The sequence below is a fragment of the Hevea brasiliensis genome, chromosome 6 (assembly GCF_030052815.1).
Source record: "Hevea brasiliensis isolate MT/VB/25A 57/8 chromosome 6, ASM3005281v1, whole genome shotgun sequence".
In the NCBI taxonomy this organism is placed as follows: Eukaryota; Viridiplantae; Streptophyta; class Magnoliopsida; order Malpighiales; family Euphorbiaceae; genus Hevea; species Hevea brasiliensis.
Window position 1 is genome coordinate 104318466 of NC_079498.1, and position 54236 is coordinate 104372701.

Sequence of the window (54236 nt, forward strand, 5' to 3'; positions counted from 1 at the left end):
ATGATCATGCATTATCTGTTAAAGGAATTGGTAACATCAGATTGAAGATGTTTGATCGCGTTGTCAGAACTATAGAGTGTTGGCATGTTCCAGGACTAAAGAGGAACCTGATTTCTCTTGGGACACTTGACTCTCATGGATTCAGATACCATGCAGAGAATGGAGTTCTCAAAGTGTGCAAGGGCTCTATGGTACTCATGAAGAGCAGTTTGGTTTCAGGATTGTATTTTCTTCAGGGCAGTACAGTTTCAGGGGAAGCTGCAGTAGCATCCGGAAGCAATAATCAGAATCAGACTCAATTGTGGCATATGCGTCTTGGTCATATGAGTGAAAGAGGATTATCTGTGTTAAGCAAGCGGGATTTGTTGGACAGGAAAAAAACAGAATCTGTGGACTTTTGTGAACACTGTGTGTTTGGCAAACAGACCAGGGTAAAGTTCGATAAAAAGGCAGTGTGCAAGACCAGAGGAACAGTGGATTATATCCACTCAGATCTATGGGGTCCTAACAGAATCCCTTCCAAGAGCGGTGCCAGGTACTTCATGACTTTGATTGATGATTACTCTCGGATGGTGTGGGTGTATTTTCTGAAAACAAAAGATGAGGCATTTTTAACCTTTGTAAAGTGGAAGACGATGATTGAGAAGCAGACAGAAAAGAAGGTCAAGCATCTTAGAACTGATAACGGGTTAGAATTTTACAATCGTGAGTTCGATGCATTCTGCAGCAATGAAGGTATAGTGAGACATCGCACTTGTACAAGGACACCACAATAGAATGGTATTGCAGAACGCATGAACAGAACACTTTGTGATAAAGCACGAAGCATGCTCTCACATTCAGGATTGGGAAAGGATTTCTGGGCTGAAGCAATTAATACAGCCTGTTTCTTGGTTAATAGATCTCCATCTACAGCTATTGAGTGCAAAACTCCTTTTGAGATCTAGTCCGGTTCACCTGCTGATTACTCTCAGCTGAGAGTATTTGGTTGCCCTGCTTATGCTCATGTGAGAGATAGTAAGCTTGAGCCGAGAGCAAGAAAATGTATATTTCTAGAGTATGCATCTGGAGTGAAAGGCTACAGGTTGTGGTGCAATGATCCAAAGTCTCCAGAATTAATTATCAGCAGGAATGTGACATTTAATGAGTCTGCTTCATTGGATAGTCAGAGAGAAAAGTCAATAGCAAAATCAGATCATGGTGTTAGAGAACAGGTGGAGCTTAATATTGATACTTCAGCAGTTCAGTCCAGTGATTTAGAGGATAAGGTGCAAGATCTTGATCGACAAGAGGATGCACCTGAGCAATAGTAATAGGAACCATATAGCATTGCAACTGGTAGAGAGAGAAGACAGATTAGACCATCGCAGAGATATGCATATGCAGATCTAGTTGCGTTTGCCTTGTCAGTTGCTAAAACAGTTGATGTGCATGAACCCAGCAATTATAGAGAAGCTATTTCTTGTTTAGATGCAGATCAGTGGGTCGATGCTATGAGTGAAAAAATTGAATCTATTCACAAGAATTAGACTTAGGAGCTTGTAACATTGCCTAAGGGACAAAAAGTAATAGGTTACAAATGGGTGTTCAAGAAAAAGGAAGGCACTTTAGGGGTTGAAACACCTCGATATAAGGCACGGTTGGTAGCAAAAGGCTTTACTCAGAGGGAGGGGATTGACTTTAATGAAGTGTTTTCTCCAGTTGTGAAGCACAATTCTATCAGAGTCTTACTTGCTATGATTGCTCTTCATGATCTAGAGCTTGAGCAACTAGATGTGAAAACAACATTTTTGCATAGTGAGTTGGAGGAGCAAATTTGTACGAGTCAGCCTGAGGAATTTGTCATTCTAGGTATGAAAAATCGTGTTTGCTTGCTTAAGAAATCTTTATATGGTCTGAAACAGTCTCCTAGGCAGTGGTACAAAAGATTTGATTCATTCATGGTTCGTAATGGCTTTAATCGTAGTTCATATGATAGTTGTGTGTATCATAAGAAGTTTTCAGATGATTCTTTTATTTATTTACTGTTATATGTGGATGACATGCTTATTGCTGCTAAAAGCATGTCACAAATTAACATTCTCAAAAAGCAGTTGAGTGATGAGTTTGAGATAAAGGATTTGGGTGCTGCAAAAAAGATATTGGGAATGGAAATTACTAGGGATAGAAGTGTTGGGAAGCTTTTCTTGTCTCAACAGGCCTATGTTGAGAAAGTGCTTAAACGTTTCAACAAGAATAATGCTAAGCCGGTGACTGTTCTGTTTGCTGCCCATTTCAAGTTATCTGCAGACATCTCACCAAAAACAGATGAGGAGATGGAGCACATGTCTAGTGTTCCCTATTCGAGTGCTGTTGGTAGCATCATGTATGCTATGGTATGCGCCCGACCTGACATTTCACATGCAGTTAATGTTGTGAGTAGATACATGGCGTGTCCTAGGAAAGAACATTGGCAAATAGTAAAATGGATTTTGAGGTATTTGAAGGGTAATACAGATGTTGATTTGACATTTGACGGGGCCAAGATGAGTGATTCAGTTGTTGGCTATGTGGATTTAGATTTTGCAGGGGACCTAGACAAGAGGAGATCTTTGACAAGTTATTTATTTACTCTGTCTGGAAGTGCTATCAGTTGGAAGGCAACATTGCAAATTATAGTTGCTTTGTCTACTACAGAGGCTGAATATATGGCCTTAGCAGAGGCAGTAAAAGAAGTTTTATGGTTACAAGGTTTGGTGGGTGATCTTGGGTTGATACAGAATAAGGCAACAATATTTTGTGATAGCCAGAGTGTAATACTTCTCACAAAGAATCAGATATACCATGAGCAAACTAAGCACATTGATGTCAGATATCACTTCATTTGGGATATTGTATCTCAGGGGACTGTAGTTATGCAGAAAGTCTCTACACATGATAATCCAGCAGATATGATGACCAAGAGAGTCCCAGTCAGCAAGTTTAGATATTACCTAGACTTGGTTGGTGTTTGTAGTGCTCAGTAATGCCCTTGCGAGGGCATATGGCAAAACAGATTGTTTTGTGGTTATTTTGTTAATGATAGAGAGTTATGAGAAATTTAGAAAACACACTGGGGTTAAGGTTTGAGAGTTCTGATTGATTGTATCTTACTCTTTTTATCATAGTGGAATTTTTTTTTCTTATCTTGCCCGTAGACATAGATCTTATGGTTGAACCACGTTAAATCCTGTGTTATTCTTCTTTTCTTTTCAATACTGTGTGATTGTATGATTTGTGTATGTGTCTTAGATTTACGTGCTTATTATAAAAGTATATATGGGCATTTCTTCATTTCTTAATTTTATGAGAGATTCAGTTTTCTGTAATTCTATAATGAGCTTCTGATAAGTGTTAGGCATTAGGTGAATAACCATGTTCCAGCATTTTCTCAAAAAGTTTCATGGCAGCTTCAAATTCCATGGTCTTCCAGCAAGATCCATGCACGAAGGAGACATTGGAACCAAATCAAGTCTTCTAGAATTGTTGTTTTCCTTTTTTAGCTTTTTATTTGATAGCCATTTTTCGGCATCAACTTAAAAACACTATATGCGCCATTTACATGTTTATTCCTGCAATGCCTTGCTTCTCCATTGATGTCTTGGGTGGTTCGGGATGGCTTAGGTCTGTTTCTTCATGCATGTAGTCGCTTTACTGAAGGACCTTCAGATCCCAAGCTAGGTAAAGTTATGGCATTTAGGGAAGCACTTAGTTGGTTAAAGGGCCGTTTTTCATGTAATATTGAGTGGGAAATGAATTCCTTGCGTTCAGTACAAGCTTTAAGCAATTTGTCTTACTATGAATCCTATGTAGTTTTTGTAAAAAGATCAGCAAACAACGTTGCTCACCATTTGGCAGTTTAGTTTTTAGCCTGGTCTTCTAGAATTGAATATTGTCCCACCTGGACTCATTGAAATCCTCTGTCTCCTAATTTAAGTAAGTAATGAAATTTTTTCTTTTTTTAAAAAAAATATTATAATATTAAATTTGTTCTTTTTTTTTTTTAATTCATTTCTTTTACGCGTGAGTCGTAAATTCCAGGAGTTGGACTTATTTTGTCTTTAGTGGATAGTTCTGGAGCTTTTCGGAGGTTGACGTGGACTTGTTTCCAAAATAATTTTGATTATAAATACTAAAAAAATTTGATAATGTGAAATGGTTTAATATTTGAAGCTGAAGCAAGGACGATAAGGATGGTTTTCTGCCAAGGGTAATGGAGTCTTATTTCTTAGTGGGAATGGATGTGTTTTCTTCAACGACTGTAACCACTTTCAATTCGTCCACACTAGCCGAATGGACTTTCTTGGCCTTTATAAAAAATTTCAAACATTAATTAGTTGCATGGATTACCTTAATAATAACAATAATAAACAAAGTAATGCCTACTCTATCATTATTGAGGCTACCTCTGCAGCGTCTCCATTGTATTTACAAAAAAATAAAAAACAAAAGTGACCTAGTGATGATATTTCTCTTCGTTAACCAGTCCAGTTGCTTCCAAAGGTAGAGAGCAAGAACATTGAAATGACGTCACTGTCCTTGAAATGGAAACACCCCGCGTAAGCCAAGTAAACCGACGACGTTAGGCCTTTAGCTGTCATGCAACTGGGTTCCACGCGATCATTCTTCTTCCATCAGCTCCTCTGCTACTACCAACCCAAGTGAAAATGAAAAAAATTTGATTCATACGTTCTACGTTCTCCCTTTGAATAATTAGCAGGGTAAAAATATCTCGCCAGAAGCTTTTCCGGCGATGTCGTCACCAGCTCCGGGAACCTCTCCCGCTGTTCCCAACTCGCCTCCCGTTGTTTCTGCCTCACCTCCAGCCACGAACTCCACCTCGTCTCCGCCGCCACCATCTCAGACCAACTCGACTGCTTCGCCTCCGCCACCCGAGACAAACTCCAACTCTTCGACTACTTCTTTTCAGCCTCCACCATCCTCGGATTCTACGAATGGCTCGACGCCTTCAGGTTCACTGCCACCGAAGCCTAAGGGGCTGCCTCCGGGGGCTCTGGCGGGGCTAATAGTGGGAATAGCGTTGGGAGCAATCATTGTGCTGATTGGTTTGGGCATTTTCTTCATTTGTTACCGGAGAAAGAACAGAAAGGAGGCACTGAGTTCTAAAGGTATAACTTATTAGCTTCCAAGCATACACTACATGAACTCTCCTATTAATTTTTTTTTGTGTGTAAATTTCATTTATTCCATGTTACTTATTAATCTATTCTCTTTCAACTTTGGTTTATAGCGTTTTGTATAGTAGCTTTTTTCGGGTATATGTCTGAACATTTGAATTTGTCCGTTTCTGCAACTTTTCCTATTACAATTTATTTTGTTGTATTGGGGTTTAGCGCCAGAGATTTGTGAACTGGCTACGCCTACTGATCTTCTGCGGATGCTTTTTGGGTCTGAAATTGGGTACGAGCTTTAATAGTGACTTATGCTGCGTACTTCATGTGGGTACATGGTGATCTTTTGTGAGTTTGAGCTAAAGAGGTCGGTGATTATGAGCCTCTCTTAGAGAGAAGTGAAATGTAGAATAATAAATGCCTCCATGACACACTCGAAGCTCCTTTGTAATCATGCTTTATAATTCCATGATTGGATTGCTATTGAAAGATTTATGTCAAGTTGTCTTTCCCCTTTTGAAATTCAGTTGTTCAGATGATTGATCCTACTTGATTGCTTATCTTATCACTTAAATTTTATGAAGCTGCTGCTTTTTTTATTTCTTTGTGTTAGCATAATTACAGCAATTAGCATGATTATAGGAGATTTGTGTAGTATAATTATACTAATTGCTGTAATTATGCTACACAAATCTCCTATAATCATGCTAATTGCTGTAATTATGCTAACAGTTTGACTGATCTTTACCTGTTATTGATTTTTCATCCGTTCCTTTTTTTTTTTGGCCATTTTTCTTCTAGGTGACCATAATACCGGCCCACTTCAGCATTGGCAACAGAACTACACTCCACCTACAGACAATAATGCAGCGTTATTGCCAAACCCTGCCCCTGTCCCAGTAATCTCATCAAAGCCCTACCAGTCACCAGTGCTTGGTCCTGTTTACCATGAACCTCCTTCGACAAGTAGTAGTTTGGGCTCTGAAAAACCATTTGCATCACCATCACCATCCCCTGGCATTCTTGGTTTTCCACTGTGTACGTTTTCTTATGAAGAACTTGCAGTGGCAACTAATGGTTTCTCCAATACTAACCTTGTTGGTCAGGGTGGTTTTGGTTATGTCCATAAGGGAGTCCTCCATGATGGTAAAGTGGTTGCAATTAAGCGGCTTAAACCCGGAAGTGGACAGGGGGAGCGTGAATTTCAGGCGGAGATTGAAATCATTAGTCGTGTCCATCACAGGCATCTTGTTTCATTGATTGGATATTGCATTACTGGAACCCAGAGGATTCTTGTATATGAATTTGTTCCAAACAACACCTTGGAATTCCATCTACATGGTGAGTGCTTTTTGTTTTCACATCTCCTTCTCATTATTTCATGGTGAGTCCAGAGGTATCAATAGGGGGACAGGTTTATCATCAAATGAATGATTGCTTGAGTAAACATCTGATTATAAAATGTGCTCCATTTTTAGTAACTTAGTATGTAGACATATGTTAGGGAAGCATTAATTTGGCCTGCCATACTTTAGACAGAGAGGAGGATGAAGGGAGGGAGGGAAGGAGAGGAGAGGAGAGAGCGAGTAGCAAAGGCTGGAGTCACCTCTTGGGTTAAATGGCTTTAGTAGGAGAAGCTAGGGGTCTGCTTACGTAGGTCATCATTGCAAGAAGGTTAAAGCATATGGTATAAGAGAATGAAAGGTTCCACAACTTGTATTGCAAATATATAGCTATCTGTGCAGTGTGCGGTTGTAGATATGATATTATTGTCTTACCAAATATGGATGACCTCACAGGAAAGGAGAGACCAACTATGCACTGGTCAACTAGAATGAAAATTGCTGTAGGCTCAGCCAAAGGATTGGCTTACCTGCATGAAGACTGTGAGTATTCTTAGGATGCTTTTTCTGGTGACTAAGCCTGACTCAGTTATTGGGTTTAAGTTATTAATCTCTAAGCATCACTCACCTTTCATGGTATATATATCTTCAGGTCAGCCCAAGATCATACACCGAGATATCAAGGCAGCCAATATTCTTCTTGATGATAGCTTTGAAGCAAAGGTATAAAGCAAACAGAAAATTTTCTTTGTATGATTTTTTATAATCTGTCAGTCTTTCAGTATATTTTGGTTTCTCTTCAATATCCACAAATGCTTTGAAGTTGGATCTCATATATTATTGAAGACGATCTAATTTGTCTCCATCTCGTCTCTTCTTGACAAGAAGTCATGTGTTGTCCCATATATCCTTTATATGAAAATGTATGAGGATGTGTTTTTTCATCCTTAATGATGGAGTCATTGAGTTGAAAAAAGAAGTCATGATTCTGAAACCACAATTTGAGTTCTTAACATTTATCCTTGGAAATATTGTGAAAAATGTAGACTCATTTCAGGTTGCTATCTCAAACTATATTGTTTAACTTTATTCAGTTTGGTTCTCCTTGATATTAAATTATACAATGCAATAAATCAATATGTATCTTTTTTGTTAAGGTTGCTGATTTTGGACTGGCCAAGTATTCTTTGGATACTGATACTCATGTCTCCACTCGAGTGATGGGAACTTTCGGGTATTTTACATCTTGCTGATAACTAATTTTCTGTTATCATGGAAAAATTTTGAACCATTTCTTCTCTTTCAACTTCTCCAACTGCAGTTATATGGCTCCAGAGTATGCCTCTTCTGGTAAGCTCACTGAGAAGTCAGATGTCTTTTCCTTTGGTGTTGTGCTTCTTGAGTTGATCACAGGGCGCCGGCCAGTTGATAAGACTCAATCCTTCCTTGGTGATAGTATAGTTGATTGGGTATGTAGTATGTAGTCATTCCATAACACTGGTCTCTAACAGTACAGTATAATTCAGTATGCTCTAACATTGCCATTGCATCCTTAAGTAAGCATGTGGTTGTGGATAATTTTACAATGTTAAGGCGACAAATCAACTTTTTTAACTAATAAAATTTTCGATAGCTGTGTCGAATTCATGTGTTTTGATGATTCTACCTGCAAATGTGCTGATACTAATATGCTAGGCAAATATGGCATCTCTTGGTAATGATGGTCTATAATAGTAAGGGGTGGTAGCTAATTGCAAACAATAAGGATATTTGCAGGATAGATTATGTATTTTCGGGCTCTCCTTGCTTTTGGTATTTATATAATCATTTTTGTTTAGTTGCATAAAGAAGCATTCTAAAGCTAAACTATCAGGTCCAGAATGTGAATAATAATGATGATGGTCGTAAAAATCAAAGCTTGATTACCATGGAAAAATAATAATTATTTTTATGCATATTCAGGCAAGGCCTTTGCTCAAACAAGCTTTGGAAGAAGGCGTCTACGATGCTCTTGCTGATCCAAAATTACAGGGGGACTATGATTCCAATGAAATGACTCGAATGATTTCATTTGCTGCAGCCTGTATACGTCATTCAGCACGTCTTCGACCACGAATGAGCCAGGTGATCCCATAGGTGTTAAATATCCTGTTTTAGGTCTTGATTAGGTCCCTTTGCTTTATTACTAGAGTTCAGATTGAATGGTTCTGGTCTTTTCCTCAAGTATGATTCCCATCTGAAAACTAGTTATGTCCTGGATGAGAACTATTAGTTGCTTTTCCTTCAAAGGCTTTGTTTGTCAAAGCATTTCAGGACCATTTCTATACGTGATCCCAATCACCATTCTTATAATCAAATTGACTCATTGCAACTCCACTTTCACTAGTATAAGAGTTGATTATTAAAACTGTATGCTGGCACATAACCATTTCTAGGGGTGAGCATTCGGTTCGAACCGAACCGAACCGAATTAAATTATAAAAATCGAATTATGTATTTTAGAAACCGAACCAAACCGAAATAGGTGAAAAATCGAATCGAACCGAACTGCTCTATTTTGGGTCGGTTCGGTTTAAACCGATCGGTTTTGATTTTTAATTGATTTTTAATTTAGACTTGATTTTCAAATTATTTGATCTAATTTTGACTTTGGTTTGAACCTAATAACCATTAATCAATGAAATTAAACAATTAATATATATAAAATTAAATATAATTCATAAATTTCTCATAAAAATAAATCAATTCAAAAATTGATTCGGTTCGATTTGGTTCGATTTGAATATATAAATTACTATTCGGTTCGGTTCGGTTTAACCGATTTTTTTTTCTCTTCAAAACCGAACCGATTGAACCGAATTGACTCGGTTCGGTTCGATTTATCGGTTTGAACCGAAATCTACTCACCCCTAACCATTTCTACCATTTCTGCATAATTCAGATAGTTCGAGCACTGGAAGGAAATGTGTCTCTAGATGATTTAAGTGATGGAATCACAACTGGGCACAGCATGGTGTATGGCTCTTATGGAGGTTCAGACTATAGTTCTACCCAATACAAGGAAGACTTGAAGAAATTCAGGAAGATGGCACTAGAAAGCCAAGAACATAGTAGCAGTGAGTACAGTGGAATCACCAGTGAGTATGGTCTACAACCATTTAGCAGTAGCACTGAAGGCCAAGGTACACAAGAGATGGAATCAATTAGGAAGGAGACAACCACCAAAAATTCCCATGAAAGTTCTTGACAGTTTATTACATTGTTCTCAGTTCATCAATTTCAGGTAGATATATCTGCACAGTAATCAATATTGGATTCACTATTTGGTGGCTGGTCGATTAAGTGTCCAGAAATTCAGCTTGGCAGAGACTTGGCTGTGCTGAATGTAGTAAAATGGAGCTGGGATGCATGAGATGGGGTCTATTTTGTATTTAATTAGGCCAATTTTTCTAGATGAGACAATCTTATCACATTTATCCTGTTTTGACCCTCTCATTGTTTATGTATTCCCAAGAATATATAGAGTTGGATTAGATACCATCGACATGATAAATTGAACCAGATTTCCAACTTCCACGCTTGTGTCCTTTCGTTAGTTTCGACTGGAAAAACAAGATCACCAACAGAAAGGGGTCACCACGGCAAATTTCGGCCACGGTCCAATATTATCGGGAAAAAGGAGCTTACAGGTAAGTACCTCTGAGGCCAAGTTCAATTGAAGTTGGTAAATTTTCATTCCTAAATTATATATATATATATATATATATATATATATATATATATATATATATATATATATCTCATTTTCCTCTAATTGATCAGTTGATGTTTGCTAGAGCAGAGAAATGAGCCACCCATTTCGATTGCTTGTGCTTTGAATTGAAAAAAAAAATGTTTATACTTCGGATAATGCCCATGATCTCTCTTTGCTGATCTGCTTTGATAGGCTAGCTGGCTAGGAGTATTAAAGTAGTAAAAAAATTATCAAGTGACGAGCAAATCGGACTCTATCTGCAGCACGCCAAACCCAAAATAGGATTTCGTAGTGTTTTCAATTTGGTTTCTGTTTGTGCAAGCAGACAACGCGTGCAAGCGGACGCAATTCCACTTTCTCTATTAGTCGAGGATTTCAATTTGGTTGATTTGGAAAGTTTAAGTCGGTTTCAATTCGAGTAACGTGAGAACCAATTTGTCATATTTTGGGTTGATACATAAAATCCCAGACTGACACTCTTACCCATATGCGAGGCCATAAATAAGTGTACTGAAAGCGAAAGACGTGAGATGAGGATTAGGGACAAGGACATACATTTCAGAATCCTTAATTGGGCTTTCTGAGTTTGCATATACTTTAATTTCTCCTGATCAACTTCGGCTCAGGGTTTGGATGCCCAGTATGCATTACTCCAACGATATAATTCTACAATAATTAGAAAAGAATGATACGCCACATGGAGAATTTACACAGATGGGAAGAGCTAATCATATTGGATTCTTATGCAATGCAACATTTTTGCATTCCAGTTATTAACAAAAATGATAGAAAACAAGTATGCAGAGAACTAGCATTTTCGGAATAGGTATATTCAACCGTTGAATAAGGAGCCAAGCTGCTTAAACTTCAGAGTCGCAGCTGGTGAGGATGCATGAACTCCCAATATGAAGGTAGAGGCTATTGGCCACTGCAGAATCACTAACCCAGCTGACCCAGCTGGTATCAACACGTATAATGTCAGTGTTCCTCTGATCTTTGGTTGCTGCAGAACACTTGCTGTTTACACTGCAGTTTCTTCCTACACTCGTAAATGATCTCGCTGAAGGTTATATTCATTTCAGAAATGTGCATATCAAGACATGAACAAGTATGAGAAGAAAGAATAAGAGGTGACGACGCACAATTCAAAAGCAGATAAGAAACTATCACGAGTCACAACATACTACCTACTAGCAAAACTTTTGCAACTCCATAGAAACCACAAAGCATCATCTGGTATATATGACAATTACAGAACAAAGATGATAGAGACTCTCTTATATGGCTGCTGAGACTGTGTAGCCTAAGCCTAACAAGTTATTGATCAGAAGAGTAGCCAACTTTTTAATCTAGGCAGGAAAGAAGAATACTGTTGTAACCTCCAAACTGTTGCCTAAACTCAAACATAAGAGACTAAACAAATGGCCAGGACAAATCATCTGATGTCCCCTTCAGGAATATTTATCATTGTCAAGAACAGATGTTTAAACATAGTCATCTTTTAATGTGAACCCACTCATAAATAAACTGTTTCTATCACAATGGGGAAAAAGAGTTGAGCTGATCTAATTAAAGCTTGAGCTAAGCCAGTCAAAGCTAAATAAGGTTGTTAAAACTTTGTTTTCAAAAATGCTTAAGCCTCCTATCTTAAGCTCAAATGTACTCAATCCAACTTCTAGCTCTTAGCGTCCGACTCTTGTACTGATGAGATCAGCTAATAACTGGTAGTTTGCACCCTTAATTAGTCAACCACACAGGAGAAATGCAAGCATGTTTACACCAAAGATAAGGCAGGGTTAAATACTCCACCAAGTAGCCTATAATTTTGGGCCTACACACCCAAATCTTCAAAGCGTATTTGCACAGTTTAACCATATACAAAATGGTCTGTCTTGATTGAGTTGGTGATACAACAACCAGTGACATTGAAACATTGTGCTTATTGTCTTGCCAAAGAATATATTAATCTCATGTTCTGCACAAGTTTTTCCTCCCGGGTTTGGACATGTGGATAGAGAATTATCCACATACAGAACTCATAACTAGACGATGAACATAGTAATAACATGGTCCAAATTGATTGTATATGCTACTTCATGTCTCCAAAACATATTAAAATTACCAGTCAAAGGCAGAGAGCAAAGAAGGTGATTGTAGTTTTGATTAGGGCCAGTAAGTTGATCCTTCACTATTTATGTAAAGGAGTTGCTTTACTAAAACCCTCTGGTAGCCTGTGCATGCTTACCTGAAAAGTACAAGAAAGCCATCGTGTTAGACATAACAACCAGGAAAAGTTGAGCTCCCAATCTTGCTAACTTCAGAATATGTATTGGTTTATTTATACGTACACACACACACACACACACACACACACACACACACACACACACACACACACACATATATATATATATATAGAGAGAGAGAGAGAGAGAGAGAGAGAGAGAGAGAGAGAGAGAGAGAGAGTTTACCCGGATGTGTTGCACACTTCTGCAATAGGCAACTCTTCAGAAGAAGATTAATATGCAAGGTAAGTGCATCCCAATATGGCTGTGGTTCTGTTAATTGCCCCACAATTCATATTTTCCACAAAGCAAGATAGTCATATTGAGAAGCCCCTTTCCCACACCATGCCCTCCAAAAGTCATGCTTCCAATAACTCAAAAACTGTCTCAAGTCAATTCCCTCAGGAGAGAATCCTCATGCCCAAATAAAATGTCTCACCTTGCAAGCTCTTGTTGCCGGTTCTTTCCAAAATTGCCAGAATCAGTATTACAAAGATCTTAAGCATTTCCTGAACTAGTTTAAATATAACCTATCCTAATGATTAAACAATAACCAAGAAATTTTTGTGAAATGAAGTTTGGCATATATTAGTTTGACTTTGCATTCCAAATACAATATATTTTCCCCACAAATGCTCAGGATTTCATCATTACTTAGTTTCATTTTTCACATAATTTATATGATTTAAATCTTAATTAGATAGACTAAGCAAGGAATCTGGCAATCTTGTATAAAGGACACATGCCATCAACATTTTAAATCCTCAGATTTGGCGCATTAATGGGGAAAGTATAACAATTTTGAAACACCCAAATCAATTAAAAAGTGTTCAATATCAATTTTGAACTTAAACATCCATCACAAGAAATGATAAAAGGGTGCCCATAACTAAATTCCACTAAAAGAAATGAAGAAACGCAAAGTCACCTCATAAAACAAGAAACGAAATTCAGACCCCAAAACCAGTAAAGAGACTATTACAATTCATTTTATACAATAAGAAAAAGCGTCGTCTGCACTAATAAAAGAATACACTGCATAAAATAAAAAAATAAAAAAAAAAAAAACCTCTAGAATTACCTCACTCATGAGAACTATAACCGTTAACACCCATTTCCACTATAGCTAACCTCTCCTTAGCCACATTCTCCCCTTCTCTAATCTCATCCTCATCAGAATCCAAAGTGAAGTGTCCGTTGTTCTCCATCTGCTGCATCTCTGTCCTAAGAGGCTTGTACTGCATAAAATTTCTATCATCCCCATTCTTTCTAGCCATAATGGAGTACACACTCGTCACCAAAACCACAAGCAAAGCAAGATGGCAATTGAACTGAAGTGTAGCGATCCCTCTGGCCCTATGATACTCGGAGTGCCCTTTACATTTTATAGTGTAATCCCCTCTGCTCTTTTCATGCAAAGAGCAACCATGAACGATCATATTACTGTAAAAAGAAATACCCATTTGCACAAACCACATGCCTTGCAAAATCAACCCAACCCCACGGACCATTCTTGCATAATTATTCGATTTCGAGGAAGACTTTAACTCCAGAATCGTAGAAACCACACAAATCGTGATTGGAACGAGCAATAGATCAAAATACCTGTTCTCAATCCCACTTGTGTCCTTCCTTTGCAGATAATACAACAAGAACTCTTCCACAAACGCGAACAGAAGGATCAAATCAAGAAGCGGCGAAGGGAAACGAACAGAAGTTGAAAAATTCGATACCAGACCTAAAATTGAGTACAGGGAAAAGAGTGCGGCAACAGCAAGAACTTGCAACTGAAGGGCGGAGCCAATTCCATCTTGTGAATTGGCGGCATTGAAAAGTGAGATTAGAGAATCAATAATGAATAGAAAAGAGAAGACAGTGATGGCTATGTAAATAAACGAAGAAGATTGATATTTCGGGTCTGTGTTCTTTTGGGTCGTAGATTTTGATATTCGATCAATCCCAGAAGACGAAATTGAATTTGGGTTTGAGTCTAGGCTCAAATCTGCAAAGGAGGTGAGAGATTCCCATGCACCAATCAGGAAGAAACCAGCACCCGCCATAATAAGAGATAAAAGCCCCATTCTTGAAGAATTTTTTTTGTGTCGTATGTCTTCCTGTGAGATTAATTTCAGAAAGAACTTCACTTTGAGAAATGAATTCAATGGTTAGTCATCGCTTTGAAAGGTCAGAATCGGTGTGTTCAGAGTTCTTTTGGCCAGGTTTGATTTGGTTGCATTTGCTTTTGACTTTTGTTTTGTCTGTAGGTAGGCGACGACTGCCCGTGGTTACTATCCGACCCGATTTTCGATTTGGGGATGGATTTGTCACTGGGAATGGCCCAACTCAGTATAGAAAGGAAAGCCCAAATTATAAAATTTTTTAAGTTTATGATTTCTCAATGTAATAAAATTTATCTTTATTCCCTAAAAAAAAAAATTCCACACACATGTAAAATATATAAAATAAAAAAAAATTATTATAATTTGGAGTCCTTGGGAAATCTATAAGTTACATTTTGTATTTTCTAAATTAAATAATTTAATTTTTAATTTTTATTTTATATATAAATCAATTCATTAATTTAATTTTTATTAAAATTATTATTAATTCTCATAAAAATAATTAAAATATCTCTTATTATTTTTTCGATCAGAAATAATTAAGTCTATAAAAATTTATTTTACCAATAAAATTCTTAGATATATAAATATTTTAAACTCCAATTGGCCTTAAAAATATAAGGATTAATTAATAAATAATGGCAAAGAGTATGGACCAGATGGTAATTCCATCCTTGTGTGCTGAGGTGGCCAAGAACCTTCTTCTATTAACAGAATCAAAGGAATACTATACTAACAAAAAATTTTCTTCTCTGGGAGGCACGCTTTCAGTCTCAATTCTCAAGCTCAATTTTTGTGAATTAAGGGAGGAAAAAGTAAACTGTTTCGTTAAACCCAGACCCAATTTTCTTGAATTTTGATCTAATGGCTTCCCGTAGGCGCATGCTCTTAAAGGTCATAATTCTCGGTGATAGCGGGTACTTATCGCTTCTCCCTCTCTCAATTTTGATTCCATTTTGAACCTCATTGTTTTGAATCGATTTGATTATGGTTGAGAACGAAGACGGCTGTAATTATGGCGTATAAAAGTGTTTGGTTTTCTATGTAATAAGGTTCATGTTTTACTTTTGTTACTTTTTGGCTAATATGATTTTCTGTTTAATTTTTTTATGATTAATCTGGATTCTGGCAGGGTTGGGAAGACCTCGTTGATGAATCAGTAATGTTCTTCAAAACCCAGATCTTGACTTTCAGTTTTTTTTTTTTTTGGTTATTTAATTTGTTCATTTGGTGTTTGATTTTAATTATTGAAATTTGGTACAGGTATGTGAATCGAAAGTTTAGTAATCAGTACAAGGCGACGATTGGAGCTGATTTTTTGACAAAAGAAGTTCAGTTTGACGAGAGGTTGTTCACATTGCAGGTCGTAGCAAGCACACATCTTTTTTTTTTTTAATTTTCATTTTGTTATTATTATTTTCTAAACTTCTTATCTATATTCACTGAAATTTGAAAAGAGAAACTTATAAACATCATAGCTAAAAGCTTTGATTTTTAATTTATTATGATATTTGTTCATGGAATTATTATTGAAATATGTTAGTGAAGTGAAATTACTCGAAATTTTCTGTCAGTTTAAATAGATGCAAAGGAGGATATATTTTATGTAGCCAAAGATTACCCCTTGTTAGCAGAGTTTCTATTCTTTCCGGAGGATAATTGGCTTAGATGGTACCAAAGAACAGAAATTTGCGGGGCATTTTGTATGGACAATTATGCCTTACGTGAATGATATAAACTTTGTGGTTAATTCATATTTCACCTAGAATTATATGTTGGGTATCAAGTAAAATATCTTGAAGCATAAAATAATTCAAGAACAATACAATTGTCAGTTGGCTATATTGGACTCTTGGTTATGCCTTGAAGAACGGACCAAATTGTCCAGTTTGATGCAATTGCTGAAATGAAATTATTTTGGAAGTTGGTCCAAGCTGTTAGTTGCATGGTTCTAAAAGTGACTATATAATGTAGCAAATTAAGATACCATTTTAAGATGAAGAGGACAACAGAGAAGTCAGAAGTACTGCAAACAGACTGATTATTATTATTGCTTTACTGTATTTAGGTTGAACCAACAAAGATAGCTGTAAAAATTGAAGTGCAAGGTTGAAGACTAGATAATTTCTTCATTATTCACAATGGAGTAATGTTAACAAGTTATCCGCATACCACAAAATTGCAACATTATAAAATTTTTGTTGAGCATATCTGTACTGCAACTCATTTTCATACTTGGGTGGAATGCCCAGTAATTGCAAACTAAGTGGTTTTGTTCTGAGCCTTGTTGTTTATGCATACAGATATGGGATACTGCTGGCCAAGAAAGGTTTCAAAGCCTTGGAGTGGCTTTCTATCGTGGTGCTGATTGCTGTGTTCTTGTGTATGATGTGAATGTCATGAAGTCATTTGATAATCTTAATAATTGGAGAGAAGAGTTTCTGATTCAGGTTCTTGTTGTCATATTACTTTGCGATTTATACAACGACAGAAAGTTAAATTCTGAGGTGTTACTCTGCAGGCTAGTCCTTCTGACCCTGAAAACTTCCCATTTGTTGTGTTGGGGAACAAGATAGATGTCGATGGTGGCAATAGTCGGATGGTAAGCTATTTTTCTTCCACAACATCCCAAAAAAGGAACTTGAGAAACTTCCTTTGAATATTAACTTCTCACAGGATTTAAATGATGTTAAAACCTTATATTGGTGTTGTGAAGATGTATACACATTTGATAGCTAAATTGTATATAGATAGATATTGTTCCTCCTGTTGATTTTAGATTTCAGAGAAGAAAGCGAAGGCATGGTGTGCTTCTAAGGGAAACATACCTTACTTCGAGACTTCTGCAAAAGAAGGATTCAATGTGGATGCTGCTTTCCAGTGCATAGCCAAAAATGCACTAAAGAATGAACCTGAAGAAGAAATGTAAGTCTAAAATAATTAACTGCAATTAAGATTTTTTTTTTTTTTTTCCCTCTTCTCCCCACTTAGTGAAAAGGCATGTTTTCCCATTTGTTGTTAAAGCAACAATCGATTGATTTTTGTTCTTTGCTCATGCATTTTTTTAAGTGCTATAAAAAGCCTTATAGCACTCCTACTATGGCTGATCTTGAGACATTTCTGAGGTCATTGAATTGGTTTATCTTTTGGAAAAAATATAAGGATTTGGATTGCAACTTTCATTAACTTAGCCAAGCTCTATATATATCATGGGGTACTGATTGTTTTGAGCTTCTATTTGTCGGTAATGAAAGATACATTCCTGACACGATCGATGTTGCGGGTGGAGGGCGACAGCAAAGATACACAGGATGTGAATGTTAGAAGGAATTTCCAAGACTCGGTCCGTTCTTTCAATCGGAAATGCAACTTTCATTCATATGTTTCCATTCAATATGCAGCGATTATAACTGAAGTCTAATGATTACGAAGAGGGCATACGAAATTTCATTATGTATCATATGTAACTGTGGGAGCACATTTCCATTTTTAATCATTTTGTTTCCTTCTGAAAAATTTAGATTTGTATTCAATTATAATTCATCTGGTTACATTAACATTGTTATACTGGTTACATTTACTCCCAAATTGTTAGTTTCATTTTTTTATTAATAAAAATTCAGAATCAACGTTGGCAATATCAGCGTAATTATTAACCGTTTATTAACTGGAACATTATAGCATACTTTCGAAGGCTAGTTTTGGGCTTCAATCGTTGATTCAGCCGATTCCAGTTTGAAATGATCTCAAGATGATATTGGTTCTGGTTTTTGGTTCGATTTTAAATATTATTATACTATAATAAATTTTTAGATATTATTTATTTAATTTTTAATAAAAAAATAAAAAGACTTAAATATAAACTTAATATAAATAAAAAAGAAAATAAGCTTTTGAATTGGAGTCCAAGGGGAGAAGGCCTGAACTAGGTCCTAATTCTGATTCAGGGTTAGGCCAGGTCAATCGCTGTCAAAAAGGCTTTGGCAGGATCTACCTAATAATATCTCCTTGCTAGCTCGTTAACTGCCCTTTGCCAGCAACTCAGCTGTTAGCAGAAGTAAAGAACCAAGTATTGTCCTTGGCTTAACACTACTGTTCTTGTTTCATTTCATTCATGGACATGGAGGCCCCAAAGGATCAAGAATCCACCGGATTACTCCTCAAGATCCTCCCGCCTCGCCTCGAAGATGCGGGCCTCGAGGATTGCACCCTTCCTCTTGAGTCCATTAAAGAAGCTTTCTTCAAAGCCGCCTCTGCCATTAAGTCAGGCACCACCTCTTCCTTCTCCGACGAAGAAGAAGACGATTGTGTTCAGGACCGCTGGCCAGAGGCCAAAGACTTGTCTGATGAGGTCGTCGGTGGGTCGCCGAGCGCTGCCATGCCGGACACTTTCGTGGGAGTAGACACAGGGATGGATGTGCCGGGACATTGCGTGGCAGAGAAGGGTGGTGGCGTGGTGTGGGAAGGCGGGGATAAGGTAGTGGCGGGTGGTGGTGATGTGGAGGACAAAGATAGAGAAAAGGGGTGCGTGGATGATGGGTTGAAGGGATTGAAGATTGGGGACAAGAAGGAAGAAAATGGCGGTGATGCTGATGGTGATGGTGATGAGGAACGGGAGGAGAAAGAAGGTGAGAGGCCAATATTGACTGAAGGTGTTATGTGAAAAAAAAATGGAACCCCTTCTAGTGTTGAGTTCTGCCTTTATTTCTAACAAGTGTCTAGTGTTCATTTTAGTATCTTGTTTATATATGAGCTATGTTCTAGTTTTCTTGAAGAAAATGTCTTCTTGTACCTTTTCTTTATAATCCAATGTTGAATGAAATTTTCAGCTTTTGAACTTGTTCTTGCTTTGAATATGATTATATTTGAATGTTCTATTATTGTTGTCCAATTTGTCACCTTTATGACTAACTAATGACTTAGCTAATATTCTTGAATTATTTGGGGTTTGGAATAAATGGCAGTAAGAATATGAGACATTTTTGTCGGTGTGTGACCGTGTTCCTATGGTATTACTATTTTTTCAGTGCTTAATGAGCACTTGTATGATATCAGGGTATTTATCCTGAATTATTATTATTATTATTATTATTATTATTAATTTTCAACTTGATCTTGGAAGTGAGAACATGAATTTAGCTTAGTATCTTCGTGGTCTCATGATAGTATTAGAGTTTGTAACCTGGTTTTGCATAATTTGCTGCTGGTGACAAATTCCTTTCTTTGGCTAACCTGCACTGTAAATATTTAAGTGTTTAACCTTTCTAAGCTTACTTTAGGTGTTTGCTAGGTATTTTAGAACCTCTGTTTTAGTATTTGGAAATTTGAAGGTTTCAAGTGGTAGGTAGACAAGTAGACATTTTTGTATATGTTGGGATTTGGAAGCAATAAGAAAAGTGGTTACATTGGGATTGGGTACATAAAAAATACGGATTATTCTCTTGGCTTTATTGTTGGGGTGAAACTAGAGCAATGAGTAAATTTAGATGGAAGCAACAGTTATTGTAGTTTTGCGTCTGTGATTAGTTTTTCACTTTTTCCATCTTGTCGCCCTTTTGAAGCTTTGGTAATCAGGATAAAGTGGGGAGTTTTAGCTGAATGGAATATGGACATGCTGGAGGAACTTTGGAGAGATTGTTGTTGGGTAGGAAGGTAATGAAGATTGAGGATAGAGAGATGAGTTTGATGTTTATGGTGTTGGCTTTTGCATGAGCACCTTTTGTGATAACGACTGTGCAAGTTTCCTTGTTTGTTCTTCACACTATCAGGAGGTTCTGGTTTAGTTTACTTAATTTGACCTACTCCAAAATAATTTAGTGGATATTGACAGTTTAATCTCTTGAGAAAAATTTGAATTTGTTGCTTGAATATGTGTATGAAAGGAAAAGTCTTCACATCTCAAGAGCAAAGCAATAAGGGTTGCTGGAGACATTTCCTAAAATTTTCTCATTGAGAAAACAAATTAATTTACTTAGTTTGCCTTTTATTCAAGATTCTGAGCGTACATAAGGCTCTTCTTGATGAGCAGGAATCAGTGTTTAGCATCAGGTACAAAATGAATTAGGTTTAGTGTAGACAGCTGTAGAAGTCTGGTTTCTTTATACTATTGAATTCTTTAAATTAATGGCATTGTTATTGACAGAGGAAATTCTGAAAAGCTAGATTGGAGATCATATACATGCTCTTGGACGTGATGTTTTGTTAAGATATACATTGCAGAGTGAGCTCACTATGTGGTGTGGACTTTAGCCGTGGAGTTCCTTCGATATCTGGGATGATTTCAAATAAGTGGACTGTGCCTGCTTTTAAGGGTTGAAGAAGGCTGTTAAATGTATATTATTTGGTCCCTTCATCATTGACATGCATGATTGATGCATATTGGTGGACAGACTTTTCTTTTATGTTTTTTATTGGTTACTGGCAAGAGCAGGGAAGATTATGTGTCTACCAGATAAGCCTCATCTTGGAGGCTTGAGGTAAAGTTTGTAGATAAGATGATGATATATTTCAAGTTTAATGGACAGTGTGTGGTTTAATATCAGTAATTAGTGGATGCTGTTGCTGAGGTGTACCATGTAACCGGTTCATCTAATGGGAATCAAACCTTCAAGAAGAATGCTTTGTAATGATTATGAAATGGGGACACGGTGTGAAAAGTTGAATAAGCACACAGATTTTGGTGTCTGTATCTCTAGTGGTACTTGATGTTGCAATCTGACGATATAACCTTGCTTAAGAAGCTTCTGCTTAAGGATGGCTAGAATTTTCCCACGAGATCTTGATTCTTATTTGTCATTTTGTGAATTATGAAAGCCTTCTAAATGTCCTCTTCTGTAGGGCTAGGCCGTATGGAATCTATAGGTTGTTTAGATGCATGATCTGTTTAATTTAGCAACCAAAATCAAATTTGAATTGTCAATTGACCTAAAGGTTTCTACGATATTGCATAAAATTACTTTTTAAGTGCTGGAGATGGGTCCAAAACAATTTTTACTAGCTATTAGTTTGCCACTTTTTTCTTGGTTCAACATGATACGTGAATTTCTAGAAAATAATTCTTTTCCCTAAAAAAATGATTTTCTTATATTTCATGCCTGGAATGCATCCCCTGTGTTTGTAGCATCATAAGAATTGGATGGATGTATTGGTTCCTGAGTTACCATAACTAGGATTAACTGTATACTCACTAGCATGAATTGATTTTATTTCATTTGAGTACTGGACTCCTTTTAGTATTTTAAAGAAATTCTACCTGGATTTTGACCATTTATCTTACCTGTATTGCATCCACAATACTGTGCAGAATGCACTGTACCCTTAAACTTCAAGCTCTATTTGAATTTTCTGTGAGTCTATTGAAAAGTATTCCCCACCGGTGTACAGTGCTTTTAATAGTTCTATCACCAGTGAAAATCATTAAGGTTTCTGTTTGGATGTACAGAAAACACTCACACATGTACACATTCACATACATACACAACGTATGGAATTGGACTTACGGATTTAGAATTGAAATACCAAATATAATCAGCCAATTATATGAGTCTGATCGAGTCTGAATGGATTTGTAAATGTAAATTTGAATTACTTTCAAAATTTGTTTCAGATACTATTCTGTTTAACCCAGTACTATCATGAGGAGTCTTAGGTGTAGAATATTCATGAGTGTGAAAACAAAGTGGGAAAAGGCCTTCGTACTTTGGAGAAATGAGCTAAGCAAAACTACTTAATTTGTTCAGATTCTTGATCTAAACATGTGATCAACAAAAATAAGGTATGTCTTTTTGGATATATGAAAACTGAAAACAATTTTTTTTTTCAAGTTTTGGATATGCGACGTGTCATGAGTATGGTCAATAGCTATTCTGAAATATACTTGGATAAGTTCTCAAAACTATGCGAAAAAGTGGCCAAAACTGCCACGTGTATTGTTATAGGAGGCATTTGCTAGTCCTAACTCTCACATCACATCTAGAATAATAGATTTCACTCCTGTGCATTTGGTGTGCGAAATGCATCTTTGATGGCAGCAATTGTTGTCTATGTCATTGAATTACCATCTCTTACTAGTTCCATTACATCAGGAACTGTGCATGAAATGATATTGCTGTTCTTCTTTTCTTGATGATCTTTGGAAGTTATTTTTTTACATGCTAAGGGAAAAAAACAGTGCATGAAGTGATGAAATGATGCTCTAAAGCTTCAAGGAAACTATTTCTATGAATGTCTCTTTTCATGTCACTTTCATTTTTTTCCATTTTATTGGATATCAGACACATGTTAGAAGAAAGACTAGTTAGAAAAGAAAGAAAACACACAAAAAGAGAGAGAGAGAGAACTGGTTGCATGTGCAACTGGAGTTTATCAACTTTAGCCAAGGATGTGATATTGTGATCACAAAAATAAGTGGTTGTTTCTGATTTTGATGGGAGTCAAATTATTCCTGGGTTGTCACTTATGTTTCAACTTATTGAGTTGGTGAGAGTAGCTTCTGCTTTCAGTCTACTTGAAAAATTTGCAAGATCTGTGTGTTAATACTTGGGTTTTAGTTTTGGGTTTGAATATTTATATCAAAGTTTGATACTATCAGAGAGAGAGAAGGGAGGAACTAACCAATCTGATGTCTGGGATGAGGTCAAAGAGGTGGCGTTTGATATTGCTGGGACCAATTTTGAGTAGTTTTCTTGTAGCTTCAATATATGTTTTAGCAGAGACAAGACTGAAACAAGAAAGTCCAAGTTATAAGACCCAAGAGGTTGAGCTTTGAATTTCTTTTACCAAAAGGGTCAAGCGGGTTATAAACATGTTTGGCCGGTAAATTCAGTATTTCGTTATCTTTTATTTTTGTGCAAGTTTGTCAAATCTTATGCGATTCTCTATTGAGTACTCTGCCATGTTTTGTTTACTGGGTAGAAGACAATAATATGGTTTTTAAGGTTTAGGACACGGCAGATTCTAAACCTACTATCAGCAGGGGCCATGGAAATAGTCTCTATTTGATTAGTTTCTTTGCTTATCTGCTTTTAACTCTCTCTTTAAATTCTGAATTTTGGCAATTGTATTTGATTATTGGCTTTGCAGGAAATGAGATTTGGCTGGAAAATTGTGCTTGGTAGCATAATTGGATTCTTTGGCGCAGCATGTGGGAGTGTGGGAGGTGTTGGTGGGGGTGGCATTTTTGTTCCTATGCTTACCCTGATAATTGGGTTTGATGCCAAATCATCAACAGCTCTATCGAAGTGTACGAGAAATTTGGATCTTTTCATGCTAACTTTCATCACTCAATTCTACATTTACTAGCACTAAGAACTATAAGCTCAAAAGCAAAAAATAAGTGTTGTGTGCACCCTTTGGTTTGATTTGAAAATTCATCATGTTTTCAGGATATTTATTCATCTCTAAGTTGATTCAAAATCACAACTGGATTCCACTAGTACATTCCTGTTTCGTTAATATTTCCTCAAGCTGTTGTTGATCTGTATGCTTTGTCAGGTATGGTCACAGGTGCAGCAGCTGCAACAGTTTACTACAATTTGAAGTTAAGGCATCCTACGCTTGAGCTACCTATCATCGACTATGACCTAGCACTTCTATTTCAACCAATGTTGGTTCTGGGAATTAGCTTGGGAGTTGCTCTCAATGTGATTTTTGCTGACTGGACAATCACAATTTTGCTAATTATTCTCTTTTTAGGTATGATATTATTAGAATTTTCACCCTGTTAATCTTCTTGCCAACATTATTGATCATTCTGGGTAACCTGCAGTCACATCATCCATGGCATTCTTCAAGGGTGTTGAAACATGGAAAAAAGAAACCAAATTGAAAAAGGTCCCTTGAATTTTCTTCAACTCTTCAAGCTTAAATTATTTACATTCTAATGCAACTCACTTCCTCTTGTTACTCAATTCACTTGTTTTTCTGAATTTTTAGGAGGCTACTAGACACTTGGAATTTGTTGGTGAGTTTTTATGAAATTTTATTGTGTATGTATTGAACTACTTTTTCCCCCTTTTCTCTTGCAAGTTTAATTTGCTTATTAATCAGAAGACGCAACTGAAGGAGCGGAGGACAATCCTCCCCCTGGAGGCCCCATCACTGCTGTTCAAGAGGAACCCAATCAACCAAAAAAAGATAAAGTGAGAATATTTAGAGGCTGCCCTTCATTTTTAATGGTTTTTCATGACTAATTTCTGTAAATGTCTCAGGTCTCTATTGTTGAGAACTTTTACTGGAAGGAACTTGGACTTCTTATTGCTGTGTGGCTGATAATTCTTGGTTTGCAGATTGGCAAGGTTTCATTGACTTAGTGCTATTTTCATTCTATTCATAGTCTTGTGTATTCATGGGCTAGACTGATGGGGAACTTATAAATCTTGGACCCAGAATTACTCGACAACCTGTTCTGTAACATATTGGGTATTAAACATTCTGCTGGTATATTCAGTATGATAGTCAAAGAATAAATGACTTGCATTATTCCTAAGTTTCTTTGAAATCTTAGTGTCTTCTGTCAGAACAGTTCTATATGCTTTGGTGTTGTCTCTCAGATCCCTGTAGCTGTTGGGGTAACTGCATATGAGGCAGTTAGCCTGTACAAAGGGCAGAGAAAGATTGCATCCATGGGAGAAGCAAGCACAAACTGGCGAGTTCACCGACTTGTTCTCTATTGTGCCATTGGTGTGTTGGCTGGAATAGTTGGTGGGATGCTTGGACTTGGTGGAGGATTCATTTTGGGTCCTCTCTTTCTGGGGATGGGAATCCCCCCAGGTGCAATTGCCATCTGTTGTATCAACATGCCAGAGTGAAACTGAGTTCATGCCTGTACTGACATTAAGCACCTTGATGTGGGTGTCAAGTGCCACAGCCACATTTGCTATGACTTTCTCTGCCTCGATGTCTGTCATAGAATATTACCTTCTAAAGCGTTTCCCAGTTCCTTACGGTAACTTACATGGTGCAATCATGATTCAAATTATTAAGAAATATATTTTCCTTTCCAAAACTTGCTAATAATTTTCCAATTTTAAACAGCTCTCTACTTCTTTGCGGTGTCTATTGTTGCCGCCTTTATAGGGCAACATGTGGTAAGAAAGTTGATTAGTATATTAGGGAGAGCATCTATAATAATCTTCATTCTGGCGTCCACGATCTTTGTGAGTGCTCTATTACTAGGTATGCATCAATCCCTTCAAAAAGTTGCAGATTCTTATAAAAATCTGACGTTATAATTCTCATTATTGAAAACTTTCCTTTTGACCACAAACAGGTGGGGTTGGCATAGCACGCATGATCGAAAAGATTGAAAGGAAGGAGTACATGGGATTTGAAAACATTTGTTCATATGGAGCTTAGTATCTAGCTCTATTGTCTTTATCCAAAAATCCTCTACATTGCCTCTCCTTCCATTGCTTTAGTATCTTCTTTTTGGTGGTATCACTATCAGCTGTTGAATTCCCTGTAGGATTAGTTATTGGCTGTGCTCTAGATATCTTTAAATATAAGCTTTCCATGACTTGTCACCTTAAACCATAAGCTCAGTTGACATAATTAAGCTTGATTCCAATCTAGCTTCCTCTATCAACCTTTTCCAATGTAATTCTCTCCATTTGGTATTTTGTATCAAGAGACTGTAAAGCTGCAAACAACCATCAATCTGTTGGGTTTTTTGATGAGGTACTAGTACTAGTTGACTGGTTCATGTCCCTGTTCTTGACTGAAACAATATTGCGGATGGAAGGTGGAAGCTAAGATCTTAATGTCTAATTGTTTAAGAAATGCTCTTGTTATTTCCAAATAGATTGATTAGCTTTTATTATTGCTAAAAAATAACTCATGTTTGTGTTTCTTGCTGAAACTTTTGCAGCGAGAACCGTTGTATGTTTAATGCCACTCTTTCTATTAAGAAGTAGCAAGCCTGGATTGAGCAAAAGTGGAATGTCACGACCCAACCTATGGTCGGACCGGCACTAGAATCTGAGTCAGTCTAAAGCCCCCGAGGCTCATAGTAAGTCTAACTATTACTCAATCCAACTTTAAGACCCATTTGGACCCAATTTCAAGAATTCAACTGAATAAAGTCCGGTCATAAAATGGACCATTTAATGGGGAGTTTTTGACTCGCCTGATCTGTAAACACAATATATAATAAATTGGGGAGTTCAGCTCACCTTCCACATAATCAAAATGTTATAACTCAAATGGGAGCTCAACTCTCTCATCCAATCCCATCATACATACAGTTAATAATTTTACAGGTCCAACATAACTTTTATAATATAAGCTCAAAATAAAAATAAGTGCTTGTAACACATGCGGAGTCTAAAATTTAACTCAATTGTACAAAATATATTAAATATTATTAATGGACCTGCGAAGAAGAAGAACAGGTTAGCCACAATAAATAATCCTCCTGTAGTCTGGAAAAATAGATGATCAGGAGTAAGCATTCGATTCATAGAGTAAAATATCAATTTTAACCATAATCTCTATAGCTATCTAAAGATAATGCACCCTGTAGAGTGAAATGTAACATCGTTAAAATTTTCATATCATAACAGCAAAAAGGCAATTTGGAGCACTCACACCCCCAATATTGTCAAACAATATATATATGGGAGTTGATCCCCCTATACAGCACTCTTAATCCAACCTCTGCAAGCAAGTGTCTCTCAAGCCAGACTTTCACTTAATAAATCAAATGCGAGGTCGAAATTTTACCAGCAATTAGATAAGATATAGATCTAAAATTTTTATGAAGAACACCATCCAAATTTATGCCATTAACCTAGTCAAATTTTTGCAAATTTGTATAAAATTTGTATAATGTTGTAATATATATTGTGGTTTGAATTTCTCTTAATGTAAATTTTGTAATGATGTATATATATTTTTTTTTTTCTAATGAAATATAAATGAACTATTTTTTTTAATTTTGAAATATATATATATAGTTTTTTTTTTTTTTTTTTTTTTTGAAACTGAAGAAAATGGATTTTGAAGTGTCTCTCAAGCCGTGTCTACCCATCCTGTTCATATCCAATACCATAACACACGCACGCCACGCACACACACTCCAAATTACCACAAACAACATCCATGGCACTTCAACAATTATGAATGCAATATAAAATGTGCCTAGTATTTAACTACATAGATATATATTTATAAGTGATGCATGGGCATGCTTGAACATATAATAATATCGAAATTACAATTAAAATTAATATTTTACTCACAAACTTAACCGAAGTCACTGTGACGGCTGGGCGCAGGAGGAAGGCTGTCCCGGCTCACCTGACAATTTTATTATAATTATTTAATACATTTAACTCAATACAAATTAAGAAAATACCAAAGATGTCCTAAGTAGTGCCGAAAATCCAGCAGAGTCTCCCCTATATCTAGGACCTACCCAACCTGCAAAAGGGCTCAAAATGCACTTCTATATCCACAAACCACACACCCACAACTCAATCACATCACATGGTCCATCCTGAGTCCATCCAAACAATCAACAATCACAATATGAAAAATTATAGCTTAATCCTTATAATTAACCCTTTTGCAAAAACTACCCAAATGAACTCTAAAAATTCTAAAACTTTGCCCTGCGGTCCTTAGCAATATAATTAAGCTAATGCAAAAAGAATTATAATTTTCTAAGCTACCACGAATATTCTATGGATTTTTAATCCAATTCAAGCACTAGATAATTAAGAAAAAATAAGGTTCGGGTTTACCTATGCCGATTCCGACCCCGGAAATGCGCTCAGGATGTCTTACAATGGTGGGGTAGCTAAAATCTCAACCCAATTTCAAGACTTTTTCGGTAGCTTGTTTGCCTGACCTGAAATTTACAGACCTGGGCAACCGTTGAATTTCCACGAATTGAAGATACCTACATGAAGCCCACAACATGTGGGTTAGTATATAATTTTTAAGGAATTTTCTAAGTTCATTTAGTGCTCGAAAAAACACTATGAAGTTTCTCGGGATTCATCGAAAAACGGTGTCAAAAAATTTTGAAATTGGTATTTCCGCGAAGCTCTCGACGAGTGAAGCACTCTAGCACTCTCGGTTTTTTCGTGGGGTTCACGGTTTGCGAGAAATTTAGCCCAAAAGTCGAAATGGGCTAAAACTTCCCGGACACAAATTGGGCAAACCGCTCTATAGATTTTGGTGTTCTTGGTGTCTATGGAAAGTTCTCGAGGTGTAGAAGAGGTTTGGCACAAGACCAGGTCCAATTGGTGGCCGGATCGGCCGAAATCGGCTCGAGAAGCCTAATCAGCGTGCTGCGTGTTAGGGCGTCTTCGGGCATGTTTTCCCAACTCCTCAGGCGACGTCCGGCGAGGGGGACAGGCTGGGGTGGCGCGCCGGCGAGCTGAGAAGGCTAGAGCGATGGTGGGGCAGCGAGAGGAGGAGAGAGAAGAGAGAAAACGAGAGAGAGAGACAGAGAGAGAGAGAGACAGAGAGAGAGAGAGAGAGTGTGTGTCGGGCACGCACGAAGGGAAGAAGAAAAGGAAATAGGCTGATCAGATTCGACCTGTCCTATCCGATTCGGTTTGATTCGGCCAGTCCGATTCATGATATAAAATTTTAAATTTTTACTCTGGGTTGGGATCGAAAACGATGCTCAAAAATTTCGAAAAAAATTCTAGAAAACTCAAAAAAATTCGTAGAGTCCAAATATATTTTTAGTTGTCACGTGGTCTTTAAATTAATTTTTAAAAATCATCAAAGTTTTATATTTTCGGAAAATCGAACCCGATTTCTAAAATCCAAAAAATTTAAAATAATTTCCTAAAATTTAAACAAAATAAAATATTAATATCTATCCATAAAATAATTAATTTAAAAATTAAGGGTATTACATGGAAGATGTCTTACATTTTTTTAATTGTATCTTTATGCTGTCTCTGAGTTCTCCATGGATTTAATTTTAAATATAAAGTTTAGCCAAATGGTTTAGTGCTTGGAAGTTCGGAGACAAATTTTTTTTTTTTATATATATTATTAAACTTATCTGAGTACTTGAGTTGCATATAGAACATGGCATCTGAATTTTATAGGGGACAGCATATGGAATTAGATGCTTGACAATCACGTATGAAATAATTCTTGAGCTTTTGTTGAGTTTGTTGTTGAATTCTCCAACTGAATATAAGCAAGATGCAAGTCCCAATAGCTTATTAAATTGTTCTTGAAGAAATAAATAAATATAAAGATAATAGGCTAATCGATAAGATACTTCTCTAAAAATTTCTCCATAAATCTGGCTGCGGTCTGGTTCTGAATCGAAATTGTCGGTTCCCCAACTTCATTGTTTGGATTGATTTTAGTTTCAAAATGGTTTTAGTTTAAAACTGTTGTTGGAATCAACTGTTTTGGCCTGGTTTTGATTCAAATTCAAGGAAGAGAAAACTGTAACGAGCCTTCTGTACTAGGTTCTTGATCAGTTCATGAATTAAAACCATTGACTCGGACTGGTATCGATTTTGATTCAGATCGGTTTCAGTCCTGTTTACGATTAGAGCCGGCTGTGGACCGGTCTATTTTTGCATTGCATACGTACGTGTAATCTTTGCCTCGAAACAGCAGCTGGCAAGTGGGAGATAACTAAAATCATACGGCAGGCATCATTTGACTATTCGTTTGTATTTTCAAAGTGAAAAGGAGGGTCTGTCGATCAAGGCTAGCACATGTAGCTTTATATTTTGCTAGTTAAATATTATTAAGGAGAAGAAGCAAGACCAGATAAACCTCGTCAGGTCAGCTGAATTTTTTCTCTCTTTAATTTCTGACTCTACTTCCAACTGATTCTAAAGTAAGAAATAATTTTTTTTTAAAAATTATTATTTAATTTTTATATTTTAATAAAATTAATTATTTAATCTCTTTATTTTAAAAATTATACTATTTAATTCTTCTATTTTTAGTTCGTAAGCTTTTTACTCGTTAACTTTTTACTAGTTAAGTTAGTTAAAAAAAGGACAGATAGAATTAGTTATAAAAATTAGACAAAGACTGAATTGTTGATAGATTTAAAATTACAAGAACTAAACAATTGTATTATTTAAATTATAGAGACCGAATATGAGTTAGGGAAAAATTACTTTTAAAGTAACGGAAGGGACTAAACAGTTCACAAACTAAAAAAATATAGACATTAAATAGTATATTTTTCAAAATAATGAGATTAAATAGTTAATTTTATTTAAATATAGGGACTAAATAATAATTTTTCCTTTTTTTTTTTCACATTGCATAAAATTATGCAACTGTTGAGGACTGATTTCTTGGCCTTTGTCAGCTGCAATTAATGAAACAGTGATACAAGGTACGTTGCAATAAGTTGATATTATGGTTCAATTTCTACACATGATATTAATTTCACCTTCCTGTCTATTTTCACTCGACTTACATCCTCAAGTGGATAACTAACTATGCTAGATTGGGAATTCATATTCCAGGATGGATTACAGATACACCTGGCCAGTTTGTTTGTTTGTTAGATGCTGATAGTTCAGTACCATCTTTTTCATGAATGATAGTCAACTTATTCAGATTAAAAAAAAGAGTTTTCGATCTCTTTAAATTCATTGGTCTTGAACATAATATTTCAAGGCAAGTTTCTTGCATGGTTTGCTTCTTCGAGATTCTGTCTACTTATGTATACACACACACACAGTTGTAGCCTTCAAAAACAAAGCATCGGCTTTTCTTTGATTTCAAGAGATAACGCAAAAAATAAACTTGTTGGAATCAAAACTTAGTTGTCAAAACCATTTTGAAGATATATTTTTTTGCTCTCTATATGCATGTGTCTGTATGCATAAATGCGTGCAGGTTGATTCAAGATTATATTACATTATATTATATTATCACTTATTTTTAGCGATAATTTTTTTAAATGTAATGTATTGTTGATAGAGATGGCTCAGACTGATTCTGAGCTGCACCTTTTAAGAGTAATTTTTCTTTCTTTCAAGTTAGAGAGTTTTTAGTGTTTTTCCTCTTGGCTTTTTAGCATTGAGTTTAAGTTAAAATTTGAGAAAATTTTACAATTTTGTGCGGGAAAAGAACAAGGATATGATGGGTAGGAGTGGATCAAAATCAAAGCATTGTGGTTTGAGATTGAGAGGGAACATTTTGGTTGGTTTAGTTGTTATAGCTTCACTGGTGGTTGCAGCAGAATCAGGATTGAACCAAGAAGATTCAACTCACAATAAGACTCCAACTCACAATGCGACTCAAAATGCTGTCCAGCCTCATCATGGAAACAAAGGTCATTCAGATTATAAACAAGTTTGGCCTGTAAGTACAATTTCACATAGCCCATTGGTTTCTGATTCTGTATTGATTGCTTGAACATGTTCTGCTTGGTTGCTTGGAAAAAATAGGAAATCATAAAAATGGGATTATGTCTTTCTGCGAAGCCTTGAGCTTTAAATGTTTACTTCTTTAACCTGAAAGAAAATAAAACTATGCACAACTAAACCTATTGTAGTTATTTTGTCCTAACTGAGTGCAGTGTTCATTTTTATTAGAGAAATGGAATGCAAGTTGATCGTTCTCTGTGATAATGGGCATGAAACTGTATAAAATTTTCAGCTGCATAACTTCTGCAATTTGTTTCGTAGAAAATGAAATTTGGCTGGAAGATTGTCGTGGGAGCAATAATTGGATTCCTTGGAGCAGCATTTGGGACTGCAGGAGGTGTTGGTGGGGGTGGCATTTTTGTTCCAATGCTTACTCTGATTATTGGGTTTGATGCAAAATCATCAATAGCCATATCAAAATGTAAGAAGAAAATTTTGCCTTTTTCATTTTTTTTTTTTTATCATCACAGGTTTAAGAGGTACACTAAAACTCAAATTCTATATTTAGAGGTGCATCATCACTGGACTGACTTTGCTGTTTATACTTTTTATAGGCTGATGTGCCTGAAATGAAAGTTGGTAGCCTTGGGAATATTGCATAATTTTACTTTGGATTGCTTTACTAAGGCTGTTTTGATTTGTGGGGCTTTATTTGTTTGATCAGGTATGATCACAGGTGCAGCAGCTGCAACAGTATACTACAATTTGAACCAGAGGCATCCTACACTTGAAATGCCTGTGATCGACTATGATCTTGCTCTTTTATTCCAACCAATGTTGGTGTTGGGGGTTAGCATTGGAGTTACTTTCAATGTGATTTTTCCAAATTGGATGATTACAATTCTGCTGATCATTATATTCCTTTGTATGAACAATCATTTGCTTCTCTCTTTGAAAATTGCAATACGTTTATGAATGTTCCTTTTATTAACAACTTTAATGTGTTGTCTGCAGTTATTTCAACCAAGGCACTCTTAAAGGGCATTGAAACATGGAAGAAAGAAACCATAACAAAAAAGGTTGTCTAAAATAACTAATGTTTTGATTCTACTTGTTATTTCCGTCTGTTCATTTTCTCAACTATTGTTTCTGAGTTTTCAGGAGGCTACTAGATGCCTGGAATCGAACGGTGAGTCGGCTTGTGATTCTTTTTCATTCAAATCTGACAAGAGATATAAATATGCAAGCATTGAAAGTATCCTTACTCTGCGATCAGGTGACAATGGTGAAGTGGTGGTTCCCAAACCTCCTCCTGGAAGCTTAAGCAATGGTACTCGAACAGAAACCAAGGTTCCTAAAAAGACAAAGGTAAGAATAATTATAAAACTTTGTACTGTTATAGTTAGGGAGGAATTGACTTGAAATATGCAATATTCTCAGGTGTCTGTTGTGGAAAATGTGCACTGGAAAGCACTTGGACTTCTCTTTGCTGTATGGTCGATGATCCTTGCATTGCAGATTGCCAAGGTTTTCTCATTTTACAGAATGTTTTTCCTTTGCTTAAAGTAACTCCGGGGGCTCCAAAATAATTTAGTATCTAACCATGTCTTCTGCAGAATTACTCGAGAACTTGTTCAGTGTCATATTGGTTGTTGGACTTTTCTCAGGTACTTTTGCTATTAACCTTGAAGAATAGACCACTTTCCAATGATTCAATTGCAGGATCCTAAGAGGGATGATTATGTAATCTGGAAATGGGACTATGCTCTAAATTTTATCGACTTTCAGATCCCAGTTGCAGCTTCAGTAACTACATACCAGGCTTTTTGCCTTTACAAAGGACGTCAAAAGATTGCATCCAAAGGAGAAGCAGGAAACAACTGGAGTGTGGTCAAGTTGATTATTTATTGTTTCATTGGTTTAGTAGCTGGTGTGGTAGGTGGGTTGCTTGGTCTTGGAGGAGGATTCATTTTAGGTCCACTTTTTCTTGAGATGGGAATCCCCCCTCAGGTGCAGTTTTAACATTTCCTCTGAAAACTAAGCAACATATTATTTCTCTGCCTTGTATTAACAAGTTTTCGAATTTCCTACAGGTGTCAAGTGCAACAGCCACCTTTGCAATGACCTTTTCTGCTTCCATGTCTGTCGTAGAATATTACCTTCTGAAACGTTTCCCAGTTCCCTATGGTAATTAGCCTGTTCACCAATAATGATTGTAATGCTAAAATTAAGCATGACTAATCAATTGTATCTTGCAGCTCTCTACTTGTTTGCTGTGACCACCATAGCGGGCTTTGTTGGGCAGCATGTGGTAAAAAAGGTGATTGATATGTTAGGAAGAGCATCGATAATCATCTTCATTTTGTCCTTCACAGTCTTGGTCAGTGCAATTTCACTAGGTACGAATTGAATATAGATCAACAGCTTCCTTACAATTTAGCAACTCCAATAACAAGATTGCTAGAGCTGCTGCTAATTTAAAGGCTTTCATTTCTTTTCGAGCAGGAGGAGTTGGCTTAGCAGACATGATCAAAAAGATCGAGAGGAAAGAGTACATGGGATTTGATAACATTTGTTCATATACATAGACCCATCAACATTTGAGTGAGGGAGGAATTTTTCTTCCTTGAACTCGATTTATTGTATCCAAGATATACAATTGTATTGCCAGTAATAAATAGTTTAAATTTCAATATTCCTTAATAAATATTATAAATTTAATAATTATAATGCAAATATTCCTTAGTAAATATTTGTATAATAATTTCTTTAATAATAACTAAAATATTAATTTCAAATAGATCTTTCATAGGTTCTTGGGTGCAACTGCATAAGTCCTCTTATGCACGTACATGGAAGGGAACTGTCAAGATTCGAATTCATTATGGGACTATTAATTTTATGGGGACTGGATGGGACTGGCTGGTCTGCATGGGTCGGGGGCCATGCCCACGGCCCACCCATGTAAGGAGCTGGGGCATTTAGATGGTCATCCCAGTGATCATGGTGGTGGGGGTGCATGGCATGTGAAATGAATTAAGTATAAACGTGAGGAGTGGATCGAAAACATTGAATTTAGATTCAATTTATGGTTGGTGGATCACTTTCATGGTCCCTCAGCCAATACAAAGCCACGTTATTGAATTTAGATTCAATTTATGGTTGGTGGTTTACTAATTTATGGAGAAGATGTGCCTCTTATCTGCCACCTCATCCTCTCAACGTTTTGGATAAGAGTTTAGTTACATGGATGTCTTCTATAATTGTATGTGTAGGAATCAATAATAATGGAGAAATATTCAAAAATCTTATAATTATGTGAAAATTATATAATTGATTAACAAAATTAATACTTTAATTAATTAATTAATATATAATTTATTAATAAATATCATTTGTATTTTATATCTTTTCAATTATAATAATAATAATAATAATTATCATTATCATCATCATAAGAATTAAATATTTCTGTGATAATTGATGGAACGAAAATCTTTGATTTATACGATTCACACGTTAATGACATAAAAGAGCGTGTCTCACATTGATTAGTGTGTTATTAATCAATGTTATAACTTCAAACTTTAATAAATTTTAATTTATTTTTTTTAAATTATATTTAAACTCTATTTATTTTATAAAAAATATAAAAATATATTTTTTTTATAAATTAATTAATAAAAAATATTTTTTAATTAAAAAAAATAAGTCATTTTAAAAAAGATAATTTATATTTTTTAAAGTAAAAAATTATTTTTTATTTTATAAATTTTAATAATCTTATTAAAATATGAACACACTTATATATATGAAATAAATATATATAATTGATTTAATATTATAATTAAATAATAAAAAATATTTTTATAAAAATATATTTAAAAAAATATTTTTTTATAAAAAATAATTTTAAAATATAAATTATTTTTTATAAAATAAATAAAATCTTAAAAATAATTTTAATTCAGAATTATTAAAGCCATTTAAAAAAAAAAAAAATTTCATGGTCTAATTGAAGTAAGCTATACAACTTGAAATAAATGATTAATTAATTTTGCACGTGCTGGAATAGTGTGTGGAAGGGAAGGCCTTTTCAAGCAAGTCCAAATTGATGGACATGTGCAAAGTATTAGAGCTGTACATGTGTTTCGCCAAAATTACACACAAATAATACAGTAAAGTGAAACACAATAATTTATACCTAACACTCCTTAATTATTAAATATTCCTGGGCCCTACATTCTTAAGTTTAACTATTAAAAATAAATTTAATTCAGTCGAATTTTATTTATAAGGTTATCAGTTTGAATAAAGTCATTTTTTGCTGAAAGAGTTTTATCATTTAAAATATCATGTATTTAAATTGAAATATAAATTTTTGAATTTAACTTTAATGGCTGTAACTCAAAATCATAGAATAATAATCTTTTATAATTTAATTTTACTGCTCCCCTACGAGAGAATAATTTGATGGAACTCATCTGCAAATCACATGCATGTAAATTAGTGTCTGTTTAGCAATAAATTTGAGAAATAAAAATTATTTTTTTAATAAAAATATCATTTCAAATATTATTAAAAAAATAATTTTATTATTTTAATATTTTTTATAATTCAAATTTATTAAATTGATTTTAATTAATATAAATTAAATTGATATAATTATTGAATCATGTGACAAAATTTAATTAAATAAATAAAAATAAAAATGGATAGGTCCTTTGCATGCAGCTCAATCGGGCGTAAGTTGTTTCAAAACTGACCAAGTCCGAGATCCTTTACCAAGTGTTTAATTAAATAATAGATATTTATGCTCTCCACCTAACAGTAAAAACTACCAATAATATGTCATAACATATTCTCCATCTCACCTAAATCTCAATTGCTCCGTACCCATTTTTCAACAGGCCATCATAATTTCTATAATTGGTATTAAAATTTTATTAAATTAAAGTATTTCTTCATCATATATAGTCTTTTTTTTTTCTATTATCCTACAACACTACATTGAATAAATCAGCTTGCCCTTATATTTTAATGAAAATAATTTATACTATATATTGATTTTTTTTTATCTAAACTCGATTCATTATGAATTCAAAATATAAGATATGTAATGAAATCACTTATTAAATACATGAATCTTACGTATTTGTATATTTAAATATAAGCAAAAATTTTCCAACCTACTTTTAAAAAAATAAAAAAAAATTACTTTAAATAGTATTAAAAAATAATTTAAAAAATCTATTTATTTTACTTTGTTCATGATCCATTTGTTTTAAATAGAATTTTATATATGATCAATGAATTTTGTTGTATTATAACAGCTTGTTATTAGTTTAGTTTTTAAGAGAGGAATTTTATCCTTTCTGAATTATTTAATTATTTAAATTTGATGAATAAAATCCTTACATGTTTTATAAAAAGAAAGTTTGGAAAATCGGTTTAATTGTTTTGAAATTTTTATAATTAAAAAAATAGTAAATTTAATTTAAAATTAATTTTTAATAACATCTAATTAATATTTTTAAATTTTTAATAATAATTTAAACAGCAATTCCAAACAAATTCTTTTGAGGAGCATTTGAAAGAAACAAAAATATTTGGCCAGTGATCTTAATTTTGTGTGGATGATAATCACATTGAAGAGACAGTGGCATCACAACTAACATTCTTTACTATGCTTTTTCAAGAATATATGTAATTTATCTAATTAAAATAAGCAAGGGATCCAATTGAAATTATTTTATTTAGAGTGTACGAATGAATAACAACAAAATTAATTATTCTTTATTCCCATATCAATCCACATGGTGTCCATTCAACTTTCTTCTTAATTATATATCAACTTTAATTTTTCAAACATTTTTGTTCTCCAGGTCATGACTATCATCATAAAATATTATTAGCTGTTTCTTAAGAGTTAATTAAGCCCTAATTTTCCTTTGAATTATTTGTTCCAAATATCAAGAAATGATCTAAGCTGGAAAGCAATTGATTCATCTTTTTCAATTTTGGTTAGTAGTGTTTGTTGTAATCTAGGTCAGAAAAAAAAAAAATTAACCTATGAATTTGGGTAGGTAGAAAGTAGAAATTGACCCAGTTGTTAATTGTTGGTCAAGATAATTAGTAATTATTAATTAAAAAAAAACAAATTTAAATTACTAAATACTCATAAAATTTAGCTAATGGCAGATTATGAATCACATGAATTTCCTAAGAATCAGCCACCAATTTGCACCAACATGCTTTATATTTATGGAGTTTGCCAATGAGCGTATGAGATATTGAGTTTAATTCTCTTTATTTAATATTTTTAAAATTATTTATTTTTATAATAAGAAAGAAAAATATTACCTTTAGTTATATAATCTACTGCTATCTTATTAAAAAAAAGTACTTGAGTTATATATTTTAATATGAAAAAATAAAAAATTATTTATTAAATAATTATAATAAAATTTAAAAATAAATATTAAATTAAAAAAAATAAAATTCAGCAATCATTTATGGGATTATTGTATTGATTATGTTATAATAATATGAGCAAACACGAAAGAGAGACTGACGCAGGGGATGGATATAAAAGGCAGGCAAGTCAGATAACAGGTACGGATGGTGCAACAAATCTCACACCCAAAAAGCCAAGAACATGCAAGACAAATAAATAAAACCAAGCCAAGAGGGAAAAGAAAAATTCACTGAGAGAGAGGGAGAGAGAGGGGGGGAAGCGAATGAGGTGGCGCCCACCGCATGTCAGGCGCACTGGGCCAGAAGGAGAGAAGTATGACCCTGGAGTTGATATGTGGGTTCCTATAAAATGAGAACTTGTCCTCGTGGTGTGTCTGATAATTGATAAGTGGTTGAATGTCATTGAGTTCCAGTTATAGCCAACTCTGGTTTTCAGTTAAACAGCTAACAACTTGGCTCGTTTTCATTTTTGAGTTCTTTTTTTCTTTCACTTCTGTGTTTGACCTCAAATTCGAGATAATTTGATATTTAGTGAGAGATAAGGAGGGAAGGTGATAGGAGTTATGATGGCTGGGATTAGATCACAATGGAGTGGTTTGAGTTTGAGGTCGGTAGGAGCAATTTGTGTCTGTTATCTTGGTGTAGCTTCCATGATTTTTTTAGCAGAGGCAAGATTGAAACAGGAAGGTTCACTTGACAATGAGAGTGAAGAGGATGAATCTGGTTTCTTGATGAGAGTACTCAATTTCTTGTGGCAAAAAGGCCAATTGGGTTATACACATGTTTGGCCTGTAAGTCCACTGCTAAATCCTCGGTCCTTTTTTTTTTTTTTGGACTTTTTGTTTGATTTTTTGTTTATATCATGCTTATTTTCTGTTTAGCTGCTTAGAAAATATAGAAGAAGCGAGGAAAATAGGGTCTCAAATTCTTGAATTTCATAATTTGGGATTTCAGAGATACTAATCCTTTAGTTACACTTGCTGAGGTCCTCTTGTTTTTGTTTTTTTGTTAAAGATATTGTAACATTTAATGAGTATGGTTTGTGACACTGGATTCACAGGAAATGAAATTTGGTTGGCAAATTGTGGTGGGTAGCATAATTGGATTCTTTGGAGCAGCATTTGGAAGCGTGGGTGGTGTTGGTGGGGGTGGTATTTTTGTTCCCATGCTCACCTTGATTATTGGGTTTGACGCAAAATCATCGACTGCAATATCAAAATGTGAGAGAATTTTACCTGTCTGTTATGAATGTCTGTTTATATTAGTTTCTTCCAGATTCAAGATGCTTAGGATGTCAAACGAATAAAAAAAAGAGAAAATCAGATACCCTAGAGATCTTCAACTTAATTCAAAATTGTGATTTAAGAGTTGAAATTATTACATCCTTTTCTGTGTATTCATATCTTCAAAAGTTTCGACTTTTTAGGTCCTTTTAGCTAAGTAAACATCATGATGTCTTGCATCTGATTGGCCTTGTTTCCCAATTTTCTTTCTGCTGGTGCTTGATTGGTTTTGCAATTCGAGATATACTCTTGGAAGCTTGACAGTCTAAGTTAAATAGAAATTTTTGTGCTTATTGGATGGCTTTCTTTTTTGTCTACCCCTTAAACTTGATCTAAAAAACCTGCAATGTTGAGGAGCCTTGTATGCTGGTTGACCTTTGCTGTCCCATCAAAGCATCATAAGGCAATTGATTGGGCTTCTTTTTCTTTTTTGGCTCAGGTATGATTACTGGTGCAGCAGCTTCAACAGTTTACTATAATTTAAAGCTTAGGCATCCAACACTTGATTTGCCCATAATTGACTATGACTTGGCACTCTTGTTCCAACCAGTGCTGGTGCTGGGAATCAGCGTTGGTGTTGCTTTCAATGTGATTTTTGCTGACTGGATGATCACAGTTCTGCTAATTATTCTCTTCTTAGGTAACAGTCCTTTGAATTGGTAAATTTTGCTATGTACCTTCTGGACAGGGGCAGAGGTTTCTTAGCACAACCCCCAAAAAAACTTTAAAACAATTTTTTAATAAAATAGTATGAGATAAATATTAATACAGAACTTTATAATTTATTTTATGTGGTCCTCCACTCCCCCCAAAAAAACTATTTTTAGTGAAAATGGAAAACCAAATATTAATATATGCAATATAAATTAAAATAATGTTACTATTGTTATATTGTGGTAAATTCTTACGTAATTTCACTCAAAAAGTTCTATTAAAAGTCTTCTAATTCTAAAAGTTTATTGCATTTGGTAATTTGCAAATCTTTTGGTGATCTAATTTTTAAAATTTTTTGGATATAATATCTCATAAAAATTTCTTTTGGCATAAAAATAATATGAACAATGAAATATTAGCTTGTAGCTTATTTTTGTATTTAATTTGGCTCACCAGAAATATAATCCAAGTTCTGCCACTGCTTCTAGGACAACCTTCTTGCTGATATGCTATTGTTTGCAGGCACATCAACTAAGGCTTTCTTCAAAGGTGTAGAAACATGGAAAAAAGAAACTATTATAAAAAAGGTGGTGAAGTATTTCTTTTTATTTTAGACGAAATAAGAAAATCCCAGTTCAAGTTAATTTCTCCAATTCTGTCTCACTTATTTCTGTTTTTTTCAGGAGGCAGCTAGACGATTGGCTTCAAATGGTGAGTTGATAAATGATAAATCTTATTGTTTATGCTTTTGGCAACTTGGAATCTTAGGTATCTTTCTTTCAGACTAATTTGCTCTTTAATCAGGTGATGGTAGTGAAGAAGTGGAATACAAACCTCTTCCTGGAGGTCCCAGCAATGGTGCAAGACCAGAATCCAATGAGTCTAAAAGAGAAGAGGTGAGTATGCTGAAATGGTCTGCCTTCTTTCATTGAGTTCACGGTCTTTTTTTTTTTTTTTTGATAAAAATGAGTTTCAGTCTTTGGAGCTGACCTCCATAACCATTTCAGGTTTCTGTTCTTGAGAATGTTCAATGGAAGGAACTTGGAATTCTCTTCGCTGTGTGGTTGATTATCCTCACATTAGAGATTACCAAGGTCTTACTCTATGCCTTCGTTAATATTGTCTTAGCCTTAATTCATTAGCCAGACTAATGCTAAAACTTTTTCATGTTGGCTGCAGAATAATACAACAACTTGTTCAGTGGCATATTGGGTTTGCAATCTATTGCAGGTACCTTCATTATGATAATCATAGTACAGAAATAATATTTTTCTCCTAGAATCACAATTGAGCTATGGGACAAGGCAGTGTCAAGATAAGCTATGAGCTTGGTAAATTTTGTAGTGTCAAACTGATTCCTAGTTTTTCTTGCTTTTCAGATTCCAGTTGCTCTTGGGGTTTCTTCATATCAGGCGGTTAGCTTGTACAAAGGGCGGAGGAAGATAGCATCAAAGGGAGAGGCAGGCACAAATTGGAAAGTACACCAGCTGGTTCTTTATTGTTGCTGTGGCGTATTGGCTGGTGTGGTTGGTGGGCTGCTTGGTCTTGGTGGAGGATTCATTTTGGGACCACTTTTTCTGGAGTTGGGAGTCCCTCCACAGGTACATTCCACTTCTCTCAGATGTTTCATTGTTTCTGGATTAATTTGCTTTTAGATGGTCGACTTTTGTGGAATGGTCCTGTGAAAGTCCATTTGGATTAGCGGAACATATTGGCTTCTTTTCGAAGTAGAGAGAAGGCATTTGAAGGTGTTAAAAGGAGGATCTTGATCAAAAACTACTGATTCACATTAGTTACACAACTCAATGAAGGACAATTCAAGAGATAACCGGAATTTGTCATTTTAAGAACTTAGAATATTGGATATTGTTATCAAACGACTGAGCAATTCTAAAAATCCCTGAGTTCATGGCTGTTCTTAATTTCTTGAAATCTTTCATGTAGGTGTCAAGTGCCACAGCTACATTTGCCATGACATTTTCTGCATCTATGTCTGTCATAGAGTATTATCTCTTGAAACGTTTTCCAGTTCCTTATGGTGAGTTATTTAGCCACACAACATAAATTATGGCTCATATTAGCACAAGAAAACATTTACTCTGTTTTCAGGATTTCATTGTATATGTATTTATTGTTTTTTACTTTTATACAGCTCTATACTTTGTCGCTGTGGCAACTGTCGCGGCCTTCATAGGGCAGCACGTGGTAAGAAAGATTATCAGTATACTAGGGAGAGCATCTCTAATCATCTTCATTCTGTCATTCACAATATTTGTGAGTGCAATATCACTAGGTACGTGTCATTATAACATGCAGTATGTTTCTATAACTGAAGTTCTCTTGATGAGATTGGAATTGGAGCTTGTTTTCTTTGTTATTTTTTATTAATATTTTCTTTTTCCTTTCCAACCAGGTGGGGTTGGTATAGCAAACATGATAGTGAAGATTGAAAACCATGAATACATGGGATTTGAGAACATTTGTTCCTACGAAGCGTAGTCTCGAAGACCTTTTTCCTCGGTTGTATCAGTAGCTTTGCCATTGCTTATCACTTTTCTCAAGTTTCAATTTCTGAATCCTAGGATTTTGATCAATAAAAAAAATTTCCAGAATGAATAAACATTCCTTGTGATTCAACTTTGAAATCCAATCTTAATTTTTTTATGTTCCACGAATGCCACTCTCCAACAAGATAATGTTTTACAATTCAGCAGTCAAATGCTGGTAAAAGCGTGAGGCAACCTTGTTCAAATTGGCAACCTTTCTCCGAGATCTGGGAAGTTAATTCTCTGGCAAGCAATTGGAAAATGATTCCTTTTATAGAGAGAACTTCATATATCCATAGGTAAGAACTAACATAAAAAGAGATGGACAAATTCCAAGTTTCAGTTCTCTTATCGCTTATCAGTTCTCTTATCATTCCCATATAATTCTTAAACTTAGACATTGGGAACTTATAGTTCCAGTCAAGTGAACTTTTTCACATTAAACTCCAGAGAACATTGGGTGGTTAGGTTGCTGAACCAAAAATGAAAGTCAATGGGGGAGCACATAGAATCACCAAGAACTTACATTGGGTTTGGAGGTCTAAAATTACTTTACTGAATATCATTTTAGATGCTGTAGTTTAATATTTTTATAACTAAAATTTATTAAATTTAATTTTAAATTATTTTTTAATACTCTCTAATTAGTATATCTAAGTAAGTGATTTTTTTAATAGTATTTCTAACGGCAATGCCAAAGAGGCCCTTAACTCCTGGTTTCTTCTCCAGCTTATTACAAGTTACAACAGATGACAAGAAGATAAATTTTACGAAAGGCACAAAATAGCACCCAATCTCTTCTTTGTCTTCTGGATATTTGAATTAATCAAATGACAAAATCCATAAAGGCATAAAACAATAGCCATCTTTTCCTTGTTAACTGTGCCTAACACGATCAAAATACAGGGGTCCCTAACTAATCTACATTACTATAGATCTACTAGGTTTGCTTCAAATACACACTGCTGCTTGCTGCTGTTGTAACTTTGAAAAATGTCCAAACAAATGCAAGCAAATTTAATTACTTTCGAGGATTTTGCAACACTTATTTCAGGACTCTGTGGAGAATCTCATCCTGCTTCTTTTTCCTTTTTTCCTTTTCCTTTGTAGCTAAATTTTTGTATTCTTGATCACTATGTTTCTATAATTCATCTTTGGTGGCTGGCTCTTTGGCTCCTAAAATATATAATTAAACTCTTTTTAAGCTCAAATTCTAATACTTTATTAGAATCTCCCATCATTAATCTATTCATGGAGAAACAGAGGTGATATAGAGATCTTTGTTTGCTGCATTTTAATCTCAAGGTGTGTCTCATTATACATCTACCATAGCCACAAGAACCTCTCTTTACATCAAGCTAAGCAAGAGAAAGAAGTGCTAAAGAATAAGAGCAGAGTGATTAGCTGAATTAATTTAGCTTGATCACTGTAAATTATTTAAGTAGTTAATTCTCAATTATAGTTTCCTAATTTCCAGATTTAGCCAGCGACTTTCAGTTTATTAGATAGTTGACAACTAACTAGGCTTTTTTTTTTTTCCTCTTTCTTGCTTGTATATAAGCTTTTATACCGACTACAAAATCTTCACCATAAAAGCCAAGATATAGTATGTCTAATCATCGAGTTGAATAAACACCCCACAACAACATTAATCATACATACAGTATGCAAACAGCCAGTAATACAAAGGTTCAAACACTGATTTCTTAATTTTTCACATGATCTGAACCACAACCTAAAACCAAAGAGAGATGGAAATTTCAAGTAGCTGCATTTTCTCCAAGTGCTACTGATTTCTTCTGTGAAGCTCGGCAACTCAAAAGTCTCAAACTGCTGCGGACAAGCCGTAATGCCGACAAGGACATGAATCATAGGTTTAACTCTTCAGGAAGGAGATCAATCATATGTACATGTACCCTTCTTGAACTTGATGGGTTTGGAGCTAGTGGAATCAAGAACTACAGGGCAAGAGATTAGCTTTTTATGCTTCGTCCTCACCAGCTTCCCCACTACGTTCCCTCGAGACCGGATTTCGAATTTCAGTGTCAATGGAACTACAATACCAGGCTGTGAAACTGTTAAACTTGATCCAGCTCCATACAGTGGAATCTTATCCCCTTCTACAATCACTGATACAGTTCGTCGACTCTTTCTAGGTTGATAGTATTTCTTCAACTGCAATATGAGAATTGGCATTGCTTGCTATGACAACAATTACAGGCCAGGAAAAGCAGAAAATGGAGCATTTCATACTATAACAAAAAAATCTAAAGTTACTGACAATCCTATAACTTTTGTCAGGAACAAAGAGATACTACCATTACTAGATGTCTCTTTGCTCTGAACGGCCTAAACAGAATCCAAAAAATCCATCATCCTTAACTAAATTTGATTGGTTTTACATATTACAACCTGTGGAAAGATGCGGCCATAGACGATATGGCCATGCAAAGGATTTTTACCTGACCAGTTGCAACTGGGATTTCTGAGTATATGAGATTGATTGGTGTGGAGCTAACATGAATGCCAAATATTGTTGCAGGATTGTGTATGCTCATTCTCAATGAGCCATTCACTGTAAGCATCTTCGTTGGAACACCAGAGAAGTCTGAACCTTCCCCAACATAAAAATTACTTACTGAAAAGCTCTGCAAGTGTCACATTTCCCATTAGTGATGACTTTCAATAGAGAATATATTAGCTAGCTGAGTAAGGATGAATGATTAGTTTGTGATGGACACACATATGATAGAACTGTTCTATAATGAGGTGTTTGAGACAATCCAAGGTCCTCAGTAAACAATGACTACCTTTTAACCATAAAAATCTCTTATTGCTTTAAAAAACTGCCTCAAAATCTTCTCAAAAGCACAAACAAATTGAGCATATCAAACAGCTAAAGATTGAATCATCGGAGGAAGGGGTCATTTATCCTACATAGGTTTCCCTTTATATTTTACAGAAAGACTATTCTCACAACTCAAAATCATGACCTTCTGCTCACAAAAGAGCAAAGTTACTATTGTGTTAGAGCTCAACCTCTTATCCGCACTCATTATTCAATTGTCTTCAACATAATATGTAGTCTCATGAGCATTTTGAAGAAACATCATAGGAAACTGAAATTAAAAAAAAAAAAAAATTGGCTTATACCTTGACGGTAATCTCTGCTTTGAATGGCCGGCTAGCACCCCATATTATCAAGCAAAACACAGTAAACAAGACTATAAAACTACACAGAGCAATCAAGGCCTGAAATCGCCTAGTAAACGCCTTATCCTCATCATATTCCCCTTCTTCCATGATCACATTACATTCAGGCCATCCTTTATCATTCCTTTTCCTGCTACCTTTCCTCCCTGAAAAGGATCTGAATATCCCGGAAAACCTACTAGACGATGAATTCCTCGAGTGACGACCAAAGGAGGGGTGTGAAGGTGACTCCATTGGACTTGGTTGCATTGAAGAGGACTTGTCCCCATCATGTGAATCCCTTGAAGGGCTCTGTACATAATATAGAGGGCGTTTTGGAGACCTTGACGGTGATGATGGGGCTAAACTTGTGATATCAGATTCAGATTTACTGGAAAGCATTGTAAAGAAGCAATCGGAAGGCCTAAAGTATAACTATAAAATCTAGTTTGATATGCTTTCACTCAATTCTACAAAAACACAAATATCCGCAGATCATAAACAACTCGTTGACACCCAGAAATCATTTAAGAGGGAAAACACTATGGCTTACAGCTAAGTGTCAAAGAACTCATAACAATAAAATTCAGTACTATAAAACTGATAGAAATTGGCTTGTGTAAGCTAGAAGGATTACAATTGGCTAGAAGCGTTAGAAATCAAAACAGTTTCCTGAACTAAAAAGCTTCAAAAAATACAGAATTCTCACCTCAAGTATCCTCACAGAAAAGAAAACCAGTACCAGAAAACAAATTATGAAGTATCAAGAAAAAGGAAGACAGTTGTGACCATCCAAATATAAAAAAAAATTAAGCACCCAACCAAGACCAAGAATGACAGTAATCCGGACTCAACAGAAACTCCAAAGAAAGTACTTGAAAGAGAAAATTGTAGATGAACTGCCTATAAAATGACAAAAGACACCACCAAAAGCCGCAAATTCAGTTTTCTCTCTCTCTTTCTGCTTCAAGCAAGTGTTGCTGATGACACTTTTCCTTGTCAAGAACCAGTATCCAGTAAGCTTAGCCATGCATGTTACTTTTTGGAGAAAGAGAAGTAAAATGGTTACTAGGTTCGGACAGGGAGCTTAAAACCAAAGCCAAGGCTTGGGAAAGTGTCGGCAGGTGCAAAATTTGGTGGTTCTAAATTGTAATAGCAATATCTTCGATGACTTCCTTGACTCGCCACCTGATATTGATTTGTTTTCAATATCTGTTTTGTCGTAGACTGTTAACTCGTAATCTTTGGTGGATTTTGCATTTCTGGCATGTATCAATCAAACACACATTATATAAATATTTAATTTCTGTTGGGTGCAAATAAGAATATATTCATTCCCTTTTTATTTTTTTTTTATGTGGTTTGATGTTGTGTTTCGAACTTTATATAATAAAAAAATTAAATATTTACACAGCAACATTTATCTCATATCAAAAAAATATAAAAATATAAAAATATAAATAATTAAATTATAATATTAACTCGATTAATTATAAACTCAAATTATAATTTAATTGCATTTTCTCTGATCTTAAGAGCGCATGGGCGGTTTTAGTTGTTGTTAATCAATGAATCACTGTGGATAGGACTTGGTTCTGTATATGAAGCTTGGTTCCCATGAGCCATGATAAATGATAGGGAGATCAATAATGATTGTAGTGGAAATTTTTGTAAGGTTACACTTGCCATTGAATTTTAAAATAAGAAAAAATAATCATCTTTCCAAGTAAATGAAATTATAAAATAAATATTTTTATTTTAAACTATTTTTATTTTATAATAAAATTTAATATTTAAGAAGTTTTTTTTGGAAGGATAATATTTAAGAAGTTAATTTATCTTAATATTTGTTCATATATATTTTAAATACAATTTAATAAAAAAATATTGAGTAATGTCTAATCGTAATTTTAACCTTAAATTTAAATTGAATTAAATATTTAAATTAAATTCAAAATTTTATTATTTTAGAAATATTTTATGTATTTTTAACACAGGCCAAATTCTATTAAAAATTAATATTTTAGAATGAATATTATTTAATATTTTGAAAATAAATAACCAAAAAAAAAAAAACAATGAAGCAACGCACCGTCCGTCCCAAAACCTAAAACTACTTCTCAAGTTATCACCATTACAACCCCGGAGGCGGGAGCAGCTCGCCGTCTCCTTTCTCTATATCTCTCGGAGTAATTAGGCTCCGATTGCTTCATCCACCGCATACGTATATATGTTCTATCGATCAATTAAAAATGATCAGCGACAGCAATTTACCTCAAGACGATTTCCTTATGAAAAAGCCTCTCGAAGCAAACATGGCAGTGATGGCACTGTCCTTCTCTTCGATCACTAATAACTTGATTTGGTTGTGTTTGTCCATTGTCGAATTTTTGGGAGACTTGGAGTTATGTTTGTTGATCCTGATTTTGATAATTAGTGTTTAGCTTGGCTCTTATGCGCTCATTCTCTAGAATTAGAGCTTTTCTGGAACTGGGCAAAACAAGACAAGTTAATATTCCCCATAGGGCACTGAAATCAGTTGCCGGAATTCTGCGCAAATCGGATTTTCTCAAAACTCTCTGATGATGGTAGGCTGTCTAATCATACAAGGAATCATCTTGCTCCTTGTTGCTCAATGCTATTACTAACTATCCATTGAAGGGTTGTCTTTCATTTGAAAAAAAGCATCTATTATGGTGAATTTTTTCTATGAAAAATAATATTTTAAACGAAAAATTGAATTTTAATATTTGATAAATCACTCAATATACATCATGACATCAAATAATTATAGACACTCATTTAAAATTATTTGTACTAATTTACTTCAAATAGAAAAGGCATTTACTATAATTTTAAAGACTAAATAAAAATTAAAAAAAAAACTAAATATTAACCTAATATCTAAAAATAAGTAAAATTGATAGTGGGGATATTATATTAGTTAGTAATTTAATAAAATTCATAGAATTATTTTAAATTTTAAGTAATAAAATTAATTTTTGTAAAACTCATTATGAATATCAAAGATAAAAATACATAGATATATTAAATTAGAGATTAAAAAGAGAAATTAATATTTTAAATAAAATATTATAAATTCAACTCTCTCTATATATATATATATTAAAACTGTGTCTTAATAAAGGCTTTGTAATAGTGTACCATGTAACTTAAAAGAATATTAAAAAAAAAAAAAATACTATGTGACATAACTTCTTTTATCTTTATTTTTATACTTTTTATATAAAAGAAATTTATCATATTAAATATTAACTTTTATATAAATATTTTCAAATTTCTACAATTAAAATTTTATCCCACATAAAAATAATAATTTAAATTTATTTTACGAAAATTATTAAGTTTATAATTTTAGATATTATAAAACTCCACTCATCATATTATGTATTTTTAAAAATAATTATTTTTTAATTAAATTTTCAATTACATTAGAAAAATATGAATTATTTTAAAAAATTATTTTAAAAATTATTTTTTATATTTAAAGCCATTTAAGAATAATACTTCAAAAACCGTCACGTAGCATATGTGTTTTTTTGTTTTTTTACTTTGTTTATCATTTAATTGGTATATGTCCACGAATTTAAAGAATAATAAAAAATTCGGCTAATTAATATTTTTTAATAATATATTAATCAACTTATTTATTTATTAATATTTAAAAATAAAGTTATAATTAATTAAAATTTTTAAATATGATTATAAAAATATAAAAATATACATTAAATTATATTATTAAAATAAAAAATAAAAAAAAAAACAGTGCAATGCGTAAATAAAATGACTAATAATTAAGTAGTTTAATAAAATATAAAAAAATTAAATTTAAGGGATCAATTTAATTTTAAATAAATGATACCATATTAACCTTTTTTTTTTCAAAATTAAGGAGATCAATTTAATTTTAAATATAAGATACTATACTAAATTTTTTTTTCCCCAGCCCCCTTCCCTCCGTCATTGTTGACAGCAGTTTGTCTTCATCACTGGCTTGCATGTTATCTTAAATAAATCTCATAGATAAATGATAAAAACACATAAATTTTTTTTTTTTAAATGCTAGTGAATAAGAGTCTACTCATTGTTTGGGTATATGTACACTATTTAATTAAATAACTAATGATTATAACTTTTTTTATATATATTTTTGCTTAATTTATTTAAAATATTTTAAAAATAACTGATAAAAATTTATGAAAATATAAAGAAAATAAATATGAAAATAAATATAAATTAAAAATAAATATAAATAATAAATAGTAAGATACTATTAAAATATATATATATATATATAAACTCTTATTGATTGCATATTATTGTATTTTCTATTTGCATTATGAGGTAACTAATTTGATTTTTTATGTGTGATATTAATTTATATATGTTATAATCATGACTTTAGTATTTCTTTTAATATTAATTAAATTATAAATTTTGTTTAATTATAAAGAATTAAGTGTATATTTTATAATTATGATGAAAAATAAAAAAGTTGTTTTGATTGATATAATTTATAACATTGTAACTATTGTCATAATTTTTTTTTATTAAATAGCTTATAGATTTATTAGTATTTACATGTAACTACATGTTATCAATTAATATTGTAAAATTATTAAGGAAATAATAGTAAATGTATAAATAGTGATATTACCCGCCTAAGAAATTTATCGTAGTAGTCAAAGTATCAACACACAAAAGTTTATGTGTCAGTCAAAGCGTCAACGCTCAAATAACAAGTAAAAAGCTGCTCGACCTAAAACAAACAGAATCAAGCTGCACAAAACATGGTCGGTCTAGACTAGACAAGAAGCATTGCTTTAGCTCACCCAACAGGTCAAGCAAAACTGTAATTGAGCAGAGGTAACATCAAGCAAAGACATTGTCGAATTTTTAGAAGGCAATCTCAACATATCAATCCAAGTTCACTTTTTGTGATTAAAGTAACTTCAATTTTGGTCTAAAAGCCTATAAATATCATAAAAAGATAAAAATTTAGGTGCATATATGTAACAACCCAAATCTTAAAAACAAAAAAAAAATAAAAAAATAAAAAGTTAAAATAGCAGGCCCCCGCCTCCCCCAAAAACTCTCTCTCTCCCGTCACTCTCCCTCCTCCTCCTCCCTTTTTCTTTCGATCGGCGAGCCTCCAGCCACCATGGCCGGCCGGTGAGAAGTCCCCCCACCCTGGATTGCCGGTGCACCACCGGCTGATCGGAGAAACACCAGAAGCGGCAGCAAGTGATGGAGGAGAGAGAAAAACACGCGCACAGTGGGCGGCAACTTCCAGGCGCGATTCTGACTTTATCCGACGTCCAATCAAGGTGATTCAGGTGGCGTTGGAAAGCTTATTCCAAGAGCTTTCTTTTGATACCTATTTTGCAACATTTGGTGGTCGGATGAGTGAGATATGGAGGAGAGAAGTTTCGGATTTTTCAAGCTTTTTCGTCAGATCTAGGACGATCCGACCGTTGGATCGACGATCCGAGACTGGCTATGAACTGAGGAAGAGGAGAGGAACATTATGGTATGATCAGATCCGGCAGATGTCGCGGTGGCTCCGATAAGCTTTGGGGATGATTCAATTTTCAGAGGCTTTCTCATAAATTTTTGGAATTTTTGAGACACAGATAAGTTTTTGGTAAGATTATTTTCATTATTTCTCAGTCTGTGGTGCTTAAATGCAGTGTTTCTTAAATAGGAAAAATTGGAGAAAAATTCTAAGAAAAATATATGATGAAAGTAAAATTATTTGGAGATATTCTATGGTGTTTGTTGAATTTTTGAGTGATTGTAGAATATTTTTGAAAAATATAGATGGATTTTAGTTAGATTTTTAGCATATGGGCATATAAGATTATCTAGAATTATGATATTTAAATTTTATATGATTGGTTGAAGCTTGAGAATAGAGGTTTAAATATGTGAATATTGAATTGGGTTGAATTAAAAATATGTTAGCTGTTGGAAACTTATGGAATTGAGCAATATTTTTAAATAAAATATTCATGGGTGATTAGAAAATTATAATTCATTTGCGATAACTTTATAACTTTATTAAAGACCACGGGATAAAATTTTAGAATTTTTAAAGATTGTTTGAGTGGATTTTTATAAAATATCGATTATAGGGACTAAAACGTAATTTTTCAAGTTTATGACTATTGTCTGATTTAGGAGCCATATAATGTTGATGAGATGTGATTGTGGAAATTGAGAATTTAGAAGTGTTATTTGAATCTTTTTACAGATTGGGTAGGTCCTAGGTATAGGGGAAACTCTGTCGAATTTTCGGCATAAATTATGATTGCCTCTTTAAATTTATTTTTATTTGAATTAGCACTAATAAATTCACAATAAAATTATATAGGTAATCAGGGTCAAACATCTTCTTTCACTTAGCCTCTAAAGTCGTCTTTGGTGTACTATGAGTAAAATATTAATTTTAATTATAATTTAATATTATTATATGTTCAGGCATGCTCATGTATCACTTATAAATATGTATCTATGTAGTTAAATATTAAGCACGTTTTATACTGCATCTTAATTGATGAAGTGCCATGGATGCTGTTTATAGTAATTTAAAGCAGTGTGCATGCATTAGAGTGCGTGTGGTGTGTGGTATTGGATATGGATAGGATGGGTAGACGCGGCTTGAGAGACACTCGTTGGAACCCAGTCCTTTATGGATAAGTCGGGGTAGGCACGGCTCGAGATGATCTCGCTGGCCCCCGCATTTGGTTTATTAAGCGAAAGTCCGGCTTGAGAGACATTCGTTGGCAGAGATTGGATTAAGAGAGCTGTATAGGGGATCAGCTCCCGTATATGTACTGCTTGAATATTATTAGGTGTGTGAATGCTCGAAATTACCATTTTGCTGTTATGATGTGATTTGTATAAAAATTTTGATGATGTTGCATTCCACTCTTTAGGATGCATTAGCTTTAGATAGTTATAGAAATTGTAGTTAAAATCGGTATTTTACTCCCTGAGTCGAACGCTCACTCCTGTTTACCTATTTTTCTAGGCTACAGGAGGAGTTCTTTTATAGAGCAATCTGCTTTATTCCTTGCAGATTTAACGTCGGTTATTTAATTGTTTTATTATTTTTCTCAAATTGAAATCTAGAATTCCGCAAGTGTTAGCAGTAGTATGGACCTTGTTAAGAATAGTGTTAATTTAAATTCTTGAGATTAATAAATGAAGATTTGTATGATATTTAAACAATTTGTAAGTGATGGTATCAGGGTTGAGCGGGGCTCCCTTGACTTCAGTTTTTTATGGTTATCGGATTGGATTGACCCGAATAAAAATATTTCATTTTATTTAATTTTATTTACATGTTGGGCCTAAGTTTTTGGGCCTTATTTATGGATTTGAGAACAGTAAGACTTACTATGGGCCTTGGGAGCTTTACACCGGTCTAAGTCCTAGTACCGGTCAGACCCATAGATTAGATCGTGATAATATACATTCTATCCAAATTAATACAAAATTGTTCTATTATATTATTTTCTTCTATTATCAATATTGCTAATTTGAATGTTGGAGTGACTAGTCAAGAGTCACCGATATATTATTTATAAATCTACATAATAATTGGACCAAACCCTTGAGGCTTACGGCAATGTCAAATAAAAAAAAAATCTAATGAAGAATCACATTTTTCACATTTTGAAGAAATTCATTTTGAGAAGAGTTTTATTTTATATATTATTTGTGAGCCAACCGGGAGATATGGTGTGGGACAAGCTATGCATATTTAATTGGAATTATATAATTATAATTCCTCACAAGATAAGATTAAGGTCATTTCAATAATCTAAATTTTTTATATTAAATACAAAATAAATTATATAAAAATTAAAACTAACTTGCCTTTCCATAATTTCGTCCACCATATCAACACATTGAAATTTGATAATTGGGTAAGTTTTCAGTAACAGACCTCAAATAAAGTTGAAATTTATTAACCATGATTGTCATTAGGTGTCAGTAAATTCCTTTTGCCACGGTTATTCAGCCACCTATTTATGGATAATTGGAGATATGTACCTTCCAATAAATGGAAATTTGTTGTTAAA

At 34.3% G+C, this 54236-nt stretch overlaps 7 protein-coding genes across 18 annotated transcripts; 5 read left to right on the top strand and 2 right to left on the bottom strand.

The window, feature by feature from the left end:
* Positions 1–4417: 4417 nt before the first annotated feature.
* On the top strand, positions 4418–10067 carry LOC110644338 (proline-rich receptor-like protein kinase PERK15). Of its 2 annotated transcripts, XM_021797045.2 has the most exons (9): positions 4418–5147; positions 5952–6018; positions 6103–6491; positions 6950–7036; positions 7146–7216; positions 7651–7727; positions 7815–7962; positions 8456–8617; positions 9435–10067. In XM_021797045.2, the coding sequence occupies exons 1-9, from the start codon at positions 4772–4774 to the stop codon at positions 9738–9740; spliced, it is 1683 nt and encodes a 560-aa protein (XP_021652737.2). In that variant the 5' UTR covers positions 4418–4771; the 3' UTR covers positions 9741–10067. The 2 variants fall into 2 exon arrangements, with proteins under 2 accessions (XP_021652737.2, XP_021652736.2); XM_021797044.2 differs by having other exon boundaries at positions 5952–6491.
* Positions 10068–10960: 893 nt separating this feature from the next.
* Positions 10961–14773, bottom strand: LOC110644339 (uncharacterized). 7 transcript variants are annotated; one of them, XR_002492801.2, is made up of 3 exons: positions 13614–14773; positions 12370–12492; positions 10961–11307 (listed from the first exon to the last, which is right to left on the bottom strand). XR_002492801.2 is itself a non-coding variant. In XM_021797050.2 (2 exons), exon 1 carries the CDS (start codon positions 14611–14613, stop codon positions 13615–13617), a length of 999 nt encoding a protein of 332 aa, XP_021652742.2. In that variant the 5' UTR covers positions 14614–14773; the 3' UTR covers positions 10961–11286; position 13614. The 7 variants fall into 7 exon arrangements, 3 of the variants coding, with proteins under 3 accessions (XP_021652742.2, XP_021652740.2, XP_021652739.2); XR_009149554.1 differs by adding an exon at positions 12719–12994 and having other exon boundaries at positions 10961–12492; XR_009149555.1 differs by having other exon boundaries at positions 10961–11286; positions 12719–14773.
* Positions 14774–15267: 494 nt separating this feature from the next.
* LOC110653128 (ras-related protein Rab7) lies at positions 15268–19491 on the top strand. 2 transcript variants are annotated; one of them, XM_058148989.1, is made up of 7 exons: positions 15268–15569; positions 15785–15811; positions 15916–16015; positions 16956–17102; positions 17174–17254; positions 17432–17577; positions 17950–19491. In XM_058148989.1, exons 1-7 carry the CDS (start codon positions 15517–15519, stop codon positions 18071–18073), a joined length of 678 nt encoding a protein of 225 aa, XP_058004972.1. In that variant the 5' UTR covers positions 15268–15516; the 3' UTR covers positions 18074–19491. The 2 variants fall into 2 exon arrangements, with proteins under 2 accessions (XP_058004972.1, XP_058004973.1); XM_058148990.1 differs by having other exon boundaries at positions 15276–15569; positions 17907–19491.
* On the top strand, positions 18767–26484 carry LOC110644348 (sulfite exporter TauE/SafE family protein 3). Of its 3 annotated transcripts, XM_058148988.1 has the most exons (11): positions 18767–19280; positions 24145–24345; positions 24419–24483; positions 24586–24613; positions 24700–24791; positions 24861–24947; positions 25039–25089; positions 25203–25420; positions 25500–25597; positions 25687–25827; positions 25922–26484. In XM_058148988.1, exons 1-11 carry the CDS (start codon positions 18767–18769, stop codon positions 26005–26007), a joined length of 1581 nt encoding a protein of 526 aa, XP_058004971.1. In that variant the 3' UTR covers positions 26008–26484. The 3 variants fall into 3 exon arrangements, with proteins under 3 accessions (XP_058004971.1, XP_058004970.1, XP_058004969.1); XM_058148987.1 differs by lacking the exons at positions 25687–25827; positions 25922–26484 and having other exon boundaries at positions 25039–25071; positions 25203–25591; XM_058148986.1 differs by lacking the exons at positions 25687–25827; positions 25922–26484 and having other exon boundaries at positions 24703–24791; positions 25203–25591.
* Positions 26485–29530: 3046 nt separating this feature from the next.
* LOC110644334 (sulfite exporter TauE/SafE family protein 3) lies at positions 29531–34668 on the top strand. 2 transcript variants are annotated; one of them, XM_058148991.1, is made up of 14 exons: positions 29531–30422; positions 30965–30991; positions 31847–31968; positions 32295–32454; positions 32698–32898; positions 32988–33052; positions 33135–33162; positions 33250–33341; positions 33414–33500; positions 33590–33640; positions 33762–33983; positions 34067–34160; positions 34232–34372; positions 34479–34668. In XM_058148991.1, exons 4-14 carry the CDS (start codon positions 32298–32300, stop codon positions 34559–34561), a joined length of 1221 nt encoding a protein of 406 aa, XP_058004974.1. In that variant the 5' UTR covers positions 29531–30422; positions 30965–30991; positions 31847–31968; positions 32295–32297; the 3' UTR covers positions 34562–34668. The 2 variants fall into 2 exon arrangements, with proteins under 2 accessions (XP_058004974.1, XP_021652735.2); XM_021797043.2 differs by lacking the exons at positions 29531–30422; positions 30965–30991 and having other exon boundaries at positions 30998–31968.
* Positions 34669–38619: 3951 nt separating this feature from the next.
* On the top strand, positions 38620–43062 carry LOC110644350 (sulfite exporter TauE/SafE family protein 3). Its single transcript, XM_021797070.2, has 12 exons — positions 38620–39241; positions 39511–39670; positions 40173–40373; positions 40910–40974; positions 41071–41098; positions 41192–41283; positions 41395–41481; positions 41567–41617; positions 41767–41988; positions 42332–42425; positions 42540–42680; positions 42801–43062. The coding sequence occupies exons 1-12, from the start codon at positions 39014–39016 to the stop codon at positions 42884–42886; spliced, it is 1455 nt and encodes a 484-aa protein (XP_021652762.1). The 5' UTR covers positions 38620–39013; the 3' UTR covers positions 42887–43062.
* A 1475-nt stretch (positions 43063–44537) lies between these two features.
* On the bottom strand, positions 44538–47330 carry LOC110644341 (uncharacterized). Its single transcript, XM_021797052.2, has 3 exons — positions 46087–47330; positions 45396–45581; positions 44538–45108 (listed from the first exon to the last, which is right to left on the bottom strand). The coding sequence occupies exons 1-3, from the start codon at positions 46525–46527 to the stop codon at positions 44830–44832; spliced, it is 906 nt and encodes a 301-aa protein (XP_021652744.1). The 5' UTR covers positions 46528–47330; the 3' UTR covers positions 44538–44829.
* Between the last annotated feature and the right edge of the window lie 6906 nt (positions 47331–54236).

What these genes read in the sequence shown, in the direction of transcription:
- LOC110644334 (XM_021797043.2), top strand. Translation starts at nt 31,744, where the DNA reads ATGATGGGTAGGAGTGGATCAAAATCAAAGCATTGTGGTTTGAGATTG. An exon ending in AGGTTCCTAAAAAGACAAAG is followed by an intron (nt 33,342 to 33,413) that starts GTAAGAATAATT and finishes CAATATTCTCAG; the next exon opens with GTGTCTGTTGTGGAAAATGT. An exon ending in GGTTGTTGGACTTTTCTCAG is followed by an intron (nt 33,641 to 33,761) that starts GTACTTTTGCTA and finishes ATCGACTTTCAG; the next exon opens with ATCCCAGTTGCAGCTTCAGT.
- LOC110644348 (XM_058148988.1), top strand. Translation starts at nt 18,767, where the DNA reads ATGGACATGGAGGCCCCAAAGGATCAAGAATCCACCGGATTACTCCTC. An exon ending in ATCAACCAAAAAAAGATAAA is followed by an intron (nt 24,792 to 24,860) that starts GTGAGAATATTT and finishes TAAATGTCTCAG; the next exon opens with GTCTCTATTGTTGAGAACTT. An exon ending in GCGTTTCCCAGTTCCTTACG is followed by an intron (nt 25,598 to 25,686) that starts GTAACTTACATG and finishes AATTTTAAACAG; the next exon opens with CTCTCTACTTCTTTGCGGTG.
- LOC110644339 (XM_021797050.2), bottom strand. Translation starts at nt 14,613, where the DNA reads ATGGGGCTTTTATCTCTTATTATGGCGGGTGCTGGTTTCTTCCTGATT.
- LOC110653128 (XM_058148989.1), top strand. Translation starts at nt 15,517, where the DNA reads ATGGCTTCCCGTAGGCGCATGCTCTTAAAGGTCATAATTCTCGGTGAT. An exon ending in AGAGGTTGTTCACATTGCAG is followed by an intron (nt 16,016 to 16,955) that starts GTCGTAGCAAGC and finishes TTATGCATACAG; the next exon opens with ATATGGGATACTGCTGGCCA. An exon ending in ATGGTGGCAATAGTCGGATG is followed by an intron (nt 17,255 to 17,431) that starts GTAAGCTATTTT and finishes TGTTGATTTTAG; the next exon opens with ATTTCAGAGAAGAAAGCGAA.
- LOC110644350 (XM_021797070.2), top strand. Translation starts at nt 39,014, where the DNA reads ATGATGGCTGGGATTAGATCACAATGGAGTGGTTTGAGTTTGAGGTCG. An exon ending in GTTATACACATGTTTGGCCT is followed by an intron (nt 39,242 to 39,510) that starts GTAAGTCCACTG and finishes CTGGATTCACAG; the next exon opens with GAAATGAAATTTGGTTGGCA. An exon ending in AGTTGGGAGTCCCTCCACAG is followed by an intron (nt 41,989 to 42,331) that starts GTACATTCCACT and finishes TCTTTCATGTAG; the next exon opens with GTGTCAAGTGCCACAGCTAC.
- LOC110644338 (XM_021797044.2), top strand. Translation starts at nt 4,772, where the DNA reads ATGTCGTCACCAGCTCCGGGAACCTCTCCCGCTGTTCCCAACTCGCCT. An exon ending in GGAGGCACTGAGTTCTAAAG is followed by an intron (nt 5,148 to 5,951) that starts GTATAACTTATT and finishes TTTTTCTTCTAG; the next exon opens with GTGACCATAATACCGGCCCA. An exon ending in TTCGACCACGAATGAGCCAG is followed by an intron (nt 8,618 to 9,434) that starts GTGATCCCATAG and finishes TGCATAATTCAG; the next exon opens with ATAGTTCGAGCACTGGAAGG.
- LOC110644341 (XM_021797052.2), bottom strand. Translation starts at nt 46,527, where the DNA reads ATGCTTTCCAGTAAATCTGAATCTGATATCACAAGTTTAGCCCCATCA. An exon ending in AAGCAGAGATTACCGTCAAG is followed by an intron (nt 45,582 to 46,086) that starts GTATAAGCCAAT and finishes TGACACTTGCAG; the next exon opens with AGCTTTTCAGTAAGTAATTT. An exon ending in TCCCAGTTGCAACTGGTCAG is followed by an intron (nt 45,109 to 45,395) that starts GTAAAAATCCTT and finishes CTCATATTGCAG; the next exon opens with TTGAAGAAATACTATCAACC.